Here is a 72089-nt window from a genome sequence, read left to right on the forward strand (position 1 = left end):
TGGAGGAGCCTGGAAGGCTGCAGTCCATGGGGTCACTGAGGGTCAGACACGACTGAGCGAATTCACTTTCACTTTTCACTTTCATGCATTGGAAAAGGAAATGGCAACCCACTCCAGTGTTCTTGCCTGGAGAATCCCAGGGATGGGAGAGCCTGGTGGGCTTCTGTCTATGGGGTCACACAGAGTTGCACACGACTGAAGCGACTTAGCAGCAGCAGCAGCAGTGTGGTAGTTTGAACATTCTTTGGCATTGCCTTTCTTTGGGATTGGAATGACAACTGACCTTTTCCAGTCCTGTGACCACTGCTGAGTTTTCCATATTTGCTGGCATATTGAGTGAGGCACTTTCATAGCATCATCTTTTAGGATTTGAAATAGCTCAGCTGGAATTCCATCACCTCCATGAGCTTTGTTCATAGTGATGCTTCCAAAGGCCCGCTTGACTTTGCATTCCAGGATGTCTGGCTCTAAGTGAGTGATCACACCTTTGTGATTATCTAGGTCATGAAGATCTTTTTTTGTACAGTTCTTCTGTGTATTCTTGCCACCTCTTCTAAATATCCTCAGCTTCTCTTAGGTCATACCATTTCTGTCCTTTATTGTGCCCATCTTTGCATGAAATGTTCCCTTGGTATCTCTAATTTTCTTAAAGGGATCTCTAGTCTTTCCCATTCTATTGTTTTCTTCTATTTCTTCACATTGTTCACTTAGGAAGGCTTCCTTAACTCTCCTTGCTATTCTTCGGAACTCTGCATTAAGATAGATATATTTTTCCTTTTCTCCTTTTTCTTTAGCTTCTCTTCTTTTCTCAGCTATTTGTAAGACCTCATCAGACAGCCATTCTGCCTTTTTGAGAATTTTTTATTGGGGATGGTTTTTATCACTGCCCCTGTACAATGTTATGAACCTCCATCCATAGTTCTGCAGGGATTCTCTCTATCAGATCTAATCCCTTGAATCTATTTTTCACTTCCACTATATAATAGATAAGAGATTTGATTTAGGTCATACCTTAATGGCCTAGTGATTTCCCCTATTTTCTTCAATTTAAGTCTGAATTTTGCAATGAGGGGTTCATGATCTGAGTCACAGTCAGTTCCTGGTCTTGTTTTGACTGTACAGAGCATCTCTATCTTGCCTGCAAAGAATATAAACAGTCTAATTTCAGTACTAACCATCTGATTATGTCCACATGTAGAGTTGTTGCTTGTGTTGTTGGAAGAGGATGTTTGCTATGGCCAGTGCGTTCTCTTGGCAAAACTCTGTTAGCCTTTGTCCAACTTCATTTTGTACTCCAAGGCCAAATTTTCCTGTTACTCCAGTTATCTCCTGACTTCCTACTTTTGTATTCTAGTCCCCTATCATGAAAAGGACATCTGTTTTTGATGTTAGTTCTAGAAGGTCTTATAGGTCTTCATAGCACTGTTCAACTACAGCTTCCTTGGCATTACTGGTTGGGGCATAGACTTGGATTACTATGATAGTGAATGGTTTGCCTTGGAAACTAACAGAGTTCATTCTGTTCGTTACTGCAATTACTGGAAAATATAATGTCACATTTGGTGTCTTATTAATGGTGAGATATTAGAGGTGTATATGCTAAAATGTTAAAGGCAAGATGCTCCCCATCTTCACTACAGTTTAACATATATCCCTTATATTGAAGTTTTTACCTGTGTACTTAGAATAAAGAAACATTAAAAACAGCATACTAATCGAAAAGGACAATCTCGTGCGTATGTGTGAGAGAGGGAGAAAGAAAGAGAAATTGAGAGAATGTTAAATATAGCACAAAATTGGATGGAAAGTATACAGATGCTTATAGCCTTATTATTTATTAGGAACTCAAGATATGGACAATATTGTATCAGCCATACAAAGAGTGTATTATTAATAAAAACAGACTTGTTTTTTTGCCCTCTAGATACCTATGATGTGATAAAATATACAAACAGACCAAATAAACAATCAACAAAGTAATATCATTATATTCTAAGACTACCTCTTACAAGAAGCTAAAATATGATTGTTGGCAAATTAAGGATGGATAACCCTAATACAGCAGGCTTCCCTGGTGGCTCAGTGATAAAGAACTTGCCTGCCAATGCCGGAGAAGCAAGAGATGCAGGTTCAATCCTGGGTTGGGGAGATCCCCTGGAGGAGGGCATGGCAACCCACTTCAGTATTCTTGTCTGGAGAATCCCATGGACAGAGGAGCCTGGTGGGCTACAGTCCATGGGGTTGCAAAGAGTCGGACCCAACTGAAGCGACTTAGCACGCATGCTTGCACAACCCTAATACAAAAAGTTTCTGAGAAGAGGTGGAGCATGAAGGAACGCGTGACAGCCTATATGAGTGGCAAACAGGAGCAGGGAGGAAAATGAAGCATGAGGACCAACTTGGGCAAAATGTGGCTATTTATGTGAAAAGCACCATATTGCTGGGTTAGTAGCAGGAGCTCATGTGCACAAGAAATAACCTTGTAAACAAGTTCAGACATTTCAACTCAGGGTGAGCAATTAAGAAAGGAAAAGGGGTGCCTATAAAATATCATTTCCCTCCATCTCTATGTTTATACTGTTCAAAACTCCACAGAGGTTTGTAGTTGAAAATATACAATAACAGTAATATTAATAATGATGAAGTTAACCTTTATTAAGCCCTACTGTATACTAACCATTTTGCTAAGTAAGGAATGCTAGCTTCAGCACCTGCAGTGTTCTTTCCTACTGCTCGGTTACTCTCTCAAAATTCATATGGGCTCTCTGCTGTCACAGAAGCCTGAGTAGAGAGCACTCAGGGGGTTGTATTCTGCCTCCCAGTCAGTCATAAGTGGGGGGCACACCGTGGCCCACCTCCCATCTGTGTCCGAAGCCCAGAGACACTGAGAGCTCAGGAGGTATTACTGTGCGTGCCCTTTTCATTAGCATTCAGTTTTGGTCTGTTGCTTATGATGAGATAGGACAAGCATTTTCAGGGTGCTCCATTAAATTTCTTCCTAACGCCTGAATCTCTTTATGATGGTGGGAAGATAAGATGTCCTTGTCCTCCATGTCCTTTTATTATTCACTCTAACCTGGTTCTCTAGTGTCTCCATTCACCCATTCTGAAGTCTTCTTTTCCTAATCTTTGTAGATTATTTCTCCATTCTTTTGAAGACCGGGTAGTTGGTTCTTAAATGTTTTCTGAGGTCCTTTCATTTCACTGAATTTTAAATATTTCAGCCAATTTGAAGAGTTCATAATGATGAATAAGATTAAGCTTGGAGCTTAACCTTTTGAAACTGGGTGACGCGTTAACTCGGCTGGAACGCTGGTTAATTTAACAGCAGGAGTTGAATTAACTTGTCACAGCTCTGCCATTGTTAAATTTCCTGCTTCTGATCCTTGTCCCAATCTTGCAGAGCTCAGTTGTCCTGGGACCAGGGGATGAGTCAGGGTGAAGAAGAGAGTGGAAATGGGGAAAGAAAGATGGCATGCTTTGTTAGGAGGGGAGCAGCCTGACTAGAAACGGCTAGATGAAAAAATCCGTTTTAGTTGGGGAAGACTAGAAGAGAAAAAGTGGAGGGGGAGGAAGTTTGAGAAATAAAAGGCAAAGCAAGCGGGTCATAGGGAGGGGGAAGTGAGAAATAGAGACAGGATGAGACAGAGAGAGAGGAATATATTATGAGGAGGCAATGGGCGATGTGACTTGAATTTCTTGGAAATGCGTTGCATTCAGCACACTAGAAACCTTTAATAGTGGCAGTCTAGCACTCAAAAATAAAATCATTTTTAAAATGATTAAAAATACCCTGTGCATTAGGCAAAGCTGAAAATATTGAATCACGGGATAATTTCACAGGTGATCTCAACAAAGAGAAAAGAGTTTTTTCTAAATTTGGCTCAGCAGAAATTTCTCTAAATTTGTAGATCCATGTCAAATATTTTTGTTAAACACAATTTATTCAGAAAGGAAGAGAGTAAAAGGTTGAGAGTGGCAGGGAAGGAATAGTTCAGAGAGCAATGAGTCCAAGGAGAGAAGGGGAGAGAGCATGTGGTCTTTCCCCAGGGAAGACGGGGAGCACATTTGTGGAGGTTGGGGACAGAAAGCAAAAGACAGAAGCAGCTGCAGCGGTTACATTGACAGTTATCTTTTACTTCAACAAAGTATCGGGCATTGATGGGCGGTGATCCTCTGTGCACATATTGCCCACCCTATGAATAACTCTCAAACATGCATCATCTCAGGTTTGCTATTCTCGCCCTGACAGGAAGCTGCGTGCACTAGAGTAAGCATCCGGGCCTTTAGGGCAGAGGCCTAATAACACCTGAAATGCAGGCAAAATAACCAGCCTGCTTCTAAGCACCAGCCACTTTGAGGTTCATCAATAGAGATCACCTGGAGCCTGTCTTCCTTTCGATTGTTTCAGCAGTGCCTTAACACTGAAAGGACATTTTCTTTTCTATTTGTATGATTTTGTCTCAGGGCTCACATTATTTTACCGATACTCTAACAGGTTTTCAATTTTCAAGGTAGTTGCCTGAAAAGACTGTTGGCTGTTCAGGAGCCTAACCAACACTCAGTAGCTGGATCTGAAGCGGATTACTAAGGATTCTGGGGCTTTTTGCTTCTGTCCAAAATTACTTTAAGGTATAGCTATCAGACAGCTGGGCTGTGTCTGATGGATCAAGAGAATGAGGCAAATGGAGAGAAGGTGAAAGGGATAAGTCAGAGATAGAGGACAAGAGGAAGGTTAAAAAAAAAAAAAAGTACAAGAGAGTTAAAGAGTGAAGGGTTTCTTGTTTAGTTTCAGGATAGAAACTAAACTCTCAAGGCGTTTTTAAATTCACCAGTTGATGTTAAAAGGAACTAAGAAAGTTTGAATCTGGGAAGCCAGAGAGCAATACACTGAAAAGTAACTGCAGTGATTCGATGACTTACCAGGTAAGACTGAACGTCTCTCCTACATCAAAGCAGTTGGCTGGAGTTTTGATTGCTTTCACTTTAGATATTCCAAGCAGAGGTACCATCATTGGTGAAGTTTGGGCAGAATTTGAGGGTATAAATTTGCATAGTAGTGTTAACCACATGCTTCCTTTTTCAGTGGAGGTAAATTAAAAATTTTCTCACCATCGAAAGTGTACATAAGTCTCATAATAAAAGCAACAGTAGTGGGAGGTGGATTTGTCTTCTTCTCCAGCATAAGGACTTAATTTTTCAAGCTCTAAGGGATCTTTAAATTAGTGTCTAGATAATCAACTCCAAGGGCAGCACTATATAGAAACTCTAATGCCTTCCTTGAACACAATGGGTCTCAATATTGGCACACCTGAGTTTGATTGGCCTTAGCATTTCCTTTAGATGATGAAAACGAAGTAGGTGAAATTCAAATTTAAAAAGAGAGGCATGAAACTTTCTACTCTCTTAGATGAATAAGACAGAGAAGGCAATGGCACCCCACTCCAGTACTCTTGCCTGGAAAATCTCATGGATGGAGGAGCCTGGAAGGCTGCAGTCCATGGGGTCGCTGAGGGTCAGGCACGACTGAGCGACTTCACTTTCACTTTTCACTTTCATGCATTGGAGAAGGAAATGGCAACCCACTCCAGTGTTTTTGCCTGGAGAATCCCAGGGACGGGGGAGCCTGGTGGGCTGCCATCTATGGGGTCGCACAGAGTCGGACACGGCTGAAGTGACTCAGCAGCAGCAGCAGCAGATGAATAAGACAATGATTTCCACTATGTTTCATGGAACATTATATTACATGAGAAAGATATTTCAATGAACTTATTTACAAAACAGAAATAGAGTCAAGAGGGTAAAAAACAAACTTATGGTTACAGGGAGTGGGGAGGGGAAAAGCGGGGAAGAGATAAATTGGGAGATTGGGATTGACAAATACATACTACTGTATAAAAAATATATAACTAGTAAATACTTGCTGTAGAGCACAGGGAACTCTATACTCTGTAATGACCTATATGGGAAGAGAATCTAAAAAAGATTTATGCATATGTATAACTGGATATATGGATATATGCATGGATATATGCATATGTATAACTGATTCACTTTGCTGTACAGCTGAAACTAATACAGCTTTGTAAATCAACTATACTCCAATAAAATAAAAAAAAAATAAGAAAAGTACTTTAATACTGTATATTTCCAGGATGTGGTAAAAAAAAAACCAAAACTTTCCAGACATATTGACTAGGGAATAATTTTCTTCACAGACTATCAATCCTTACACTTTAGAATATAGCTATTTCTTCTTAAGAATATTATATTAATAGTCACTGTTTCACCAAGCTTTCATGAACATTCTCAGAAGTAATTCACCTACAATCTATTCAGATGCAGGACAGAATTTGACCGTCCCAGTGCCACCAATATGATTTGGTGGAACTGCTTTGACACAAGGGACGTTTAACTATTTTTGTCATGCGAGCTTAGGCAGCACCTTCAGCTTGTTGTGACTTCTATTTGCGCTGGACAGTGGTGTCCCATAATTTTAGGGGTACAAGGTAAAGAGGGGCCACAGAGTTGCTACCAGGAAAACTGGTTTTCAAGGTTTCAGAGTTTCAGTGAGCTGAGAGTTTATTTATGTATATTCTGTAACCACAGAGAGGGGGAGATGCGGGCTTCTCTGCTGCACTGGGACAGGACATCTGTACTCCTAGTCAAATGGCTACCCAGGCTCCTCAGTGCTACTTTATGTGCTTGTAATTTCCATTATGCCTTTAGACTGTCATCTTTCAGCATATTTTCATTTATTGTTTTTAGCTACGATCAGGGCAGTAATAGGAGAGCAATTCTAGGGAGTGAGAGCACAGATAAAATATGTAGACCCCGGCACCAGTGGGGTCTACTTAGCCACACCTCATATTTCAGTTCACAGAAATGTGCGCGGGGACTGACATAAGTACTCCCTGTTGTGTTATTGCTTCTGGCTCAGTAGCCCTTTGAGGAGAACGCAGAATAAAGGACTGCAGAGAACGGGTGCCGTCAAAATGGCAGTGCTAGAGACGGTACCTACAAGCACCCGATAGAGTTTTATGTTTTTTTTAACAAATGTTTTCTTGATGTTACCTTTAAATCCCACCTGCAATTCCTTCTCTTGCCATCGACATCAGTCGCCTCTCTGCTTTTCAGGCTTCTTTTTGAGGCATCAATGAACCTAAAGGAAACCAGCATGATGGGAATTTCATGACAACTTGCAGCACATAGCGCTTTCTTGGCAAGCCATGTTATTGAATGGCATTCAGACTCTCACGGCAGGGCCATGGCTGATCAATAATTTCCAGGAGCCCCTTTTGATTGTGTCAGAAACAAAACCCAAGGAATGTGACTAGACCAGTTAGAAATAGTACCCTGACAGGAAAATTTCAGGGCAGTCAAAGGATAAATTATAACATTTGGTTATATTACTATGTGCTAAGGCTCTTTCTTGACAGGAGACATTTGGTTCCTATTTTCAGGCTACAGAAGACTTTAACTAAGCATAAAGATATGAGTGTCACAAAGGAGTGTTTCAAACAGCTACATTAAGAAATTGAGGTTGTCAAATCTCCCCTTGTGATTTTAAAGATAAGAAATGATCATCTAGGTATGCACTAAAAAGTTCCATTAGAAAACTCTTTTAAATGCTGTTATTCTGGTAAAGCCTCCCCACATGAAATGGAAATAATGTTATGACTCCTAAACTATTTTTTTCTCATTTTTCTAGCAGGAAAGTTTTTCAACTTGCAATATAGTATAGTTACACTTTTTTAGCTTATTATTTTCTTTAGTAGTAGTAGTTCTACTCATATAAACAGTTGTTGCATGATTAGCCAGAAATTCCAACAGTTTATTAACCTTTTTTTTTTACTTTTTAATTGTTTTTCATTTTATTTTTTTAAATTTTATTTTATTTTTAAACTTTACATAATTGTATTAGTTTTGCCAAATATCAAAATGAATCCACCACAGGTATACATGTGTTCCCCATCCTGAACCCTCCTCCCTCCTCCCTCCCCATACCATCCCTCTGGGTCGTCCCAGTGCACCAGCCCCAAGCATCCAGTATCCTGCATTGTACCTGGACTGGCAACTCATTTCATACATGATATTTTACATGTTTCAATGCCATTCTCCCAAATCTTCCCACCCTCTCCCTCTCCCACAGAGTCCATAAGACTGTTCTATACAAAAGAGACAGTTCATTAACTTTTAAAATGCATGTCCAGAATACTGCTAAAATATGGGAGACCTCGATAAATATTTTTGGGTGATGAGGAACACAAAACCCTCTCTCTTCCTTTGTGTTATGCATGTAGAGAGCAGAAGACATCAACTTTTCCAAACATCACCATCATTAGTGCTATTTATTGATGGCTGCATGCATTGAATACAATATGACTGGGAAGAGGGAAAAGGAAGACTTCCTAAGTGGTGCTGGGGATAAAAATTTTGTCTTCCAATGCAGGAGATGCAAGAGACTTGGGTTCGATCTCTAGGTTGGGAAGATCCCCTGGAGTAGGAAATGGCATCCTCACTCCAATATTCTTGCCTGGGAAATCCCATGGACAGAGGAGCCTGGCAGGTTACATCTATGGGGCTACAAAGAGTCGGATGCAACTGAGCAAGGAAAAGGATCTTGGGCTTCTTATTCTCTTGTAAATTTTCAAACTGAAGGTCAGACTGGCTCCATGAGTATTTTTTAAGCCATAAATGATCATAGTAGAATTCAGAAGAAGATCTCCCAGACTCCAAAGACCTTGTTCACTCTTTAATACAAGACTGTGGCCTAGTCAATGACAAAAAGTTGGAACTAACAGGTTATTTTGTTTTCAGCTTCAGTTATTGATCTGTAAAATGTGAATAATGTTGTATTCATTCCATACATTTCAAAACTATTGTAAATAAAAGGGATAATTGATATGCAGAAATTAATATAATAGGCTTCTAGTTACTGCCATTCATCATCATCATCATCATCATCATTATCCTCTTCAACCAGTTTGTAATGTGATATGTAGAGTTGTGGTAATAAGTCTTCTTAAAGGGATAAAGTTTATATTGATCAGCACTCTGAAAGGGTCTGACTTGACAGAGAAGAGGAAAGGTCATTGAAGTTTAGAGGAGATGTATGTGCCATAACTTGGAGGTGAGATAATTTTAATTTAGTTTTATAGAGGATCTTTTAATCAAGACTCACTGGCTAGGGTTGAGAGGAGGGGCATATGTGTGATGGCAGTGGCAATAATGGCAGTTAGTAGTTTTCATTCATTTATTTATCAATAACCTCAGATATGGAGATGACACCATCCTTATGCAGAAAACAAAGAAGAACTAAAGAGCCTCTTGAAATTCAGGAGGAGAGTGAAAAAGTTGGCTTAAAACTTAACACTCAAAAAACTAAGATCATGCATGGTATCTGATCCCATCAGTGCATGGCAAATAGATGGGGAAACAATGGAAACAGTGAGAAACTTTATTTTTGGGGGCTCCAAAATCATGGCAGATGGTGACTGCAGCCATGAAATTAAAAGACACTTGCTCCTTGGAAGAAAAGCTATGACCAACCTAGACAGTATATTAAAAAACAGTATATTACTTTGCCAATGAAGGTCCATCTAGTCAAAGTTATGGTTTTTCCAGTACTCATGTATGGATGTGAGAGTCAGACTGTAAAGAAGGCTGAATGCCAAAGAATTGATGCTTTTGAACTGTAGTGTTGTAGGAGACTCTTGAGAGTCCCTTGGACAGCAAGAAATCCAACCAGTCAATCCTAAAGAAAATAAATCCTGAATATTCATTAGAAGGATGATGTTGAAGCTGAAACTCCAATACTTTGGCCACCTGATGTGAAGAACTGATTTACTGGAAAAGACCCTGATGTTGGGAGAGACTGAAGGCAGGAGGAGAAGGGGACTCCAGAGGTTGAGATGGTTGGATGGCCTCACTGACTCGATGGACATGAGTTTGAGCAAGCTCCAGGAACTAGTGATGAACAGGGAAGCCTGGTGTGCTGCAGTCCATGGGGTCACAAAGAGTCAGACACAACAGAGCGAATGAACTGAACTGAACTGAACTGAATTCAATAAACAGTTAATGAGTACCACTCTATGCCAAACAAAATAGTAGCTGTTTGATGTGTGAGTTATATAAAACTGATTTCTGCAAGTAATGAACCTCTACTCTTCAGAGTAGAAAAGAGAATGGAAAGTGTTGGAAAATAGAGCTGTGTACTTATACGGTGGTAGCAATGAGCAAGAAGAAGCTAGTTTTCTTGAGAAGACTGAGAAAGTTTTACTAAAGGATGATGCTCAAAATAGTACTTTTGAAATTGTAGTTTGAATTTCAGATGTGTGGCCCAAGAGCTGACCAGAGAAGTGAACTAACATGGTCAAAATTCACGCTAAAGAAATTCCTTTATCTATAGGATGGAGTGGAGACTGGGGATACAGAAATATATGAAAAATGCTGTTTTGCATCATTTAGGTAAAGGATAGGGCCCAACAATGGATGTATTTTAAATAATTAATGGGTGAGGGACTCTGTGTCAAAGTTAAAATAAGAGACATGGAAAATCTGATATTATATTTACAAGCTTGAATGTTGTCAGAGATAATCACGCCTTTGATATATACACAGAAAGATGAAGAGCCATACAAAATATCAGCTTGAGTGGGAGTTAATTATTCCCAGCATGGAGAGAATTTCAAGAAGATATCAGCCAATAGAACTGACTGGCAAAATTTAACAGCCTACAAGCTTATTTTGTTTCCAGTATCCACAAATCTTATTAATTAAGCTTATTTTGTTTCCAGTATCCACAAATCACTGCAATGGATAAATATGAGAGATGATAAAACTGATTTTATTTCCTTTTTGAGTTTGTTAAGAGTACAGAAATAAAAATAAAAACAGTCACTGTATCAAAAAGGAAATATTCAATCATACTTATTTCAGGACCCAAAGTGACTTTGGGATTATTCCTTTCTACTGTCCTTGATTAGTATTAACAAGTGAACTAGCCCTGTTTATGGATGTTGTTGTTGTTGTTCAGTCGCTCAGCCATGTCCAACCCTTTGCTACCCCATAGACTGCAGCATGCCAGGCTTCCCTGTCCTTCACCATCTCCTGGAGCTTGTTCAAACTCATGTCCATTGAGTCACTGATGCCATCCAACCATCTCATCCTCTATTGCCCCCTTCTTCCCCTGCTCTCAATCTTTCGCAGCATCAGGGTCTTTTCCAATGAGTCTCCTCTTTGCATCAGGTGGCTAAAGTATTGGAGCTTAGGTTTCAATCAGTCTTTCCAATGACTATTTAGGGTTGATTTCCTTTAAGGTTGACTGGTTTGATCTCCTTGCTGTCCAAGGGACTCACAAGAGTCTTCTCCAACACCACATTTCAATGGCATCAATTCTTCGGTGCTCAGCCTTCTTTATGGTCCAACTCACATCCATGCATGACTACTGGAAATATCATAGCTCTGAGGAGACAGACCTTTGTCAGCAAAGTGATATCTTTGCTTTTAATATGCTGTTTAATTTGGTCATAGCCTTTCTTCCAAGGGCAAGCGTCTTCTAATTTTATGGTTGCAGTCACTGTTTGCAGTGATTTTAGAGTTCAAGAATAGAAAATCTGTTACTGCTTCCACTTTTCCCCATTCTATTTGCCATGAAGTGATGGGACTGGGTGCCATGATCTTAGTTTTATGAATGTTGAGTTTTAAGCCAGCTTTTTCACTCTCTTCTTTCACCCTCATCAAGAGTCTCTTTAAATTATGTCTAAATTACTAATACCCAATGCAATGACTTCCCTGGCGGCTCAGATGGTAAAGCATCTGCTTACAATGCACGAGACCCAGGTTCAATCTCTGGGTAGGGAAGATCTCTTGGAGAAGGAAATGGCAACCCACTCCAGTATTCTTGCCTGGAAAATCCCATGGGAGGAACCTGGTAGGCTACAGTCCATGGTGTTGCAAAGAGTTGGACATGACTGAGTGACTTCACTTTTCACTTAATACAATGTAAATGTTATATAAATAGGTGCCAGTGTGGGGCATATTTAAGTTTTGCCTTTTGGAACTTTCTGGAATTAAAAAAACTTTTTTTCTATCCATAGTTATGCCCATGGATGTGAAACCTATGGGTATGGAGGCCCAGCTGTGTTTGTTGGGCATGCTAGCCTGAGGCCTTGCTCCTGTTGCCTTTATATGGGGGCCTTTGTCTGCCCCTTTAGACTTTGTCCTTTTCCCCTTTCTCTTCTATCTAGCTCTTTGGAAGATGGAGAACAAGAGTGAATTTACATCCCTAATCCCTGATATGGGGCTATTGACTGCCTTTCCACAGAGGAGTTGAGTTGACTCAGCCAAATGAAGTTCTAAATAGTGCCTGTCAATTTCTTACCTCCAGTGTGCTCCTTGCAGGGGGAACTGGCAGATCCTTCTTAGATTTAGGTCAAGTGTGTTAAGTAAACACATTTCTCTCCCATCATAAAATTTGAACCATAAGAGAGGAGGGGAATTCCTTTGGCCCAGCACAAGCCTTATAGGACAACATTACCTGAGGCTATTTGGTCAAGTGTGTGCTAAGTCTCTTTAGTTGTATCCAACTCTTTTCTGCCCTATGGACTGTAACCACCAGGCCTCTCTGTCCATGGGATTCTACGGGCAAGAATATTGGAATGTGTTGCCATGCCCTACTCCAGGAGATCTTCCCTACCCAGGGATCAAACCCACATCGCTTATATCTCCTGCACTGGCAGGCAGATTCTTTATTAATAGCAACTACTTGGGAAGCCCCTGCTTGAGCAAGGCTGCATACCAATATGCAACTTGTACTGAAGCACCTGACAATAGTGACTACTCCTTCTAGTACTGTTGAGAGCATTGCCCTGTGGAACTAGAGATTCCAGTGACTTAGTCTCCTAGAGGGATCAGAAGTCACTCAGTCGTGTCCGACTCTTTGCGACCCCATGAATTGCAGCTTGCCAGGCCTCCCTGTCCCTCACCAACTCCCGGAGTTCACCCAAACTCATGTCCATCGAGTCGGTGATGCCATCCAGCCATCTCATCCTCTGTCGTCCCCTTCTCCTCCTACCTCCAATCACTCCCAACATCAGAGTCTTTTCCAATGAGTCAGCTCTTCGCATGAGGTGGCCAAAGTATTGGAGTTTCAGCTTCAGCATCATTCCTTCCAAAGAACACCCAGGACTGATCTCTTTTAGAATGGACTGGTTGGATCTCCTTGCAGTCCAAGGGACTCTCAAGAGTCTTCTCCAACACCACAGTTCAAAAGCATCAATTATTCAGCGCTCAGCTTTCTTCACTGTCCAACTCTCACATCCATACATGACCACAGGAAAAACCATAGCCTTGACTAGACGAACCTTTGTTGGCAAAGTAATGTCTCTGCTTTTGAATATGCCATCTAGGTTGGTCATAACTTTCCTTTCAAGGAGTAAGCGTCTTTTAATTTCATGGCTGCAATCACCATCTGCAGTGATTTTGGAGCCCCCCCAAAATAAACTCTGACACTGTTTCCACTGTTTCCCCATCTATTTCCCATGAAGTGATGGGACCAGATGCCATAATCTTAGTTTTCTGAATGTTTAGCTTTAGGTCAAGTTTTTCACTCTCCTCTTTCACTTTCATCAAGCAGCTTTTTAGTTCCTCTTCACTTTCTGCCATAAGGGTGGTATCATCTGCATATCTGAGGTTATTGATATTTCTCCCAGCAATCTTGATTCCAGCTTGTGCTTTTTCCAGCCCCGCGTTTCTCATGATGTACTCTGCATATAAGTTAAATAAGCAGGGGACAATATATAGCCTTGATGTACTCCTGTTCCTATCTGGAACCAGTCTGTTGCTCCATGTCCAGTTCTGACTGTTGCTTCCTGACCTGCATATAGGTTTCTCAAGAGGCAGGTCAGGTGGTCTGGTATTCCCATCTCTTTCAGAATTTTCCACAGTTTATTGTGATGCACACAGTCAAAGGCTTTGGCATAGTCAATAAAGCAGAAATAGATGTTTTTCTGGAACTCTCTTGCTTTATCAATGATCCGGCGAATGTTGGCAATTTGATCTCTGGTTCCTCTGCCTTTCCTAAAACCAGCTTGAACAATACATTATCCCAGAACCTATCTAGTCTGAATTCATGGATTCAGAACACTGTAAACATGGGACAGATTTCTCGCACATAAACTCCAAAAAGGTAGCAGGTTGCAAAGATTTGATCTGAAAGGAGTCACATTTTCAGAAGCTTGGAATCAGCTTCTAGAACTGGTTTTTCAGATATTCATGGTCAATTCAGAGTCCCCAGGGGATTTACAACCAAAGAATGGAAAATAGCAGTCTCATCCATTTGGAATTTGTCATTTGTATTATTTACATTACTAAACAGAGTCAATCTGAAAAATGTTACCATAATGACAAAGTGAATTAATGTAGGTCTTAGAACAAGTGGAACACTTAATGCTGTCTAAGAATTTGGCTCATTAAGAAAAAGCAAAGAATCACTTCTTATCTTGTAACAATTTCTTAGATTTTACACTTTTCCTTTGAGGAATGGAAAATGTAAAATTGATATGGCAGTCATTTGAAATTAATTTCAAAAGCCTACTCAGTTTACTACTTAAGATCAAAGTACATTTTCCTGACATTTTTTGGTACTAATTACCATTACAGCTTAATTGACTTCCATTTGGGGAAGTATATATACGTGTGTTTATATATGTATAACATACATGCACACACACATAATCATGCAATGCTATTTTGTGGATACATGTGTTTATGTGTATATACATATATTTATGCACATATGTATTAAAATATGACTAATAAGAATTGACTTATTAGAACATATTAAAGGTGTTTTACAAAATGAAATATAATAGAAACCAAGCATAAAAGTGATTTAAAGATTTTTGTGTAAGAAAAATTCTATTCTAGCTGTCTTGCAACACTGTGTAAGACCTTTTCAAAATGTGGAAGCAAAAGCACAAACCATTCTCCCAGCTTTCTCTTTCTCTTTTTTTCTTCACATTTTATAAAACTGCAGTTTTATTGCTAGATAATATGGTAAAAAAGATTCATTGTAAGGGTTACCTAACAACGTTGGTGGTGTTGATGAATAGTTGCAATTAATACATTCCCTTAATTAGTCTGATACCCAGAAGATGCACCTGGCAGGTCATTTTAATACTACAATTGATTTATAGCTGCTAGAAATGATTTTACCAGCTATCTTCAGAGAGTACAATTAGAGCGGATTTCATTTTTTTATGCATTTTCACTGAGGAATAAACATAAAAGGTCTATGTAATTCAGAACAAAGCAGCTATAATGTACTAATGGTTTATGGATTTTATTAATATTCAGCTAACATTAGAGGCAATTTTATGGGAAAGCAACCTATTTTCCTTATGAAGTATTCAGTTTTTTAGTATCTGAGTGCTTTGTTTAAAAAATAAATGTTGATATTTTCCAATAAGTTGCTTCTATTTCTTATAGCAAAAATGCTATATGTTACAAAGTATGAAAAAAGAAAATAAGAATTTTAGGTGCTGTTCATTAATTGCATGCATTTATATACTGCATATTTACTTCTTAAATACATGTAAATTCTAAAGTAAGTCATTAAGCATTCATGTGATTTAAATAGTGCTTCCATTAATATAATTGTTGAGCTAATGGATGAACTCTATCAGTAATGGAGGGAGTTGCACTCTGTGGTTGAACAGGTAACAGAATATTTTAAGATCCTGATTACATATCTGGCTTTTCATCCCCTGTTTATCTGGGATATTAATTTTGCTAATCGGGAATCTTTCTCCTTCTCACTCACTATCCATGACATGGGACGAGTTTACTCGTTTAGTTTAAGATACTAGGATAATGAGAAATCAGCTCCACTGATAAAGCTAATAGTCCTGTGAAAATATATTTATATTTAAATATACCATTTCCATGAATAAAATGAACTCTACCTGAAAAATGTCTTTATCAAAGTGTCAGTGAACTTCTGGTAGCTCAAGAAAAATTTTCATATTAAACAATTCAAAATTTCTTTAAAATTTCCTCTATGACTAGTTAATGAGAGTCTACTATGTGTAAGTTAGGAAGTGCTGTGAATTCAAGAAGGAAAGAACAAAAGGTCTCTGTCAACATGGAATTAGAGTCTAGTGGGGAAAGGCAGGAGGATTCAACTGATCCATAAATACAAAATCATAAGCATCATCTAGTGAAGGAAAAGCTGAGGAGCTTGTGAAAGGATATCACAGGAAAGCCTGGTTACTGCTTCATTTCTGTATTACAGATTCTAAACTAGAAATTGGCAGCCTGGTCTAAACCACAGAGAAAAATCACAGCACCCATAATGTCCCATAAAATTATTTCTCCTCTTTCAAATGTGAAAATTCTTCTGAACCTCCATCAGTAGGTGAGCTTAGATTTATTTGCTTGGTTTTGTTTTTAGTAGTTAGTAATAGATTTGCAAAGTCATTCAAGCTCTTGTCAAAATTTCCCTCTACATCTTGGAAAGACAGCAATAGAGTTCAGAATTAAGTGTTCTAATTTTCTGGAATTCTATTGTCTACATAAAGTATCATTTATCAAATCTTACCACATGTTTATGTGTTCCTCTTTAACATTTTTTTAAATTGAAGTATAGTTGATATTGTTACTGTTGTTTAGTTGCTAAGTCATATCTGACTCTTGTAATTTCAGTGGGCTATAGCCCACCAGGCTCCTATGTCCATGGGACTTCCTAGGCAAGAATACTAGAGTGAGTTGCCATTTCCTTCTCCTGGGGGCTCCTGATCCAGGGATCAAACTTGTGTCTCCTGCTTTGTCGGAGTTGTGTCGGCAGGAGGGGGTGGAGGTGGTTCTTTACCACTGAGCTACCAGGGAAGCTCATAGTTGATCTACAATATTATATCAGGTGTGCAACACAGGTGATTCACAATTTTAAAAGATTATATTCCATTTCGAGTTATTATAAGATACACAGGCTTTATTCCCTGTGTTCTACAATATATCCTCATAGCTTACTTGTTTTACATGCAGTAATTTGTACCTCTTCATTCTCAACTCTTATGTTGTGCTTTCCCTCATCCCTCTCCCCAGTGGTAACTACTAGTTTGTTTTCTATATCTGTGAATCTGTTTCTTTTTTGTTATATTTTAAAATATTTTGTTATTTTTTATATGTCCTTGTTATATTTACTAGATAGATTTTTTTACATATAAGTGATAACACATAGTATTTGTCTTTCTCTGATATTTTACTTATATATCCTCCACATCCATTTATGTTGTTGCAAGTGGCAAAATTTCATTCCTTTGTATGGCTGAGTAGTATTTCAGTAGTATTCCACCCACTTGACACACACACACACACACACACACACACACATATATATATATATATATATATATGTATATATACACACACACCACATCTTCTTTATCCATTCATCCATGGTGGATACTTCCATGTCTTGGCAACTGTGAATAAGGCTGCTGTGAACATTGGGGTGCATGTATCTTTTCAGCATAGTGTTTTTGTTTTTGTTTTCAGATATATATCCAGGAATGGGATTGCTGGATCATATGGTCATTCTGGTTTCAGTTTTTTGAGACTCTTCCATACTGTTCTCCATAATGGCTACACCAATTTACAATCCAAGCAACCGTGGCAAAGGTTTCTTTTTCTCCACATCCTTGCCAACCTATGTTACTTGTGGATTTTTTGATGATAGCCATTCTGACAGGTATGAGATGATATCTCATTGTGGTTTTAATTTGCATTTCCCTGGTGATTAATGATGTTGAGCATCTTTTAATTTTACAACATGTATTTTTCAAAATAAAAATTTCTCAGCCATACTGTTCTGTATAACTGAAAATTATTCAAAATTAACCTCAATTGATATGTCTAGAATCATTAAGGCAAGGTGATCCCTCAAGGTCTTTAATTCTGTATCTTTAAGATCTTTGATTCTGTACCTTTCCTGCAAAAACTACAAGTTAAAAAAAAAAATCTAGGCTTGTTACCAAACAGTGCAGTTACCCATAAAGGTTCTGATAGTCCCTGGGGAATGAATGTCCTAATGCCTGTATGAAATTAAATGATGATTCCCACTAGGATTAAAGGGCCATGGGAATTTGGAAGTTTCTAGTTATTGAAAGCAAAAATGTTTTTCCCTGCTAACATTGTAGCATGTCAAACAGAGGGTTAAAATGTGTTGTCTTTTGGCTACCAGTGCCTGCTAACCCCTTTACCACCACTTCTGTGGTTCTGCTGGAGTCAGTAGCGCTTCCTAAATTACAGGATTGGGACATCAAGAGGTCATTTTACTCATCCCCTGCTTCTGGGCAGGACAGTACTTAATTATCTCGGCTCACGAAGCTCTCTCTGAAACCAGTTGATGCATAGATGTAATCATTTGCCTTGGGGGAATCTATGTAGATAGATTGTTTTTGTTTATTTGTGTTTTTGGCAAATGAACATTTAAAAGTGAAATTCTCTCCCACTTGATTTTGTTCACAATGTGGTCTAAATTATATTCTGCTCTGCTTCTCATGCTGCAGGAGGTTTTTAATGCCGAACAGGATCACTGACAGCCATCTGTGCCTGGCCCCAGGCACGGGCTCTCCTAGGATATGTCTACACTCACCTGTTGGCACCACAGGTTTAGGCTGTTAATATCATTTGAACACTTTGCATTGAAAGAAACACGAATAAAAAGGTAGTTTTCTGTCCTGTGAAACAGTCATTATTCTTACAACTTGCGGGGAAGTTCCTCCTTTCCAGTTTCTTCACTGCTGGCTCTTGACACAAATCATGTCACATTATGTTGTTTTTTAATTTTTATTTTTAAAGATCTAAAACTAACTTCTGATATAAATACTTAAAAGTTAGTTGTCCCTGATACTTTCTCTCCTTGTTTCCTATGAACATGCTTATGAAGACATAGGAAGTAATGCAAATCAAAACACAAAACCAATCTCTAGCTTGCAAATAATTTTAAAACAAGAAACAGAACAATCTCAATCACCTAAAAGAAAGTAGGTGGACTCTTTCTTCTTTCAAAGTGCGCTTCCAGACTCAGAAACCTACCATCTATATCAGCAGATGAGGGGACATCTCACCTCTGCATGGGTGAGTTGTAGGAGCTGGAGAGAAACTAACAGCATCTTCATCCCCTGGGGGAGCTTGTGAGAATTGAGGGATCTCAGACCCAGCTCAGACCTACTCAGTGAGAATCTGCATTTGAACAAGATCTGCTACGGGTGATTTGTGAACTCATCAAAGTTTGCCAGAGCACCCCTTGAAATGTTAAGACTCTTTCCCAACATGCAGTATTGAGGAATGAACATGTTGAGAAAGATTATAGATGTTGAAAACATACAAATTTTAACCCAATATTAGACTTTTAACCAAATAGTAATATGATGGTGTTCTACTTCAGTTCATGTTCACAATTTTCAAGTTAGGAGACCTGGTTTAAAAAGCATCTTTTTTTCTCTTTACCTTGCAAGAGGGTTGCATAGAACATGAAAATAACCTTTTTTATTTTTAAAAATTTCCATTTTAAATGTATGCATTTAATTAATGCATGTAATTAATTTATGCATATTTTAACATATTAAGGGATTCCCTTGTGGCTCAGATGTTAAAGAATCTGAGTGAAAAAAAAAAATCTGAGTGCAATGCAGGAGACCTGGGTTCCATCCCTGGGTCAGAAAGATCCCCTGGAGAAAGGAATGGTAACCGACTCCAGTATTCCTGGAGAATTCCATGGACAGAGGAGTCTGGCAGGCTACAGTCTATGGGGTCGCAAAGAGTCAGACATGACTGAGTACTAACATGAAACAGATTAAATGATGTGAGACACAACATTGTGCTGTAATTTGACAGAGACTATGCAGTGGCAGACAGCAGTCACTGATTCTGTCATAACTTACTATCTGAGCCCTCCGATCAGCTGCGAATATACTTAAAAATCAGAACATACAAAGTAATCTCAACTGTTTAGGAGAAATTAAGAAGATATACCAATTGCTAATGATGATATGCATTAGGATTCTGGATGAGTTAATTTTTTCATTTTAATTTTTCTGTATATCCCAGTATTGTTATAATAAATATGCATTGTGTCTGTGTGTGCATGCTCAGTTGTGACCAACTCTGCAACCCCATGCACTGTAGCCCACCAAGCTCCTCTGTCCATGGAATTTTCCAGGCAAAAATACTGGAGTGAGTTGTCGTTTCCTTCTTCAGGGGATCTTCCCGACTCAGGGATTAAACCCTTGTCTCTTTCGTCTCTTGCATTGGTAGGTGGATTCATTACCACTGAGCCACCTGGGACCTCCAAGTATATGTTATCTTTTAGTCAAATTATATTACTTAAAAATTAACTCATGCAATTTCGTTCATGCAAGATGTCGAAAGTATGTTAAATGAGCAGAAAGTCTGGAAGTACACCAGAATATTATCTATGCTCTTCTGTATTTTTAGTTTTCTATATAGAAAATATTATTTCTTCTATAATGGCTGCTGCAACAGTTTCAATAAATGTCTAATAAGTAATTTTGAATGAATAAATGCATGGATGTAGAATTTATTCCATCACTAATGTTAACTGTGAGGTATTCACATTATGAATTAGTATAGTATCACTCGTAAGGATTGAATTATGTTAATTTGTACACATACAATCAAGTCAGGTTAGTGATAGAAAACTAATCTCCAGTGCCCGCTTGCTATTTCTTTTCTCCTAAACATCATGGCATTTTGTTAATGGCTTAACTAAACTTTCCCAAAATTTAGAAACATATGGTTTGAGATATAGTTCCTTAAAAAGTATTTACATTTAAATTAATTAGCAATCCCAAATCTCTAGCATGTAATATAAGTGGTAATGTTGATAGAATAATTGAATTTTGGCTGGTAGGTATAGACTACTAAATTCAGAGATTTTAAATATTTTCAGCTCTGGGATCCTTTACTGAAAGTATTCTTATTTTGAACATGAAAATGAAGTACACACAAGAAATTCTGGTTGTTTGTGGTTGGGGGAGTTCAAGTTCTTTTCTACCTATTAATCAGGGTCCCTAGAAGCCTGGATTTGGAAGCATTTGGATCACAGGGTTAAAGTAGAATATTTTCCCCCAGGATACAAAATGGTACACTAAAATTTTCTGATTACTTACCATATATATATATACCTATCACCTTTTGTGATCTTCTCTGAGCACTGAGAGTTTGTTGCTCGTATTGCTAGTGAAGAAAGTTAGACACACCCAATGGACTACCCAATTTGATACTTCCCTTGAGCACCAAAGCCGGGCTTTGATCCCAAGTTAAAAGAATGCAAACCTCAAGTACTTTCAATACAAGATGATGCTGTACACATTGACATAAACAGCCATCAAGTTAGTAGTTATTATTAACTGCAGAGGCAGTATCCTGTTGTTTTAGTTAGTTAGAATAGGAAAAAGGAGTCCAAAATGGTGGTGGCTAAAAGACAACGAAGAGAGAAGCCCACCAAAATGGAACAAAGGAAGGTCTGAGGACTGGACTGAGAACCTCAGGTGAAACCAACAGCCCTCCTGGCTAACCCAGTTTACATAGGGCAGGATCAGGGAGAGGAGAAAAACACACACACACACACACACACACACAAAGAAGGGCCAAAATTGAGCCACTCACCTCTTCTTTTGGGTCAGCCTGCCCTCACACCTTGAGGATGTATTTTCTTTGTTTGCCAAACAAAACTGAAATGTAACTGAGCTGTAACACTGGTCTGCTGTTTCAACTGAACTGTAACCCAGCTGTAACACTGGTCCGCCCTTTCAAATTTTTGCTACAGCAAGACAGAACTGAGGAAATTATACACTCCTCCAACATATCTGGTGCCGTGACTCAATTTTAACCTGGCTGAAACAACCTCGGCTCAGCCCCCACAAGGTGGAGACCAAGCACGGCAGAAGCCCAACTCCGTGAGCGCTCACGTAGTGGAAGCTGAATGCAAAGAAAACGCCATGTAATGGAAGTGACAGGAAGCCCAGTGTGTTGGAAAGTGGGACATCAAAAACAAACTCAGCATAAAGCTCATGAGGCTCAGTCTCAGATTCCAGAAGACCTCTGGTTAAGGTAGGAAGTCCTCACCCCTATGGCTGGAGGGACATATGGATAACAAAATTTTAATTCCTTTACAATCTCTTGTTTCTTGTTTCCTCGAACCCTCTGTGAACAGGTGAGTGGCAGTGGGTGCCATTGAGGAACTCTGGCAGGGGCTACTCCCCAGTGTATTCTGAAGGTTCCACTGTCTGTTGCGTCTTAGTAGCTGTTGAGTGTACTTGAGGGTACTCAAGCGGGTGAGGGTTCTTTGTCCCCAATCTTCTTTGTGCCAAGGATCAGGCCAATGAAAACTGAGCACAGGTCAGGCATTTAGCAGATTTTCCAACAGGTTATGAAGGGGATCCCTCAGCGCATTTTCCCCACTGCTTTTTCCTCCCATCCTTCAGCTCCTCTCTCCATCTATGCCACTGCTTACAAAGTATTGGGCAGGTCATCATCTTTCCATTTCTAAAAGTCGTGTTTGAAACTGTTTACCTGAGATTGGGGCTCAAACCCACGTGGCAGGGACTCTGTGCTATGCTTAGTCACTCAGTTGTATCTGACTAGGACTTGAACCTGGCCAAAACCCATGGTGCCTGGTTTCAGGACCTAATGAAGCTCAGGTTCTTGATGTCTCATGGCAAAAAATTCAGTGAGAGACACAGCAATAGGTAAGAGGTAGATCTGTTCAGATTCAGAAAGAAGCACAGTCCACAGAGTGTGTGATTTAATATGCTAATGAGTGGGAGAATCATTCCAATAATTGGGGAACCACCCATTCCTTGTTTTTTTGATAGTGCCTTGGAACAGTCCTGGTGCCTCTGGGTGTGTCATTTAGCTTGCAGACTGAGAATCAAGGTTTAGTTAAATTTGACTTGTCTGTCGTCTTGCACCCATTTGATTTTAATTGGTTTGTCATGCCCTTGGTCGATGTCATTCCTTCAAAAGTCCTGCCCTGTCTCCTTCACTCCTGTTTCATGCTCTTTTTCTGAACCCTTTCTGGACACATTGTTGATGTTGCCTCTACAATCTTCTGGAGGGACAACCAGAAAATAGCTGGTCTTTGGGAGGGAAATACTGTATGATACCAAATCCCTCTAGATATTCAGGCCTTCATCTTCCATGTTTCCTACAGCATGTTCAACAACAGCATCTCTCAGTGAACACTCTAGGGTGGGTGACAGGCACACAATGCCTGCTAGAAGCCCATCTGTTGGTGGCATCCCTTCAAGGACAATTGGGCTTCCAGGGATAATGTTTGCCACTTTAGGAGTTAGTCCTGCAGGCCATTTGGGCCCAAACTTTACTGCCCATCTCCTAAAGTTGCAAATATATTAGTGGATCAAATCTCCACTCCACTTTTATGGAACATCTGGTCTGTTGTCTCTTATCAATTTGTTCTTAAGCCACTTACTAACTCCTAAAACCAGGACTCTGCCCCCTTGTAGGCAACACCACTCTATCCCACTTATTACTAAAATACTCTTAATGCCCCAGATGGACGGGTCACGGTGGAGAGTTCTGACAAAATGTGGTCCACTGGAGAAGGGAATGGCAAACCACTTCAGTATTCTTGCTTTGAGAACCCCATGATCAGTATGAAAAGGCAAAAATATAGGACACTGAAAGATGAACTCTCCAGGTCGGTAGGTGCCCAATATGCTACTAGAGATCAGTGAAGAAATAGCTCCAGAAAGAAGAGACAGAGCCAAAGCAAAAACAACACCCAGTTGTGGATGAAACTGGTGATAGAAGCAAAGTCCGATGCTGTAAAGAGCAACATTGCATAGGAACCTGGAATGTTAGGTCTCTGAATCAAGGCAAATTGGAAGTGGTCAAACAGGAAATGGCAAGAGTGAACATTGACATTTGAGAAATCAACGAATTAAAATGGACTGGAATGGGTGAATTTAACTCAGATGACCATTATATCTACTATTGCAGGCAGGAATCTCTCAGAAGAAATGGAGTAAGCATCATGGTCAACAAAAGAGTCTGAAATGCAATACTTGGATGCAATCTAGAAAATGACAGAATGATCTCTGTTCGTTTCCAAGGCAAACCATTCAATATCACAGTAATCCAAGTCTATGCCCTGACCAGTAATGCTGAAGAAGCTGAAGTTGAATGGTTCTATGAAGACTCACAAGACCTTTTTCGAACTGACACCCCCCAAAAGATGTCCTTTTCATTATAGGGGACTAGAATGCAAAAGTAGGAAGTCAAGAAACACTGGAGTAACAGGCAAATTGGGCCTTGGAGTACAGAATGAAGCAGGACAAAGGCTAATAAAGTTTTGCCAAGAGAATGCACTGGTCATAGCAAACACCCTTTTCCAACAACACGAGAGAAGACTCTACACATGGACATCACCAGATAATGAAATCAGATTGATTATATTCTTTGCAGCCAAAGATGGAGAAGCTCTATACAGTCAGATAAAACAAGACCAGGAGCTGACTGTGGCTCAGGTCATGAATTCCCTATTGTCTTAAATTCAGATGTAAATTGAAGAAAGTAGGGAAAACCACCAGACAATTCAGGTATGACCTAAATCAAATCCCTTATGATTATACAGTGGAAGTGAGAAATAGATTCAAGGGATTAGATCTGATAGAGTGCCCGATGAACCATGGGCAGAGGTTTGTGACATTGTACAGGATGCAGGGATCATGACCATCCCCAAGAAAAAGAAATGCAAAAAAGCAATAAGGCAGTCTGAGGAGGCCTTAAAAATAGCTGTGAAAAGGAGAGAAGCAAAAAGCAAAGGAGAAAAGGAAATATATATCCATTGGAATGCAAAGTTCCAAAAAATAGCAAGGAGAGATAAGAAAGCCTTCCTCAGTGATCAGTGCAAAGAAATAGAGAAAAACAACTGAATGGGAAAGACTAGCGATCTCTTCAAGAATATTAAAGATACCAAGGGCACATTTCATGCAAAGATGGGTTCAATAAAGGACAGAAATGGTATGGACTTAACAGAAACAGAAGATATTAAGAAGAGGTGGCAAGAATACACAGAAGAACTGTACAAAAAAATCTTCACCACCCAGATAATCACGATGGTATGATCACTTACCTAGAGCCAGACATTCTGGAACGTGAAGTCAAGTAGGCCTTAGGAAGCATCACTATGGACAAAGCTAGTGGAGGTAATGGAATTTCAGTTGAGCTATTTTAAATCCTAAAAGATGATGCTGTGAAAGTGCTGCCCTCAATATGCCAGCAAATTTGGAAAACTCAGCAATGGCCACGGGTTTGGAAGAGATCAGTTGTCATTCCAATCCCAAAGAAAGGCAATGCCAAAGAATGTTCAAACTACCACACAATTGCACTCGTCTCACGTGCTAGTAAAGTAATGCTCAAAATTCTCCAAGCCAGGCTTCAACAGTACATGAACCATGAATTTCCAGATATTCAATCTGGATTTAGAAAAGGCAGAGGAAACAGAGATCAAAGTGCCAACATCTGTTGGATCATCAAAAAAGCAAGAGAGTTCCAGAAAAACATCTATTTATGCTTTATTGACTTTATTGACCAAAGCCTTTGACTGTGTGGATCACAATAAACTGTGGAAAATTCTAAAAGAGATGGGAATGCCAGACCACCTGACCTGCCTCCTGAGAAGTCTATATGCAGGCCAGGAAGCAACAGTTAGAACTGAACATGGAACAACAGACTGGTTCCAAATTGGGAAAGGAGTACTTCAAGGCTGTATATTGTCACCCTGCTTATTTAACTTATATGCAGAGTATATCATGAGAAATGCTAGGCTGGATGAAGCAGAAACTAGAATCAAGATTGCTAGGAGAAATATCAATAACCTCAGATATGCACATGACACCACCCTTATGGCAGAAAGCAAAGAACTAAAGAGCCTCTTGATGGAATTCAAAGAGGAGAGTGAAAAAGTTGGCCTAAATCTCAACATTCAGAAAACGAAGATCATGGCATGTGGTCCCATCACTTCATGGCAAATAAATGCGGAAACAGTGGAAACAGTGACAGACTTTATATTTTGGGGCTCCATAATCACTGCAGATAGTGTCTGCAGCCATGAAATTAAAAGACACTTGATCCTTGGAAGAAAACCTGTGACCTCCTAGAGCGCATATTAAAAAACAGAAATGTTACTTTCCTGACAAAGGTCCATCTAGTCAAAGCTATGGTTTTTCCAGTACTCATTTATGTATGTGAGAGTTGGACTATAAAGAAAGCTCAGCACTGAAGATATTGATGGTTTTGAACTATCGTGTTGGAGAAGACTCTTGAGAGTCTCTTGGACTGCAAGGAGATCCAACCAGTCCATCCTAAAGGAAATCAGTCCTGAATATTCATTTGGAAGGACTGATGCTGAAGCTGAAACTCTAATACTTTGGCTACCTGATGCAAAGAACTGACTCATTTGAAAATACCCTGATTCATTTGAAAAGACCCACATATCAGGATAAATTTACAACAGCTTCAGCAGCAGGACCCTGCTGCCTTTTTAAATGAGATGGTCCAGTCAGCCACCTGTACCTTTTATAACAGAGAACAGGAGAGGAAGGCCAAGGGCCAGGAAAGGGAGAAAAAGAGAGAGACAAGACATGCCCAGATGCTGGCTGCCCTCCAGGGAAGCCCTATGGCAAACCCTGAGTCCTTAAAGGACAAGGCATGAGGCAAGTGCCTAATCTTAGGTGGGACATTGGCCCAAAGAGTGTCCAAACTGTGACAAGTCTCCTAAAACAGCTTGCTACAAATGCCATCAATTGGGACATTGGGTGGCACTCTGCCCTCAGAACCCAAGAGCCTCAAGGTCAAGTGACAAACCTTCCCTCATGATGGTCAGCAGGACTGAAGTGGCTGCTCCAGCCAGCCCACCTGTCACAGATAACCATCATGGGGCTGGGGCCAAGGGTGCAACTGGATATGGCAGGTAGGTCTGTGAATTTCTTGGTTGACACAGAATCCACCTACTGTGTCCTGACCTCCTACTCTGGAGACTTCTCCTCCCAAACCTGTACCATTTTGGGTTCTACAGGAAAAACAATTACAGAAAGATTCACTGGAGCATTTCTTTGTAGCTGGGATGCACAAATATTTCCCCACCAGTTTCTGGTGGTCCCTGAGTGTCCTACTCCCTTCCTGGGAAGACATCTTCCCCTGCCTTTGAAATCTTGCAGCTATTGCAGACCTGATAGAAGATGCTTTAAAACTCTCTTTTGGAGGCAAACTATTTTTACCAGCCACCAAGTGAAACAACTCCTGAATGGGAGAGGCCATTTATGGATATCTGATCAAAGGATCCTCAGGTATCAAGTAGTGCTGATGGAAAATCCAAGCCTGACTATATCCCCTTGTGAGGTTCCTAACCCAGCTACCCTCTTGCCCACCCCTGAGGGCTCTGTTCCCTTCACTCTTGCCTAGAAACCTTGGACCACTGGACAAAACCCCAAGAGGGATTGTCAGAAGAACCCCTGACCAATCCTGAAGAAATCTGGTATACTGATGGAAGTAACTCTGTCTTGGATGGAAAAAGAAGAGCCAGATATGCAGTAATCTCCAATTTTGATACCATAAAGGCTAAACCTTTGCCACCAGTCAAGGTACCAGGGTACCACTCCAGGATTCACTACTTACGAGTCAAGCCATGGAAGAAAACAGGAGAGGATACTCAGTATACCTGTCAACAAGCTACAATATGCAGTGCCAGTTCAACAAGGATATATAAACTACACCCAACCATGGAAAATACCACTTACCCTTAGATGGACTCCATTATAAGGACTCTGAGGCTTGAGACTAGCAAGAGGGGGAGGCCCAATGCCCCTCTCCATCCCAGCTCATCAGGAAGTAGCCAGAGAGACCTCAATGCCCCTACTCTCAAAGAACTGAGCCTCCCATCTCTTGAGGGGGGAAATGTTAGGCAGTTAGAATAGGAAAAATGAGTCTAAACTGGCAGTGGCTAAAAGACAAAGAAAGGAGAAACCTACAAAAATGGAACAAAGGAAGGTTTGAGGAACGGCCTGAGAACCTCAGGTGAAGCAAACAGCCCTCCTGGCTAGCCCCAAGTACACAGGGGAGACTCACGGGGAGGGGAAAAAATATATAAAAAGAGGAGCCAAAATTGAGCAGCTCACCTCTTCTTTTGGTCAGCCTGCCCTCAGACCCCAAGGATGTATTTTCCTTTGCTTGCTAAATAAAATTGAAATGTAACCAAGCTGTAACACTGGTCAGCGATTTAAACTGAGCTGTAACTGAGCTGTATAACTAGTCCACTGTTTAAAGTGAGCTGTAACTAAGCTGTAACTGGTCCACTGTTACAAATTTTTGCTGCAAGGAGACAGAATTGAGGAAATTACACACTCCCCCAACAGTGTGGAACCCCAAAATTCAATCTCTTAAATTAGACCACCTGGGCTTAAATTCTGCCTATGCCACTCAGAATAACCTTAGGCAGATTACCAAATTTCTCTGTTTCATTGTCTGTGAAATGTGTTTATCATACTGTTCACTTTTAGGTTTGTTTGGAGTTTAAATAATCTTATATAAGAAAAGTACTCAGAACATAGCCTACCAATACTAAGTACTCAATAAACTAGCTGTTTAGAGTCCTTAGAGTAAGCCAAGAGTGGTACCAGGCATTTTATATGCACTGCTACTGCTTCTGCTTAGTCACTTCAGTCAGGTCCAACTCTGTGTGATGCTATGGACTGTAGCCTGCCAGGCTCCTCTGTCCATGGTATTCTCCAGACAAGAATACTGGAGTGATTGCCATTCCCTGCTCCAGGGGATCTTCCCAACTGGGGGTTCAAACCCAGATCTCCTGAATTGTGCACAGATTCTTTAGGCAAGAGTACTAGAGTGGGTTGCCATGCCTTCCTTCAGGGGATCTTCCCAACCCAGGGATGGAATCCAGGTCTCCTGCATTCCAGACAGATTCTTTACCACTGAGCCACCAGGGAAACCCCTTATATGTACTATTCATATTTAGTTTTAACCACAAAATAATGATGTATATTTTTTGAATTCTAATTTTATGAAAGAAAAAACTAAAACTCAACAATTATAAGAACTCAGTAAGGATAAGTCATGATTCTGGAATTTTAGTCCAAATCTCTCTAACTCTAAAGCCAATGCTCTGAATTATCTTTTTTTTTTTTTAATCAGTGATAACTGGCTTTTAAGAATGGTAATATTTCATTGAATTATTTTCTCAAATTAGCAGTAACAATAATTCTTAGATTCATTTAATCTATTCCTCTAATGATTTTAAAGTATATGGCTTATAGGAGATGAGATACGTGAATATTATAATTTTGTATGACACCAGAAAGTTACTAAACACATGCTTATGCAGAAAGTATTTGCAGTAACATTTATATTGGGCTTCCCAGGTGGCTCAGTGGTGAAGAATTCACCTGTCAAGCAGGAGATGTGGGTTTAATCTCCGGGTCAGCAAGATCCCCTGGAGAAGGAAATAGCAACCCACTCCAGTATTATTGGCTGGGAAATTCCATGGACAGAGGAGCCTGATGGGTTACAGTCTATAGGGTTGCAAAAGAGTTGGACACAACTTAGTTATTCAACAACAATAACAATAGTATCCATATTAATGCCAAAATAATGAAAAAAATATTTCAGAATGTAAACCTCATTGTAGAGTGTGTTCTGTCTTCCTGGCAATCAGTTTTTCTATTTTGTATTTCATAGTCCTTAGAGAGTTTCATAGTTTTAGTTGCTTCTTTTCTCCTGGTGCACTACATAAAATACCTAGTAATATATAGAATAGCCAATTCCCCATAGTATTTCACCCCATATCATTGAAATTGATCTTTGTTTTCCTTTGATGGCAAAGTTATCAGAATACCCCCCACAGAGTTCACTTCCACAAAGTGTTAATTTCCATTACTTTTTAATTTAAATAAGGAATAAGGATGGAAGAAACAGTTCAGAAGGCAGTGTATATTCTTATGATCAGCAATTATGAAATTTAAAAGCTTATTGGACTTGGAAATGGCAAATTGTACCCTAATAATTAGCAATTTGTCAACTTCAAAATAATTTATTAGAGCCTTGAATAAATATCCTATGAGTGACTGTTAAATGATCTATTTTTAAGTAAGTCAATGAACTGAGTCTAGTTTCAATTGACTAATCACAAACCTAACAAAAATTAGATATTATTCCTATCTTCTCCTGAAACTTGCTACTATTTAGCAAAGTGACCAAACTTTAATGGAGAAAACAACTGGCCTACTCTTTCACCAAAGAAGTTGTCTTTTTCGTTTGGGATTGAGGCATGTTTCCTTTATTGCAAAGGGCAGTTCATATTGAGGCTGTCATTTATATTGATGTTCTTTTTTCAAAATGACACCTCCATATAATTTTTTTCTATAGAAAAATTGGACTTCAGTGTTCAGGGTCATTGGTAAGAGATCTTTCACTGATTCAAAATTCATTTAAAATTTTAGGAAGAGGGGGAAAACAGAACAAAAACTCCCCAAGAGGAGTAATATGTACCTTACCTAGAAACCTTAGTGCATTTTATGTGGGGCTTATATACCAAATAGAAGACAAGTATTTTTCCTTTGCCAGTTAAATAACAACACATGGGAATTTCTGTCTCAGAATTTTGTGAAAATTTACAATTATCATAAGACTGAGTGTGGTTTGTTTGCTCCCCACAAAAGCAGAGATGATTTTTATTGACCAATCTTTGATCCAAGAGATTAAAGAAAGTACTGCATGAGCAGCGAAAAGGATAACACCACGGGGGTCAATAGGCTTTACTGCTATTGGAAATGAAAGTGAATCATTCCACTGGGAGATGCAGTAATTTAGCATTCTTACTGGGAATTCAAGGCTCTTTCTTTTCTCCCGTTTTTTGGAAAAAATATTCAACTTATGAATAGGTTTCTCCATGACTTAATACCACGGCCACACATGAGGTCATTTGGAGGGCACTAGATTCACCAACATAATTCTGCACAAGGCTGTTTAGCCCAAATGGGCTAGCTGTCACATTCTCACACCCTTGATTGAAATGTCCCTAGTAGACTTTTGGAATGCAGTCTGAAGGCTTAGTGACTCAATATTTTCACGGTGAATACATTTCCAATCTCATAGAAAGTTGCCACTAACTACTGCAGAGGTTATATCTCTTTCAGTTTTCCTCTGAAAGACTGTGAATGGAGTAAAATTCAAGTTTAGCTCAGTTTTGAGAAAACAGGATATCAAAAATCTACACTGCCATTATTTGCCATTATAATACGATTCTGTTCAAGGCAAAACTATTGAGCCTACCATCTTTGAACTGATGGTCTATAAAATAGTCACCTTTTTTCCTATTGCTATAAATAGAAAGATAATTTTTTCCCCTTTCTTTTTACTATGAGCTACAGAATAAAAGTTGGAAGTATAACATCTGGTATGATTGTGACTGGTGATAATGTTGAAATGCCATTGTCTATAGAATATTCACCAAGACTCCTGAGACCTGAGAAAATGTTGACATTATGCTTCTTTATTTGTTTGAAATATTGCCAAAGAAATTTTATTGAATTATCCAATTGTATCTTTCTTCTGATTTGCTAAAGGTGTATTTAAAGCTCTGGACAATTTATTTTAAATTTTGACCAATTATTTTTAATAGAGCTCTTATTTAAAAATGTCCTTATTCTCTTTAAAAGTTATTGGATGTAAGACAGGTCTCTCATAGTGATATAAGTAACTTGCCACCCAGAGCTATCCGGTTCTGGTCCATTTAGTTTCTAAAACTGATTTAACATTGGGTTACACTGACAAAGTTAAAATTTACAATCAAAACTACTCTCAATTTCCTCTCATTTCAAGACAACTGTCCTTTTTGCTTTCCTTAGCAGGAGCACACAACTAGATTCTACATCCTATGCCTATCCCTCATCAGATCATTCCATTCCAGTTTAAAATATTCACTTTGCTATACTCCTGAAACTAACATAATATTGTAAATCAACTATACTACAATAAAAATTGTAAAAAGTTTTTTTTTGATGTTGTTGTTTTTATTAATAAGGAGTGTAATTCTCTTTTTCTTGGGGGAAAATAACATTTATTAATGTTAACTGTAAGTGTACATGGTGTGATATGATTTTCCCCCACTTTTGCTAGCTTACCGTTTTTGCTAGACTCATTTGTCTAGATTCTCCTGATATTATTCAGAAAACTGCTCTTGGCCATACCAAATGGTATTCAAGTGGACGGAAATACTGCATGCTTGTTTTAAAGCATTCATTCTGGTTATTAGTAAGAATCTGTGCAATGACAAAGACTACTTCTTTAAATGCTATTAACACATTAAATTTTGACCAGTGTCTTATAATTAAAATTAATAGGAAATAATAAGTGATTCAAGAGACTGATGTTTTTTTCTAAACTAAACATTGATTTATCCTTAACCTGTGAACCAGGTATACATAACTTAGAAAGAACCTTTACTTTGAAGAGAGACTCATGTGATATTTTACTGAAAATCACAAAAGATTTATCATTCTTAAACTGGGAAAATTTTGATTCTGTCATTAGTGTGGAATAATGTTGCTTTTAGGCTGAAGTACCCAGTAGTTCTATCTAGCTAAGTGGTCTGGGCTCAAATCAATTACTGTTGCATGCCTGATCATGCAACAGTAAGCAGTAGTATGGAGTTAATCTTAGTGCTATAGGCCCTGTTGAGTTCCTGTATGCTAAAGTGTAGTGAGTGCAAATGTACTTACAATACTTAAAATTATAACAGCAATGATATTTTTTTAGAAGTGCGTGAGTTCCTGTATTGGAAGTATGCTGCTAAGTCACTTCAGTAGTGTCCGACTTTGTGCGACCCCATAGACGGCAGCCCAACAGGCTCCCCTGTCCCTGGGATTCTCCAGGCAAGAACACTGGAGTGGGTTGCCATTTCCTTCTCCAATGCATGAAAGTGAAAAGTGAAAGTGAAGTCGCTCAGTCGTATCCAACTCTTAGCGACCCCATGAACTGCAGCCTACCAGGCTCCTCCATCCATGGGATTTTCCAGGCAAGAGTACTGGAGAGCAGTGCCATTGCCTTCTCTGATGCGAAGTATAGTACTTACAATAATTAAAATCATAAGAGCAATGAAACTGAACTGTCAGTTCAGTTCAGTCGCTCACTTGTGTCTGACTGCGATCCCATGGACTATAGCATGCCAGGCCTCCCTGTCCATCACCAACTCCTGGAGCTTGCTCAAACTCATGTCCATCGAGTCAGTGATGGCATCCAACCATCTTGTCCTCTGTCATCCCCTTTTCCTCTTGCCTTCAACCTTTCCCAGCAACAGGGTCTTTTCTAATGAGTCAGTTCCTCACATCCAGCGGCCAAAGTATTGGAGTTTCAGCTTCAGCATCAGTCCTTGATTTGATTATTCAGGGTTGATTTCCTTTAGGATTGACTGGTTTGATCTCTTTGCAGTCCAAGGAACTCTCAAGAGTCTTCTCCAACACCACATTTCAAAAGCATCGATTCTTTGGCACTCAGCTTTCTTTATAGTCCAACTCTCACATCCATACATGACAACTGGAAAAACCGGTCTAACTTTGACTAGATGCACCTTTGTCAGCAAAGTAATGTCTCAGCTTTTTAATATGCTATCTAAGTTGGTCATAGCTTTTCTTCCAAGGAACAAGCATCTTTTAATTTCAAACCTGCAGTCACCATCTGCAGTGATTTTGGAGCCCAAGAAAATAAGGTCTCTTGATATTTCCTTGTTTTCCCATCTATTTGCCATGAAGTGATGGGACCGGATGCCATGATCTTAGTTTTTTGAATGTTGAGTTTTAAACCAGCTTTTCCCCTCTCCTCTTTCACTTTCATCAAGAGGTTCTTTAGTTCTTTGCTCTCTACCATAAGGGTGGTATCATCTGCATATCTGAGGTTATTGATATTTCTCCTGGCAATCTTGATTCCAGCTTGTGCTTCATCCAGCCCAGAGTTTTGCATGATGTACACTTGATATAAGTTAAATAAGCAGGGTGACAATATACAGTCTTGATGTACTCCTTTCCCAATTTGGAACCAGTCCATTGTTCCATATTGAGTTTTAACTGTTGCTTCTTGATCTAAATACAGATTTCTTAGGAGGCAGGTAGTGTGGTCTGGCATTCCTATATGTTTTAGAATTTTCCAGTTTGTTGTGATCCACACAGTCAATGGCATTAGAGTAATCAATGAAGCAGCAGAAGATGTCTTTCTGGAATTCGCTTGCTTTTTCTATGATCCAACGGATGTTGGCAATTTGATCTCTGGTTCCTCTGCCTTTTCTAAATCCAGCTTGATGTTATCCATTCACATACTGTTGAAGTCTAGATTGGAGAATTTTGAGCATTAATTTGCTAGCTTGTGAGATGAGTGCAATTGTGCGATAGTTTGAACATTCTTTGGTGTTGCCTTTCTTTGGGATTGTAATGAAAACAGACCAATGATAATTGGTCCAACCAAAAATAGCAATGGTAATTAGCTAATATTTATTGATTCCATCCCCAGACCATCCCCAAGAAAAAGAAATGCAAAAAAGCAAAAAAGCTGTCTGAGGAGGCATTACAAATAGCTGTGAAAAGAAGAAAAGTGAAAAGCAAAGGAGAAAAGGAAAGATATACCCATTTGAATGCAGAGTTCCAAAGAATAGCAAGGAGAGATAAGAAAGCCTTCCTCAGTGATCAGTGCAAAGAAATAGAGGAAAACAATACAATGGGAAAGACTAGAGATCTCTTCAAGAAAATTAGAGATACCAAGGGAATTTTCATGCAAAGATGGGCTCAATATAGGACAGAAATGTTATGGACTTAGCAGAAGCAGAAGATATTAAGAAGAGGTGGCAAAAATACACAGAAAACTGTACAAAAAAGATCTTCACCACCCAGATAATCACGATGGTATGATCACTCACCTAGAGCCAGACATCCTGGAATTTGAAGTCAAGTGGACCTTAGGAAGCATTACTATGGACAAAGCTAGTGGAGGTGATGGAATTCCAGTTGAGCTATTTCAAATCCTAAAAGATGATGCTGTTAAAGTACTGCACTCAATATGCAAGCAGTTTTGGAAAACTCAGCAGTGGCCACAGGACTGGAAAAGGTCAGTTTTCATTCCAATCCCAAAGAAAGGCAATGCCCAAGAATGCTCAAACTACTGCACAATTGCACTCATCTCACACACTAGTAAAGTAATGCTCAAAATTCTCCAAGCCAGGCTTCAACAGTACATGAACCGTGAACTTCCAGATGTTCAAGCTGATTTTACAAAAGGCAGAGGAACCAGAAATCATATTGTCAACATCTGCTGGATCATTGAAAAAGCAAGAGAGTTGCAGGGCTTTATTGACTATGCCAAAGCCTTTGACTGTGTGGATCACAATAAACTGTGGAAAATTCTGCAAGAGATGAGAATACCAGACCACCTGACCTGCCTCTTGAGAAATCTGTATGCAGGTCAGGAAGCAACAGTTAGAACTGGACATGGAACAACAGACTAGTTCCAAATAGGAAAAGGAGTATGTCAAGGCTATATATTGTCACCCTGCTTATTTAACTTATATGCAGAGTACATCATGAGAAATGCTGGGCTGGATGAAGCACAAGCTGGAATCAAGATTGCTGGGAGAAATATCGATAACCTCAGATATGCAGATGACACCACTCTTATGGCCATAAGCAAAGAAGAACTAAAGAGCCTCATGATGAAAGTGAAAGAGTGAAAAATTTGACTTAAGCTCAACATTTAGAAAACAAAAATCATGGCATCTGGTCCCATCACTTCATGGGAAATAGACGGGGAAACAGTGGAAACAGTGGCAGGCTTTATTTTGGGGGGCTCCAAAATCACTGCAGATGGTGACTGCAGTCATGAAATTAAGACACTTATTCCTTGGAAGGAAAGTTATGATCAACGTAGATGGAATATTAAAAAACAGAGACATTACTTTGCCAACAAAGGTTCATCTAATTAAGGCTATGGTTTTTCCAGTGGTCATATATGCATGTGAGAGTTGAACTATAAAGAAAACTGAGCACTGAAGAATTGATACTTTTGAACTGTGGTGTTGGAGAAGACTCTTGAGAGTCCCTTGGACTGCAAGGAGATCCAACCAGTCCATCCTAAAGGAAATCAGTCCTGAATATTTATTGGAAGGACTGATGCTGAAGCTGAAACTTCAATACTTTGGCCACCTGATGTAAAGAGCTGACTCATTTGAAAAGACCCTGATACTGACAAAGACTGAAGGCGGGAGGAGAAGGGGATGACAGAAGATGAGATGGTTGGATGGTATCACTGACTCAATGTGCATGAGTTTGAATAAATTCCTGGAGTTGGTGATGGCCAGGGAGGTATGGCGTGCTGCAGTCCATAGGGTTGCAAAGAGTTGGACACGGGGCCTTTCTTTTCCATCTCTTGTAGTGACTAAGCTTTGGGACTATAAAACACACAGTGCATGTGTGGGTGCTCAGTAGCTTCAGTCGTGTCCAGTGGTTTGTGACCCTATGGACTGTAGTCCACCAGTCTCCTTTGTCCATAGAATTCTCCAGGCAAGAATACTGGAGTGGGTTGCCATGCCTTCCTCCATTGCATCTCCCTGACTTGGAATCGAACCTGTGAGTCTTGAATCTCTTTCATAGTAGGCAGATTCTTTACCCACTGAGTCTCCTGGGAAGCCCCAATCAGACAGACCTAGGTTCAAATCCTTGCTCTACTTCTTACAAGTTGCTAGGCCATTTTTGCTAAACAATCTTGAGCAAGTATCTTAATATCTTTCCTCAATTATGATGGTTGGAAATAGAACTAATGCTGCTTACCTAGTAGATCTATGATTAAGATTAGATGAAATAAGGTGTAAATATGCTGATCATACAGTTTTGGGCACTTAACAAATATCAATTGTCTTACTTTTTATTGTTATGAAATATAGAGATAGGACAAAGTCTTTGTCATAATAATCGAGATTATGGGGTCAGTGGGCATGGTTTGTACATCTGAAGATTCACAGAAGTCATTAAGTGAAAGGAGCAATCATTTGTCTCTGGCTACTGAAACTGCTAAGGGGAAGTCCTGGTCCTGCCCCCTTTTCATTCTACAGAACCAGCTTTGCACATTAGCTGTTAATAAGAACAGTGTTCTACTACAGAGGACCCCAGCTCAGTCCCAATCGTTTGATTTCTTTGCATCACCATAGGAAAATTCTACTAGTTTATAGAGGACTTAAAATGTTTTGAAGATTTGCTTGTTCTGTATCTATTTTCACTCTGTTTAAAATAAACACTCTGCATCATTAAATGGAAAATGGCGATTATATTACTTGACTCATTTCCCTTAGGGGATTTTTTTCTAAGGATTAAAAAATTCAGCCTTGATCTCAGCATGCATATCTACGATCTCTGTCATGTTATAGTTTAACTCCATAATTATGTTTTGATCTAGATATTTCTCAACTTTGGCATTTTACAAAGCAAAACCAAAAAAAAGTATGTTTTTTTTTTTTTTTAAAGGAGTAATTTCAGTGTTTTCAAGAATAGAGAATAGAAGGAACTTTTTGATGTGAACATGAAAACTTTCCCTCTTTAGAAGATTCAGGCCAATTTCTGAATTTTACTATCTCTGAGAACTATTTACAGTTACTTCCCTGAAATAAGCAACTTGAAGAATAAAAAATAGTTTTATAGTCAATTGATGTCCTTTTAAAGCTTTTCTTCTCTTTTCAAGGTTTGATCTTAAAATTGTTGTTTGAGTACAGGACATATACAAATAAATTTTAAAGTTTTGCATTAAAATATGAAAAGCAAGAATAGTATACTGCATATAACTTCAAGTTTTATCTTTTCTATAGTTCAGTACAGGTAGGAATCATTTAGGTGATATTATTCTTCAACTTCTACAACTGCTGAGAAGAAATTGCTTTTCAGGGAGAATTTATGCTTTTATAAAAAGTTCATATAGAGCCTTTATAGAGTTAGAACTTCCATTGTTGAATATCATTTGGATGATCCCCAGAGTATATTGTACTTATTTTATCTGCTTCTAAGTTGAATCTACTTGTGGTTAAACTTCAGTTTACAAATATAATATTATTCTGCTAGTGATGAAATTTTATATAGGTTTAGGCTTCCCTTGTAGCTCAAATGGTAAAGCATCTGCCTACAATGGGGGAGACCTGGGTTCAATTCCTGGGTCAGGAAGACCTCCTGGAGAACGAAATGGCAACCTGCCGGGAGCTGGCATATTGCATATTGAGTGAGGATCTGGAATAGCTCAACTAGAATTCTATCACTGCCGGGGGCCAGCGTGAGGCACTCCGCCTGTGGCAAAGGTCATGAGGAAGGGGGCTCGGCATACGCAAAGGTGGGATCGAGCCTCAGGAGTCCCCCTGGAAATTCTCGAGCATCTACCCTGAAAACCAGAGTCTGCCTACTTTCTGCTTTGTGCTTTCACCTACACCTCTGACTTTACAGGGGGCTGTCCCCCACTACCTCTCTCTGAAAAGAGAGTTAGCTTACAGCTCCAGTTAATAATTCCTGGGTGTGACAGTGTTTCAACCTACAAACTCCTTCGGAAATCCTCTAGCCTGCCTGAATAGGTTTTTCCGGCCACATGTGATTGTTCAGAACCTCCCAACTGTGAGAGGCAGGAGATGTTCTAAACTGTCTAAACACAGATTCTTTTGAGTAGTTAAAAGATTGATTAGAAATTGTATTGGTGAAGGGTTTTTCACTTATTGAGCCAATGTTTGCTGCTAAGTCTCCATACTCCTTACCTACTGTGTCCTTGGCAGTGTATTGATTGATATAATGGGTGTATAGAAATGTAAAATGCAGCTTTGTCCAATGCTTTTTTGGAGGCTGGTGCCTGACTTTGGAATAATCACCTTTAGAGAAAAATAAGTTTCTTAAAATGTTAACAGGCCTCCGGGCCAGAAGATGATGACACCTGAACTTTTGCATATGATAAGTTTGAAAGCCTGGCTTCGATTAGGACCAGGAACTGCTGTCCTTGCATGACTCCACCCCTTCCCCCATTATCCTCTATGCACAACTTAAGGTATAAAAACTATTTTGGAAAATAAAGTGCGGGCCTTGTTCACCAAAACTTGGTCTCCCCATGTCACTCTCTCTTTCAAATTCTGGCTGAGTCTCCATCTGGAGCGCGGAACCTGCCATGCTTGCTAATTATGCCTGGGCTTCTAAGATCCGACCGGGGAGGCCTCAGTGTCTCCTCTCCTTCGGGAGAGGCCTACGTAAGTGGTGCAAACTTCTTGTCTTGAAGTTTTATTGGTCTCCCGCGTAAACCAAGCTACTCAGCCTCTTTTCTCCACTGAATTTTCCTACTGAGCTATCCTCATTCTATTACTCTTTGTATCCTTAATTAAAGTGTAATTAAGCAGTTGTTTCCTGACCCTCGCCTATGCCGTCCCTCCTTCGAATACCCTGGATCAGCCGGGGCTGGACCCCGGCAGCAACCCACTCCAGTATTCTTGCCTGGAAAATTCCATTGACAGAGGAGCCTGGTAGGCTACAATCCATGGGGTTGCAAAGAGTTGAACACGACTGAGCGACTTCACTTTCTTTCTTTTACTTTGGCTGATTAACAGTTGTCTGAGAAATGGGAATATTGTTAAAATTATTATAGCCAGATTAAGAAAAAAAAATATAAGCTCATGGAGAATCAAGTTTTTCTATTGAATGCAATGTAATTTTCACACTAATTATCTAAAATTAGCATTGACGTCTCAGGTTGAGAGCACTCTCCTCCACAATACACACGTCACTTTGGACACCAGCCATACACTCTAGAGTGTACAGGTTACCTTTGCTTCTGAACAACTGGCTACATAATCAAGTGTTGCCACTACCCCTCAGCTTTAATAATTCATGGAACTCAGGAAGTCCTATACTTATGATTATACTTTAATTAAAAAGGATACATATAAACCAAAGGAAGAGATACATAGGGAGATGTCTGGGAAAGTCTCAGATGTGAAGCTTCTGTGTCCCCAGGACCTTTCAGTGTCCCAGTAAATCCGTATCACTAGCTAAGACGCTCACCCAAGCTTTATTATCATCTAGAGTTTTTATTAGAATTTTATTAGGTAGACATGAATGATTGAATCATTGGTCACTTGGTTAAATTCAGTCTCCAGCCCCTATCGTCTCCCTGAGGGTAGGAGAGTAATTGGGGCTCAGTCCCAACCTTCTATTCATCTGGCTAGTCCTTCTGGTACAATCAACTCCCATCTTGAAACTGTCTAGGAGCCCATCGTGAAAGTCACTTCATTAGCATAAACTTGTGTCCTTTGAGATGCTTGCAGTGAATAACAAAGACTCTCCTATCAATGGGAAACTTTAAAGATTTAGGATCCCTCTCTCAGGTAAAAGGGAACAGAGAAAGACCAAATTTTTTATTATATAACATTAAAGTTTTAGAGATTGTGGGTTTTTGTGTACTTACTATACTATACTATGTATATATATATCTTATATGTGTATGTCATCCAATTCTTAAAAACACTGTGAAGAATTGAAGAATCTTAGTGGGGTAAATCAAACAAGACTTGCTTAACTCCAGCTCATGCTGCCCCAACATGTGAATATCCTTTTACCACTCCTCTGTAAATCTGTATCTCATCATTTTCTTAACAATCTCTTCCAAGAAGCCCTTCTTCTTTAGTGCATTTTGTGCTAGTGGTTTTCTTTTTTGCAATTCTACTTTTACAGTGAAATGTACCAGTATATGTGTATTATCTTTTAGCAGCTTATTCTTTCCGGTGGACACTCGGTTCTTGACAACCAAAAAAGGCTGGGGAAGAAATTGGGACACATGGAATTAAAATGGGTTGGGCATAAAGGAAGATTCTAGATACAGGAGGGGTTTGATCCCCAGAAAGTACCAAATAACCTATGTTTTCATTTTTTATACAAATTCTGGTAGAATGAGGTTCTGCTCATATCTGGCACTGGTCATGGTTCTTAGACGCACTAGTATCCAAGATAAGTGAGCTCCCAGGGACAATGCATTTTTAGAGAGAGGAGAGAGAGAACAAGAAAACACAAGCACATGTACAAGATATTGATGGATGATGGGTGATGAGAAGGGTGGAAGAACACATGGGGCAGGGAGGTGGCTTCAGTTTGGCTGGTCTTCTCTGAGAATGTGATATATTGAACAGAATGATATGAAGGAGTCAGTCACACAGTGACCTGGGGCAGAGTGCTCCAGGTAGAGGAAATAGTAGATGCAAATGTTCTAAGACCAGACTGCACTCTGAGTAGCTGAGGAACAAAAAAGCAGAGAGTAACTTTCAGAAAGTGAGGGGGAGAGAAATGTTAAATGAAATCACAGAAGGTCGAAGCCAGGGCCATGGTAAGGGATAGATTTTATTCTGAGTTTACTGTAAAATATAACAACTACAAAAATATAAGAAAAAATACCCCATAGCACAATAAAAACACTAAGCATAGACAAAATTTCAACTTATTTCTCGTCAGTACTTTTTTAAATTGGATATATAGAAGTACTGCTGCTGCTGCTAAGTCACTTCAGTCGTGTCCGACTCTGTGCGACCCCATAGACGGCAGCCCAACAGGCTCCCCTGTCCCTGGAATTCTCCAGGCAAGAACACTGGAGTGGGTTGCCATTTCCTTCTCCAATGCATGAAAGTGAAAAGTACATATAAAAGCAAAGATTGAGGGTATAGATATAGTTTTATGACTTGCCTTTTTTTTTCACCCGCCAATATACTATGGGCACTGTCTCATGTCAGTGCATATTGCTTTACAATGTGATGTTAATGGCAGCACATATTCCTGTATATGGATATGCTGTGTTTATTCAGTCTACTATTTTTGAACATTCATTTTCTTATCTCCTTTTTCTCCCTTGCTTCAGAGATTATTCTAATATTTAAAAGATTTCACATATTTCTGATTATTTGCTCTGATTAAATTCATAAAATGGAATTATTAGGTCAAATAGTATAAATACTTATAGGACTTTCAATGTATAAATTTCCTCTGAAAGTGAAAGTGTTAGTTACTCAGTTGTGTCCAGCTCTTTGCGACCCCATGGACTATAACCTGCCAGACTCCTCTGTCCATGGGAGTTTTCAGGCAAGAATACTGGAGTGGATTGCCATTCCCTTCTCCAGGGGATCTTCCCAACTCAGGAATCAAACCCGGGTCTCCTGTACTGCAGGTCTTCTTTACGGTTTCCTCTAAAACATACCAATTTGCACTCCCAGTCAGTGGTTGAAGTTTCTGACTCACTGTACCCTCATTTTAAAAAGCACTTCAACTTTGAAAGGTAAAAAGCATACCTTGAGGTTTTTGGTGTTTTTTTTAACTTACTATGTTTAACAAGATTCATGTATTTTCCACTTATTTATTGACCATTTTATTTTTTGTGTAAATTGAATTGGTACATTTTCCACAAAACTTTTCTTGATTCACTAGGTGAAAATTTTGCATCCTCTTCTGAACTTCCAGAGCATTTTATTTCTGCCTTATGGATTTAGAGTCTTTCTTGTAGTGTAGCATTACATAATAAATTTCCTAGTTTTCCTCACAGATGTGAGGTTAGAATCTGTGTTTCTTTTCCTGGACCCTAGCACAAGATAACACATAAAGCAAGTGCTTATATATATTTGTTGAGTCAGTAATTGATCCTCATATTTAGTTTATCTGATACTGTTAGAGCAGCTTATCTTGACTGGGGTGTTATTTTTATGCATATTCTTTAGGATAGTTTTCAAATAAAGTATCAGTTTTTGAAATGGTGCTGTGTTGATGAGTTTAATTTGCTAAAATCTAGTTTGCTTCATCATGAATTATATATTGTCATATTTCTTCCTCGTTTGCAATTATCATTGTGCACTTGATTCTACTCCAATCACAGATGTTCATCAAATGCAATAGTACTTGAGTTACTGGCTTAGTTTAGTTAGACAGTTTAAACCTTACTATGTATAAGAATCATAAGGAGGCCTTTCTTGTTCAAACAGAGGAATGGTCTCTGCCCTCAGAGTTTCTGATTCTATAGACCTGAGGTGGGGCCCAAGAATTTGCATTTCTAACATGTTGCCAGGTGATGCCGATGCTGCGGGCCTTCAGATCACATTTTGAGACCCACTAGTCTAAATGATATTCAGCACACTTAGTGTCCCCTTGAAAGGAAAGAGCCGCTGCTTCTTTTGCATAATTTTTCTTATGAAGTATGTCCTAACAGAGGACATAGAAATAGACTTTAAGAAGAAGAGAATTTTGCCTAGAGCTTTGGAAAGTGAACTGTCTTAGTGCCTTGCATTTTCTCGTGCTGGGAAATCCTCCTGTTGAGAGGGCCACCACAGTTACCATTTTAGAACTTGTTCTGCTTTAAAGAACCAAGTGAGTTCAGAAGAGAGAAGAGAGAACAGTGAGAAAGGACACCTATGAGGAACACGGGAGGGGGCTGCAGGTGTGATCAAATGAGTTCCATCAAATCACCAACTCTCCCAACCCCCCAAATACAGAAGTTGATGTGTTGGCTCTACCTAAGGCTGTCTCAGAAGGGAAATGTCATGAAAGTATAAGCTGCTGCTTAGGGCAGCACAAGTCCCGTGGGGGCATCAACTTCAACAAAATTGTTAAAACGTGTGCCAGCTTCAAGTTGGCAATTTCAAGTTCACTTCAGTATCGTCAATGACGCACCTTCACACAGTACGCACAGTAGAGACAAAGAGGTGTCTTGCAACTGCCGGTGAGAGAAAAGAGTCCTCTGAGATGAAATGTTAACATAAGAAGTGGAAATGGTTTGTCATAGTTGCAAGCTGGCTCTTTGGGGTTCACTTTCCTATAGTGAGTGAACTGTAGTGTGGTCCCCTAGCAAAAGAGTCTCAATAAAATTAGAACGTTTAAAAAAGGGCAGAGAGAGAGAGGCTAGAGAGAGAAGGAGAGAGAGTTCTTTCTTTTGTGTGTATGTGATAAGAAGCTTAACAAAAGTGGAAAAATGCTTTATGTGGATGTGAGTTTTCATGGCAGTCTCAAGCCGACACTCAGTTGCTTTTATTATAGACTAAGCTACTTTAGCAAGCAAAGGATAATGGAGAGACAGAATGCTGGAAACAACAGTCAGGTGGGAAGGGAGAGTGGAGAGACCTTTTGACAGGAAATGTGTAATAACTAAAGAGACAATACACATTTTCATACATGTTTTTCCATACACTCTACTACTTATAAGAAAGAAAAAGAATGTGTGAGTTTCTCCCTGAATCCTTGAAGCTCTTTTGAAATGAGATTTAATAGAAAATTACATTTTACTTATCACTACTAAACATTTCATGTTTAGGGGCCAAGAATATTCTATATGTATAAGAGAAAAGCATAGCCAGAGTGTGTTGAAATATGAGTCATTTTATAAAGTTTGTTTCCAATATGTTAAGTGGAAAAACAGGAGAAATGTGTTCATCAGAAAATAAAACAAAGAGGGAGGTGGTTTATGTGTAGGGAGTTCAAGTTGTTGTATAGCAGAAATCAACACAGTATTATAAAACAATTATATTCCAATTAAAAATAAAAAAAATATGTAAAGAGTTGCCTTCATAGGTGTGGATTCCTGATGTGTAATTAAGATGGCTTTTTAGGAGGAGAAGGGAATGAAGAGGATGAGATGGTTGGATGGCATGACCAATTCAATGGACATTAGTTTGAGCAAACTTTGGGAGATAGTGAAGGAGAGGGAAGTCTGGCCTGCTGCAGTCCATGGGGTCGCAAAGAGTTGGATAGGACTGAGTGAACAAACAACACTGGCTCAAAATAAAGATACTTCAGTAGAAGCCAAAAAAAGAAAGAAAGAAAATTAGTCAATCAGGCTCTTTGCTCTTTTACTCTCTGAAATATACATAGGAGTCAAACTAGTCCAGAATTTGTGGGAGGAATTGAGGGGCTCCATTAAATAACTTGCCACCTTATTTACATTGTCAGCTTAAATTTTACTCAAACTTTTAGGTTTGTTTTGTTTTTCTTCTACATGCATGAGATTCCACGGAGTCATAGAAAGTGAGATCTGTAAAATACATTAAATATGACCTATTGGCAGATGATGAGGTATGGTAATTACAAGGAGACATATTTTTGGTTCAATTTAATAGTCAGAGGCCTTCAAACATATATCTGGTTGCATGCATGCATTTGCAGATGATTGAATCCATTGACAATACCTTCAACATGCTGTACTCCAGTCTCTTCTTGAATGATGGCATTCTAGTATTCTCATGAAGGCAACCAAGCGTATATTTGAAGGTATCTCACTAGTAAGTTGAAACAAAAATTTGTCTTGTAATTAACATACTTCATTCTTTCATTTAGGCCCATACTAAGCCAATCATATTCTTTCTCCCTGATATAGTAATATATCTAGACAACTATCACATCTTCTTTAATTCTAAACGTTAAAATTTCCAGGACCTTCATCACTGATTGTGGTGATTCTGCTGGTCTGATAAGTACAGAGTAGAGAGGGCCATTATTTATGTTGAAACAATTTCAATGACCTGACTCCTGATAAAATAAGTATAACTCCTCCCCCCAAATCCTTTTTATTTTTATACATATTCCTCCTAAGGAGTTACACCTTTTATATTCTATTTGTGCTGATGCTTCATTGGATTCAAATATAGGGCAAAGCATTTATTTTTATCAGCCTCTTCTTATTTTGGGCTTCCCTGGTGGCTCAGAGGTTAAAGCGTCTGCCTGGAATGTGGGACACCCGGGTTCGATCCCTGGGTCGGGAAGATCCCCTGGAGAAGGAAATGGCACCCCACTCCAGTACTCTTGCCTGGAGAATCCCATGGAGGTAGGAGCCTGGTAGGCTACAGTCCATGGGGTCGCAAAGAGTCGGACACGACTGAGCGACTTCACTTTCACTTTCTTATAATAGTTTAAGTTCTTTCCCATCTGTAGGGATCTTTTTGAATCTCAACTCTATCATTCAACATATTTTAAAACACTCTAAACTTTGTGTAACTCAAAAATTAATTGTATATATGGACATGTGTGTATGTGTGTTGTTGTATGCATGTGTGTATTTCTTCAGACTGGGATAGTGATTGAGAGCTCATTCTCTGAAATCAAACAGATAAAATTCAAATTCTAACTCTGTCACTTACTAGCTGTGACATTTGCCAAATGAGTTAACCTTGCAAAATCCTGTTTTCTCTTCAGTGAAATGATGTCTACCTCAATGGGTAGTTAGACAGTTGAATATGATAATTTAATGTGTATTTGCTAAGTCACTTCAGTCGTGTCCAACTCTGTGCGACCCCATAGACGGCAGCCCACCAGGCTCCCCTGTCCCGGGGATTCTCCAGGCAAGAACACTGGAGTGGGTTGCCATTTCCTTCTCCAATGCATGAAAGTGAAAAGTGAAAGTGAAGTCGCTCAGTCGTGTCCAACCCTCAGCGACCCCATGGACTGCAGCCTTCCAGGCTCCTCCATCCATGGGATTTTCCAGGCAAGAGTACTGGAGTGGGGTTCCATTGCCTTCTCCAAATTTAATGTGTATAGAGCTTAGCATAATTCCTGGCACATAGTAGACACAGGGAGAAAGTTTCTTAAGCTCACTAATTTTCAGTTTGCTGACTTATAAAATGGAGATAATAACACTTTTTTTCATTGATTTGTTGCAGGAAGTTAAATGAGTTAATATATGTGAGGGATTTAGAACTGTGTCTGGCAAATAGAAATTACTATAGGTTAGCTATTATTCTCAGCAGTATTATTAACAGTTATTAGTATTAGTCTTACTTAACTCATAAGTGCTCAAGATATGCTATTTACTTACCTTTTTGACACAAAATCAGGTACTTTCTTATATTCATAACTAAAATTTCAAACAGAAACTCATTCGAGTCCCTATAATTTTGGTTAATACATTTTCAATATTTTCTTTAAAATATTTACTTCTTTCAATTTGTAGCTTATTCATTCTGAACACATATGCATTTTGCAATGTACGAAGCTAAATGTTCCAATATAATTGATGTCTTTGAGAAGAGTCACTGATTTCCAAGGAAACTGAAAATAAGTTTTTTCAAAGATTAACACCTTCTAACTGTGAGCTTCTAATTTCCTTTTTATGAAAGATTATCATGTATCTTTACATAATAACATCTTTCTCCATTTGTTATTGGAGAACTTATTCCAATGCCATGACTGAGTCCTTTCTTTGTGGGAAGTTTTCAAGAATACAGTTCTTCCCTCAGGAAGGCCTTACAAGGCAGTGGACTGGGATATATGACCTTCTTCAATGAGACGACCTGAAAAATTAGGAGCAGTAAAATTAGAAACAGTAATACAATCTAGCAAAGTGATTATTACCTGCTTATCATGTGAACTATGCTATTGTGCTTCAGAACAATATCGTACTTTTTGCAGGTGGAAATGGGTTGATAAAGCAGTTGAGGATGAGAGAGGCTACAGGGCCAGGTTGTGGAGGGAAATGAAAGGGGCAATGTACCTTTGGTTGGAGTAGGAGCTGGGGGTATGGATTATAAATAATGAAGTTGGAAATCTATTTGGACCATTTTCTGGACTATTAACAAACACACAGAAAAAAATTTTTTTAAATTATATACTCTGTAAGCTATTGCATTTTCATATACTTTTATTTTATTTATGTTTTCTCATGTTTTTACAACTAGAGACTACTTAAATCCACCATGCCAATTTTGTTTTTGCCTATATATTACATACCAGAATGTACTGAAAAAATTATATGATAAACATTATATTAATATATTACCAGTTTCCTTATATAACAATGTTTAGTTGAAAATTTTTAGTTTCTTTTTAAGATATGCTATCATGCAAAGGGATTCTGAGTAATTATTTGGTTTCAAAACAATAAGCTTGTGTACTGTTTTATTTTTTCTTAAAAAATTTCATGAAAATTTTTAACTTTTAAAAAATTTTCTCTCTGTGTTTCAATTAAAAAATTTTATGAAGTTTTACATTTTCAGTTCAGAAAAAAATGGGCTTTAGAAATATTGTTTCGGGTAATATAATCCAGAAAACTTTTGTCAGATATGAGAATACTAGTAACAGCAAACATAATTGCAAATATTTTTGTACTTGCTTTATTTTCCAATAACCAGCTTAATTTCTAGGACATTGTAGGCACTCAATAAAATGGTGTTTTGAACAAATAAGTAAATAAGACTAAAGTTGTGAGTCTATTTTCAAAAATACTCAGAAGCCTCATTCCCAGAAACATTCTAGTTTTTATCCTTAGACTGATTTTCATTAAGCCATTTTGGAAATAGATGGTATTAACGCTAATGGAGATTCATTAACAGTATGTATAACTCATGGCAACGTTAGGTTTATTAAGTAACATCAACTTTACTTACAAATTTAAGTCAATTTTATAATTTCGAAACAATAATAGAACACAAATTTAAAATAGACCATAGATATGGAAAGGATCTTGGAGAAGGAAATGGCAACCCACTCCAGTGTTCTTGCCTGGAGAATCCCAGGGACGGGGGAGCCTTGTGGGCTGCCGTCTATGGGGTCGCACAGAGTCGGACACGACTCAAGTGACTTAGCATGGAAAGAATCTTAGAGACCATCTGATCCAGCTCATTACTTTTATCAGTGGAGAAAAAGAAACTCATAATGATTTGATTCATTTGTAATTAATGTCCATGAATAGAAACCACATTTCCTGACTCCTAGTTCAGTGTCCTCTTTCCTCTTATATTTCCTTCCTATTGACAAGTTTTGTATATAATGATATAAAGTCCTCATTCACAGATTTAGCAGTTGTTTTCTAAAGCTATGTTATGAAACTGTTGAATTTTCATTGGACCCTGATGTTAATAAACAAAATATATTGACTACTATTCTTTTGGCTATATTTGTTACATTTAAAATTGCTGAAATTGTGGCTATAGCCTCAGAATAAACTCCAAAGTTGAGGAATTCTGATCTATTGCTCCCTTTCCTGGCAAAACCACACGTAGGATAATTATCTTCACAGTACTACAGTAAATAGATGGTGAAAATGTATGATTTATTCAAGTCCTTAATCAAAGTATCTCATGTTACACAATGTATTTTTTATTCCAACTACTGTTTGACATGCTTTTCTAGTATGAAACTAATATCCAAATTATTTAGTTTCTTACTTTTGATTCTGTACACTCATTCGTATGGACTATTATCTGTTACTGCCAATTTGCATCCCTTTAAAACTGCGGTGCTGTCATTTCAGTCATGCCCGACTCTTTGCGACCCTTTATCCTATAGCTTGCCAGACTCCTCTGTCCATGGGATTCTCCAGGCAAGAACACTGGAGTGGGTTGCTCTGCCCTCCTCCAGAGGCTCTTCCTGGCCCAGGGATTGAACCCATGTCTCTTTGTCTCCTGAATTAGCAAACAGCCTCTTTAGCACTAGCACCACCTGGAAATGAAGGCACTAGTATTTGAGCTGAGATTTATAGAATGAGTGAATGAATAAATGATCGAATAGTGATCATCATTGCCTTTATTAGAGAAAAGATGCGTTCATTTCATGGTATATTGTAATGGTTTCAAGGGAACGGAGACCCTTACTATTAAAAGAAACCCAGTTTCTTGCCTGCAAAGATTAAACATTCATTTTTTTGCCAGACTATTAAACTTACAATTATGTTTTTTCTTTTTTTTTTTTAACATTTCTGCATCATGTTATGTTCTTGCCTTCATATGATGTCCAACCTGAATTAATGTGACTGGAACAGATGCTAAATTACTGTACCCAAGTCACTTGTGTCCTATTTTACACTTCACTTCATGAGCTGTGCTAGACCATGAGAACAGTGGCTCTCCAGCTCCAAGTCACACCATATGTCTTCCAATTCATTAGACAGAGGCTTGCGATCAATTTACTGCCCACCTGATCTTACGACTGTTGCTTTCTTAAAACTTTAATGGGAAGGAACATACTTAGCAATAAAAGTTTAAGTTATAAGAATATGAGTTTTTATATTTAAGTTTTTAATACAATTAATTTTTTGCTAGAATAGGTCAGGGAATAGATAGTAAGTTTTACTGCCTGAAGTATAAAACTGCAGGAAATTTGTCAGTTGGTTTTGGGCAATGAGATGAAATTTGAGGTGTTTTTATTTATAAAGTTTATAAAATTCAGACTGGGTGAAAGTCATTTTTGTTATAAATAAAGGTGTGACTTTGAAACTATAATATGACAGACTACCAGAGTAACAGGAGGAGCTACCTTAAAATATTAAAAGGAGACTGGATGCCAGGTCCTCTCTGCATGTTGATGGCTTGGGAGGCAGTCTTCCATGGCTCTGTCCTTCTAACAGTAGTGGTCAAGAAATTCTGTGGTTACTTAATTTGCATTGGTCTTCTAAAGGTATTTCAATTTGCCTTCACAAACTGAACTTCGTTCAGAACAGTGAAGCACTGCTGACGACACTGGCAGGCAGGAGTGTGTCCTATTTATACACATGAAAACAGAAACTTTGGCTTGAAACAGTGCAGCAAATTCAGCCTCAGTGTACATCCCCAGCTCTAGGGACACTTGTAAACACTACGATCTGATTTTAGGGCAAAGGGCCACTCTGAATCTTGTGTGAAAACAGAAACGTGCATAGTGCTTTCCATGAAGGCTGTTTTGAATGAAATACTCTGCTTCTATCAGTGAGGATACAATAGTCATGCTCCTGGAAAACCAAAAACAAGAATACATCCATAACAATGATTATGAAATAATCAGAAAGTCTTATCATTCATGGAGTGTTAAAGAGGTAAGAATCATTTCCTTCTCATTATGAAAAAAGGATTGAGAACACGGCATATTTACTTAATTTGCAAACATATTCTGAGATTTGAACCAGCTCTGTGCCAGAAACTGGAGGTGATGAGCGGAGGTATTCTGCTTCTGGTGATGAGAAATTCTCCTCAGTGCTCTTCCCCTATGCTCTATAGGTACTGATTGTTGTTCTTTAGTCACTATGTCATGTCCAACTCTTTGGGACCCCATGGACTGTAGCCCACCAACTCCTCTGTCCATGGGATTTCCCAGTAAGAATACTGGAGTGGGTTGTCATTTCCTTCTCCAGGGCATCTTCCTGACCCAGGGATGGAACCCGAGTCCCCTGCAATGACAGAAGAATTCTTTACCATGGAGACACCATAGGAACACTCAAATCAGATAGATTAAAATGAGAGACTTTGGGGTTAAAGGAATAAAGGCAGAGGTTATAGCTGCGTGACTGTGGTGATGAAATGATCAAGCAGACCTAGGTGAGAGGAGAAGCCTGGGGGAGAGGGGAACAAGTTGTCTAGCCTTATAGAAGTGTCCTTTTCACTCATCTTTATTCCACGGGGAGAGTAGTAATAAAAAAGAGATAAACAATATATATATTCAGCTCATCTCTCCCATTTGAAGGTAATTAGAATTTATCCCAGATAAGAGAGGACATTGACTGGAATCTCTTAATGTACAAAAACAACATTCTGTCTTCAAATATTGTAGATGACTGGGGAACACATGTATACCTGTGGCGGATTCATTTTGATATTTGGCAAAACTAATACAATTATGTAAAGTTTAAAAATAAAATTAAATTAAATAAAAATAAATAAATAAATAAATTGCACTTTTATTTTACAGTAGAGCCAGAATATATTTTTTCCATATCTTTATTCCATTAGTGATGAAATATTTTTTAAAAAATTAAAGGAAGGAAAGTAACATATTATTGGATAAAACATTTATTCCTGGGTGCTTGTGCCCTGCATAGCACATGTTATTATTTGGCTAATTTATTTTTAAATATTCTGGGGAAAGTTAGGCCAACCTTTACTATTTGTGCAGTATGTGCCTTGCTTTCTCTTGTATTCTGCCAGAATTTTCTTTTTCATTTAATTGCCTTATTTTTAATTTTACCTTCTTGCTCTAGGCTTTGTATTGACTTAGAGTTTTCAATGTTTACACACATTAGGTATTTGTAGACAATTCTCATGTTCCCATTAGTTAGCCAACTGCATGTACATTATTTATTCTTTTAATATTTCCTCTAGAGTAAATACCTCTAGTTCCTTAATTATTCCTGTTGATTTCTTCTGAACTTCCTGCAGCATGTCTCTCTTTTTCCCATAATGAGATCCCCAAACTAAACGCACATTCCTGCCTCAGTCTCTCTGGAATCACAAAGAGGGGACTCTTTTCCTCTGTTCCATAACATAGTTTTTTGCACATGCAGTTCAAGATAACAGTGACCTTCTTCACTTAACAAGTTTCAGTACAAACCTGCTCATCATTACCTTCTGGTAATATTTAAAATATTTCAGAAATATCAACTCACTTCCCCTCTTGTGACCACAGGTGTTCAGTGGATTTGGGAAATTATGATCTCTAGTTCTTTGAGGCTCGGGCTTTCAAATTACTGTGCTATTCTGCTTCATGACGACCCAGCACACTGGAATCAGGTACAGCAGTAACTCTACTTCTGCAGTTTTTCCAGATTCACTGCTTCATAATTGATGAAGGGTCAGGAAAGGAATGGGACTGGCAAAATGAATTCTTTTAGAAGAGAATGGGGGTTTAACATATGTGAAAAGACATTGTCTACCCTTTAGTTCATTCTCTAAAGAGACTTGATATGTTATTTCCATGATTTCCTTCCTTTGGTCATTTTCAATTCTGCCTTAATTAATTTCCCTGAAACATTATTTTAGAATGTTACTGTTAAACACTTTTATGTCTTCTCCTTGCTTATGTGACAAAACCCAAGCTTGTTAGCTTGGCATTTAAGGCTCTCTCCAAAGAGTTCAGCCTTGTGCCCCACTTTCCCCTTTTAGGAACCTTGACTTTGTGTGTAAATGTGTGTTTGTGTGCCTGTGTGTGTCTGTATAGTGTACAGCTCACCACTTCTACATTTTTGGACAAAAATTCTGCTCATTGTACAGCTTTCTTTTTATAAAGTTTGATCATACTTGCAGAATCTTTCTAGAACTCCCTTATTCTTGTACTTAATGATATTTATTTGACCACATAATTTATATATTGCTTAAGAGATATCTCTTCATATATCTATGTATCTTCCTTCCAAAATTCCAAACTCTTTGAGCAAAAAGACAGTGCTTGTCTTTTGTTGTTATTGTTGTCTTGCTCAAAGTAAAACTGCTCAAAAAACAAACAAAAACAAAAACAAATGAAGCATGATTTCTCACACTATCCATAATGTTTAAGGGTAATGGAAATACTTGTATTAGTAGGTGTTAAGGGTTCAGCTGGGTCCCTCCTGAATTCATTTGCTGCAGTCCTAAACCCTAGTACTTCACAGTACAACCTGATTTGGAAACAAGGTTATTGAAGATACAATTGGTTAAGATGATGTCATACTGGAGTTGGTTGGGTACCTAACCCAGTGTGACTGATGTCTTCATACAAAGGGGAAATTTGGACAGAAACAAAACACACATGGATGCTAGAAGAGAGGCTCAGAACTTCCCTAGCATCGTCAGAGGGAGCATGGCCCCGTGGGACCTTGATCTTGAACCTCCAGTCTCCATGAAATAATATATTTCTGTTGTTTAAGCTACTCAGTTGGTGTGTGTACTTTGTTACAGCAGCTCTACCAAACTGATACAGTGAAAAACTAAGACTACTTTATGAAAATAATGCCCAATTAGAAGACTACCATACATTGTCATATTTTTTTCTCTATCTAAAAAAAAATTGATATAAACTGAGAGACAACCATGTTAAGTTAGTAAAATGATCTTTAACGTCTCTTTAGATACAGGGGGTTGTGGATCCTATCCTAAAAGACAAACCCTCTCATTATGACTACAGTAGACAATTTCCTAGGTATATTTTGTGCTTTCATGGCCTTGACTTGTGCATTTTTTTCCCTTTGAGATTCTCCACTCATGTTGACATAGATTTGTTGTGCATGATGAAGTGACAAAATCAATGAAAAAGGCATGTGACCCTTCTGCTTGCAAAAGGACTTTATTTTTGTTGCTTACTGTGGTAACTTAAGCCCTCCAAAGTATTTCTGTGAAGATGTAATTATTTCTTTGATCTGTTTTATTCTATCTGCTGCTTAGAGATTGAGCTTGGAAATAGCACGTGGGACATTTTCAAAAATTTTACTCTTATTGAAAAAATTTGTGTGATCATAGATTCTAAAATTGTACCCTCCCTGTTCTAATCCCCTAACCAATAAGAAGCTTAAGTTAGTAATTCAACTGAAAGACCTACATCATTGTCTGTGATTTCCTCTTCCTATAAAAAAAAATCCTAATTTCATCCCACATTTCTCACACTTATCTAGAATCAATAATATTCAAAGCTGAAACTTCTGGTCCTAAAACTATCTATGTAAACAAAACAATGTCAAAACCCTAAGTATACAAAGTTAAAATCAGATTTTTTTTCCTTTTAACTTATATTTATTTATTTATTTTTTAAATTTTATTTTATTTTTAAACTTTACAATATTATATTGGTTCTGCCATATATCGAAATGAATCCGCCACAGGCATACACGTGTTCCCCACCCTGAACCCTCCTCCCTCCTCCCTCCCCATACCATCCCTCTGGGTCGTCCCAGTGCACCAGCCCCAAGCATCCAGTAAACTCAGTTCAGTTCAGTTCAGTCGCTCAGTCATGTCCGACTCTTTGTGACCCCATGAACTGCAGCATGCCAGGCCTCCCTGTCCCTCACCAACTCCCGGAATTCACCCAGACTCACGTCCATCGAGTCAGTGATGCCATCCAGCCATCTCATCCTCTGTCGTCCCCTTCTCCTCCTGCCCCCAATCCCTCCCAGCATCAGAGTCTTTTCCAATGAGTCAACTCTTCCCATGAGGTGGCCAAAGTACTGGAGTTTCAGCTTTAGCATCATTCCTTCCAAAGAAATCCCAGGACTGATCTCCTTCAGAATGGACTGGTTGGATCTCCTTGCAGTCACCTTAATAGATATGTATTTTGAGGATGTAAGTGACCTGTGGAGAGAGAGTCCTAGGGATGTGGTATTGCCTAGGGTAAAAATAATGAGGGCTCTGATTAAGGTGGTAGCTGTTTGGATGGTGAAGAAGGAGGGTAAGGTGGTCAAACTGATAGAAACTTGCTTCATTTAACTTGGATTTTAAGAAAGAAAGAGAACTTGTTGATAATTTCAACTTCATTTAATGATTTGTGAGGCCACTGTCAGAGAAATCCACCAGGAATTCTGTAAGGAATTGCTATTGTTAAGAGAAAAAGAAAATTTATCTTTTCATTATGAAAAGAATTTAAATGTGAGTAGAACAAAAGAAGTTCAATATGAAGAGGTTTCCTAAAATGTTATTATCATTGGCTATGTCCATCCTAAAGGAGGTCAGTCCTGGGTGTTTATTGGAAGGTCTGATGCTAAAGCTGAAACTCCAATACTTTGGCCACCTCATGCGAAGAGTTGACTCATTGGAAAAGACCCTGATGCTGGGAGGGATTGGGGGCAGGAGGAGAAGGGGACGACAGAGGATGAGATGGCTGGATGGCATCACTGACTCGATGGACGTGAGTCTGGGTGAACTCTGGGAGTTGGTGATGGACAGGGAGGCGTGGCGTGCTGTGATTCATGGGGTCGCAGAGTCAGACACGACTGAGTGACTGAACTGAACTGATGTACTTTGAAAGAAAATACTGTCCAAATACAGCTAAACATAAAAGTATAGGGAAAAAGAAAAATTTCAATACAAAAAAAAACCTGTTAATAATTAAATTAGATAATTTATAATAAAATTTCAAGATGGTTTATACATAGTGGGAAATAACCTGTGCTGCTGATATTCTACTATTCCTTTAAATTGACTGCCCACTGAGAGAGATCTTGCCTTGAATATTTTAACCATTCTTGAACCATTTTTATTATTTCATTATTGGATTCATTACTCAAAATTAATAATCTGAAAAAATTAATAATCTGGATTTAGTCAACTATATACTACAACTGGTATGCAGTTGTAGATCTAGTGATCCCAGGTTAATATTTTGCATTCTGCTTTTGGATAAAAATGTGTTTTTTTTTTTGCTGGGTATGACACTAAACACATGAGTTTTCGATGACTTTTTATGAGGAAAGGGTAGCAGACTGTAATTGTAGATTTTTAATTTTTTTCTGTGATCCCCAAGGATCCACTAATAAAATAGATTTTTGCCAGTCTCAAATCAAGAAGATATAAAATTGAAAGAAAAATACTTAAAGAATCAAAGTAAGACACAAAAACCATAAATTAAAAATTATTTTGAAAAGCAGTTTATACAAATAGCTATTATAGAAATAAAACAGAGTTTTTTAAATTCTGTACTAGGTGTGCTGTGTGACTAACTTACTAAATATAACAAACATACACTGCTGCTGCTGCTACTGCTAAGTCGCTTCAGTCGTGTCCAACTCTGTGCGACCCCATAGACGGCAGCCCACCAGGCTCCCCCGTCCCTGGGACTCTCCAGGCAAGAACACTGGAGTGGGTTGCCATTTCCTTCTCCAATGCATGAAAGTGAAAAGTGAAAGTGAAGTCACTCAGTTGTGTCCGACTCTAGCGACCCCATGGGCTGCAGCCCACCAGGCTCCTCCGTCCCTGGGATTTTCCAGGCAAGAGTACTGGAGTGGGGTGCCATTGCCTTCTCCAACAAACATACAAGTTAGGTACTATTATTTTTACTTTAAAGATAGAAAACAGAGGTTTTGAGAAGTAGAGCAGTTGGCCCAAGACCACACATTAGTAAAGAGTAGAGCTGCCTCTAACTTTGTATTGTTTTCTTTCTCCAGCTTACATGTTTTTTCTTTATAGTCTGACACATGTCTACAAATATATAAGCACATAAGACTACGGGAACTACATAAAGGCCTTTACCTTGGTCTCTTTTGTTCTTTTGAAAATAATTTCACTGAAGATTAGAAATGAGTAGTAAAAACCTTACCTTTTGCTTCATTGGAACTGGTGTGTGTATTTGTAAAACAAAACTTTTTCTTAAAATTGAACTCAAGAGATAGGAAAGTAGATCAAAATCTATAGCTCAACATCTAGCACGTTTTATTTTTTTTTGTCAAAAATTGAAAAATGATATCGCTAAATCTTTATATTGTTATGTCTGGGTACATACAAAGATAGTAAGGATGATGTAATAGCTGATAGTGTTCATTTTTATACTCTTGATACTGGCTCGTCTGTCATGTGTTACAAAATCTTCCTGATCTAATGCTTGTCTTTCAACGTTGTTTATAGTGTCTTTTGGCCAGGGGTACAAAAATAAATTCTATAATTCTTCATTTTTTCCAATATCTAAATTTTTATATGTAAGAATTTAATTCACCTGGTATTCTTTTTGCTGAATGTTGTGAAGTAGATATTTACTGATCTTTTATATGGATTTAACTGGAAATGCCTAACTCTTTTTTTGTTGTTGTTGTTGTTGTAAAAGTAACACAAATTCATTTTATTTAGACACTTTGGAAAACAGAAGAAGAAGGGGAAAAAATCACATACATATTACCACCACTCAGAGAAAAATCTGTGATCATTAAGATTTTGATAGTTCCTTCCAGTCTTTTTTTTTTTTAACCCTAATACTTAGGTCTTAAAAAAAAAATCTCTAGATGGCTTAGACCTGTGCTGTCTAGTAAGGTAGCTAATATTATGTTCTTGGAATGTGGCAAGTCCACACTGAGATGTGTTATGATTTCAAAGACATAAATTCAAAGATGTGCTGAACTCTGACGACGTGATCCATAAAAAAGAAAAGAAGTAATAACTTAATATTTAATCTGTTGAGATGCTATTTTGGTTATATGAAGCTAAATAAAATGATTTAAATTTATTTCATATATATTTACTTTTTATTTTTTATTTTATTTTACTATTATTTTTTAAATTTTATTTTGTTTTTAAACTTTACAAAATTGTATTAGTTTTGCCAAATATCAAAATGAATCTGCCACAGGTATACATGTGTTCCCCATCCTGAATCCTCCTCCTTCCTCCCTCCCCATACCATCCCTCTGGGTCGTCCCAGTGCACCAGCCCCAAGCATCCAGTATCGTGCATTGAACCTGGACTGGCAACTCGTTTCATACATGATATTTTACATGTTTCAATGCCATTCTCCCAAATCTTCCCACCCTCTCCCTCTCCTACAGAGTCCATAAGACTGTTCTATACATCAGTGTCTCTTTTGCTGTCTCGTACACAGGGTTATTGTTACCATCTTTCTAAATTCCATATATATGCGTTAGTATACTGTATTGGTGTTTTTCTTTCTGGCTTACTTCACTCTGTATAATCGGCTCCAGTTTCATCCACCTCATTAGAACTGATTCAAATGTATTCTTTTTAATGGCTGAGTAATACTCCATTGTGTATATGTACCACTGCTTTCTTATCCACTCATTGCTGATGGACATCTAGGTTGCTTCCATGTCCTGGCTATTATAAACAGTGCTGTGATGAACATTGGGGTACACGTGTCTCTTTCCCTTCTGGTTTCCTCAGTGTGTATGCCCAGCAGTGGGATTGCTGGATCATAAGGCAGTTCTATTTCCAGTTTTTTAAGGACTCTCCACACTGTTCTCCATAGTGGCTGTACTAGTTTGCATTCCCACCAACAGTGTAAGAGGGTTCTGTTTTCTCCACACCCTCTCCAGCATTTATTACTTGTAGACTTTTGGATCGCAGCCATTCTGACTGGTGTGAAATGGTACCTCATAGTGGGTTTGATTTGCATTTCTCTGATAATGAGTGATGTTGAGCATCTTTTCATGTGTTTGTTAGCCATCTGTATGTCTTCTTTGGTGAAATGTCTATTTAGTTCTTTGGCCCATTTTTTGATTGGGTCATTTATTTTTCTAGAGTTGAGCTGTAGGAGTTGCTTGTATATTTTTGAGATTAGTTGTTTGTCAGTTGCTTCATTTGCTATTATTTTCTCCCATTCTGAAGGCTGTCTTTTCACCTTGCTAATAGTTTCCTTTGATGTGCAGAAGCTTTTAAGGTTAATTAGGTCCCATTTGTTTATTTTTGCTTTTATTTCCAATATTCTGGGAGGTGGGTCATAGAGGATCCTGCTGTGATATATGTCAGAGAGTGTTTTGCCTATGTTCTCCTTTAGGAGTTTTATAGTTTCTGGTCTTACGTTTAGATCTTTAATCCATTTTGAGTTTATTTTTGTGTATGGTGTTAGAAAGTGTTCTAGTTTCATTCTTTTACAAGTGGTTGACCAGATTTCCCAGCACCACTTGTTAAAGAGATTGCCTTTAATCCATTGTATATTCTTGCCTCCTTTGTCAAAGATAAGGTGTCCATATGTGCGTGGATTTATCTCTGGGCTTTCTATTTTGTTGCATTGATCTATATTCCTGTCTTTGTGCCAGTACCATACTGTCTTGATAACTGTGGCTTTGTAGTAGAGCCTGAAGTCAGGTAGGTTGATTCCTCCAGTTCCATTCTTCTTTCTCAAGATCGCTTTGGCTATTTGAGGTTTTTTGTATTTCCATACAAACTGTGAAATTATTTGTTCTAGCTCTGTGAAGAATACTGTTGGTAGCTTGATAGGGATTGCATTGAATCTATAAATTGCTTTTGGAAATGCCTAACTCTTATGGCTTAATAATAATATTGACTTTATACAGAGTAACTGATAATTAGACTTTTCATTCATAATAAGGGATGCCAGAAAACTATGAAATTGTAACTTTAAAATGCTGAGATAAATTGCTGTCAACTTAAAATTTTATGATCCACCAGAGTGTCATTAAAGAGGGAAAACAAAATTAAAACTACCAAATATTAAGATATGTAAACAGATAAGCCACATCTACAAAAAAAGACAAAAACAAAACCTGTTAAAAATGTTTTCAATGAGCAAAGAAAAAGGTGAAAAAAGTAGATAAGCTGTGGCTAATGGAATAGTGAGCACAAACATTAATAAAATTTGCTGTTTAGATTTAATCCACTCCGTAATTAAAAAAAAAGAACTAACGAATTTTGTAAAAGCAAAGAGATAAGTTTTAAAGAATTACAAAATGTTTACCAAAAATCAGACTTGAGGGAGAATGTGTTTAAGAAGAGTGAAAATATTTCCTTGTCATAGCCTAAAAGAGATTAGGATTACTAGTACTATCGATTTTAGAAAGTTTGTAATATTATGTATCAAAAATAAAGGTAAACACTAAAAGATGAGAAAAATGACTTAAATTGCAAAAATCAGCAATAAAAAAAAGCATAGAATGTTTGTCAATCCATGTGAAAACACAGGAAAGAAATAGGACAAATAGTATGAATGGTAAGCAAAAACATAAAATGATATGGAGAAAATATTGTTAAATATATTGGTAGCCATTTTTATTATTCAGTCTCTAATCGTGTCTGACTCTTCACGACCTCATGGATTGTAGCATGCCTGTCTCCTCTGTTCTCCACTATCTCCTGGAGTTTGCTCAAATTCATGTCCATTTAGTCAGTGACACTATCTAACCATTCCATCCTCTACTGCCCCTTTCTCCTCCTGCCCTCAATTATTTCCAGCATTAATGTCTTTTTCAATGAGTTGGCTCTCTGCATCAGGTGGCCAAAGAATTGGAGCTTCAGCTTCAGCATCACTCCTTCCAATGAATATACAGAGTTGATTTCCTTTAGCATTGATTTGTTTGATCTGCTTTCAGTCCAAGGGACTCTCAAGAGTCTTTTCCAGCACCACAATTTGAGAACATCAATTCTTTGGTGCTCAGCCTTCGTTATGGTCCAGCTCTCACATCCATACATGACTGCTGGAAAAACCATGGCTTTGACTATATCGACTTTTGTCAGCAAAGTGATGTCTCTGCTTTTTAATATGCTGTCTAGGTTTGTCATGGCTTTCCTTCCAAGGAGCAAGCGTCTTTTAATTTCATGGCTGCATCACCGTCCACAGTGATTATGGAGTCAAAGAAAATAAAATATGTCTGTGCTTCCACTTTTCCCACTTCTATTTGTCAGGAAATGATGGGACTGGAGGCTATAATACATATTAGCAAATTAAATTTACCTTTTTAAGTCCAAAGACCACCTATATGCTATGTATAAGTGATATACAAAGGCAAATTCCAAAGAAAACTTTTCCAAAGAAAAGTTAAAAATAAAATAATGTATAGTAATACAAAAGGCAAATAAAATTAGTAAAATTCATATGAAACAAAATGTTGGCATACTTCACAATTAAAAAGAGCAAAGGGGTCATTATATATGATAAAAATAAAAATACACTAAATGACATTTTATTCAGAAGTTTTTTGCACATAAGAATATAGCTCAAAAATATATGGAGCAAACCAGGCAAAATGATAGTAAGGGATTCAAGAAACCATAATGATAGCTGCTGCTGCTACTGCTGCTAAGTCGCTTCAGTCGTGTCTGACTCTGTGTGACCCCATAGACGGCAGCCCACCAGGCTCCCCCGTCCCTGGGATTCTCCAGGCAAGAACACTAGAGTGGGTTGCCATTTCCTTCTCCAATGCATGAAAGTGAAAAGTGAAAGTGAAGTCGCTCAGTCGTGTATGACTCTTAGCGACCTCATGGACTGCAGCCTACCAGGCTCCTCCATCCATGGGATTTTCCAGGCAAGAGTACTGGAGTGGGGTGCCATTGCCTCCTCCGATAATGATAGCAGGAAATTTTAATGCAGCTCTGTCAGAAACTCACTGACCAAACAGAGATAAGTATACATTTTTATATTATCTGTAAAAATATAATAAGGTCATAAGTAATTTGTAGATACTTTGGGCAACAATATTTAATTAAATTAAAAATCATCATTGAAAAGGTTGACCTTTTCTTACTGTTAGGAGAGTTTATAATGGAGTCCTGAATAATTAATAGATTATTCAAAAAATCATAATAGGGATGAAAAATAATTATGGCGTTTTGTAATTGAGGCAATTGGAAGTAATCAATATGTGCGTTTAATCCTGTGTCCCACAGTTACAGCGTGTGTTCATGCGCAGTTGCTTCCATCTTGTCTGACTCTTTGTGACCCAAAGGACTGTAGCCAGCCAGGATCCTCATTCCATGGGATTTTCCAGGCCAGAATACTGGAGCGGGTTTCTGTGTCCTCCTCAAGGGGATCTTCCCAACCCAGAGATCAAACCCATGTCTTCTGCATTACAGGTGGATTCTTTACTGCTGAACTACTGGGAAAGCCCATTTAAAACAGTACCTTTATGTTAACTGACATCCTCAAATACTTTTCTTAAAAATATAAAAACTAATGAAAATAAATAATATCCATACCCACCCAAAGAAGCAAGAAGAAGTTACACCAAAGTGAACATAAACCTCTAGTAAGAGTGGAAATAATAAAAGCAATATTTAATAAAATATTAAATAATATAGAGAATAAAAAGATGTACAGTGGTCCAAATCCCAGGAAATAAAAACAGTACAAAAAGCATGTAATCCAAATAGCATGCCAGTGTAAGATGTGGAGAAAAAAATTGGAATGAGTTTGAAAACAATTAAATGCAAGAGTCTTCAAGAACCTTAATGAATAATATTCTCAAAGGCAAATCCACCCCCAAATGGCTGTTTCCAGTAATGATCCTAGTGAAATCTAAAAGCATTTGCATTCTATATAGAAACATTTTGTTTCAGCAGAACTAGAAATGGCATGTTTTATTAAACAGATGGATTCTAGAACTAGAACAGCCCGGGTAGATGCCTTGTTGCATGAGGTGCTAGTTCAGCAACCTAGGAAAATTTACCCTAAGACTCATCTACAAAATACAGAGAATAATGATATTATATAATCCATGTAGACCACACATGGCATGGATTTTAGTACAGAAATAAGCAACCATTAAATATTATAACTGTCCCCCCACCTCATTTTTAGAGTAGAGAATAGAAATATATGATGGGGTTACAGGAATAAAGATTATACTACTTCCTCCATGGCAACTTAAAAAAGGGCTTCCCTGGTGGCTCAGATGGTAAAGAATCTGCCTGCAATGTAGAAGACCTGGATTCGATCCCTGAGTTGGAAAGATCCTCTGGAGAAGAGAATGGCAACCCATTCCAGTATTCTTTTTTTTTTTTTTTAATTAATTAATTCTAATTGGATACCTGGAGAATTCCATGGACAGAGGAACCTGGCGGGCTTCAGTCCATGGGATTGCAGAGTCAGACATGAGTGAGTAACTAACACTTCACTTTCAACTTAGAAAATTTCTCTGACTTTATATATATTGGTCAGATAGAAACTAAAAGTCCTAGGAAGGATGGTTTCAGTTTAAACAAGTGAGAAAGAGGAGAGGGAGGAGAGAAAAGGGGGGTGGGGAGAGGAGGGAGAGAAAGAGGAGGAAGAAAGAGATGAACAGGAGAATATGAATTATGTATGTGTAGTTTTGTGCCTGAGTGTATGGTATATATGTACACACTTTGGAAATACTGTATTCTCAATTAAGGAAGATGCGTCACATCTCAGAGTCAAAAGGGTGAGCACTGTGGGACTTGGCACAGTGCTTGACATATAGGAAACATTAAATTAGTATCTTTGGACCTGAGTTGAAGTGATAGGAATATTCAGGTTGCTGTTTGTTATCAAAGAGTATACAAAATAATTGACAAACAGCAAACCTAAAAAATGGACATAATTTCACAAACCAATAAATTAAATAGAACTGTGTGTATATCTGCAGATTGGTGAAATTTCCTTTTCAGGAAAGCATGCTAAAGAAGTGAGAGCAAGGCTATTTTAAGGCTTTGCAAAAACTTGATCTAGTGTTATCTCCTGTCATTGCCCCTTTTCACATTTCTTTATATGCACAAACACAGGGTTCCTCCTTTTGTAGGAGGAGAGAAAAAACTATCCTAAAATTGATCAGAATGTTCATTTCAACATTTGTAAGATTTGCCTTTAATTAGTTGAAGATCGTGAGAGGCCCCTAATGTGACATTAGTGGAAGGTGACTATGACTGAGGGCAATTTTTGGCCCCAAGATTTTTCTAACAAGTATTGCAATATTTTTAAAATGTCATATATCCTATATATAGTGAATGAGTTTTAATTTAAGGTTCTTTTAAAATTTAAGAATAAAGAGAGCATAAGTCAAAGGAGTAAATCTTGGTTGAGTATGCAGATATTGGCAAGTGTTAAGCATGGAATCAGTCATTATGTTAATGAAGAGTTCCCTGTCCTCTACCTGTCAAGTATCCCTATCTGAGCTAAGAGACAGGCCTTGGAAACTTTATAAAATAGTCTGATTCTTTAAGAAGTGTCAGCTAATCCAGCGCTGAAGAGAGAACCACAGTGAATTTTCTATTTATTTTTAAACTTCGCTACTCCTAAAATGTAGTCACAAAACAATATTTTAAAACAGAAAAGATTAAATGTTTATTAGTTTTGATCTATAAAGATGATTGCTATTAGAGTTTCTTAAACTTCACTTGAGGCTTCCCTGGTGGCTCAGAGGGTAAAGCATCTGCCTGCAATGCAGGAGACGGGGGTTTGATCCCTGGGTCAGGAAGATCCCCTGGAGAAGGAAATGGCATCCCACTCCAGTACTCTTGCCTGAAAAATCCCATAAACTCAGAAGCCTGGTAGGCTACAGTCCATGGGGTCATAAAGAGTCTGACACGACTGAGCAACTTCACTTCACTTCAAACTTCAATTGACATTAGAATTCTCTTTGAATAAATGTTGAAATGTAGAGTCTTACATACCAGGTCTAGGATTCAGGCACTGGAATGGGGACTGAAAATCTGTATTTTAAGATATATTGGATTGGCCAAAAAGTTCATTTGGGTTTACATACCATCTTATGGGAAAACCTGAACAAACTTTTTGGCTAACCCCATAGATTATTCTAGAAAAATTTAGGTGGTGTGTTAATTTGCTAGGGATATTATAACAAAATAACACAGTCCATGTGGCTCAAGTAACAGAATTTTATTTTCTTCTAGTCCTGGAGGCTGGAAGTCCAAGAGCAAAGTGTCAGCAGGTTTGTGTTTCTTGTGAGTTCTCTCTCCTTGCTGTGTCCTCCCATTGTTTCTCTTTGTGTGTGTACATGTTTGGTGTCTCTGAGATATTGAGGCTTAGACATCAGCATATAAATTTGGGGACACAATTCAGCCCATAGCAGGTGGTGTAAGAGAAAACACTCTAGAAAATATCTTGATAATATTCTGCTTTAATATCCTAAATATATTATTGAGAATTCATTCTCTCCTAGAATGTTTTCTGAAAAATCTCTGGCTACTGATTGACTATTGTTGAAAACTTGCAAAAAGAAAATAGGAATTGGGTTGTTCTACTGCTATTTAAAATGTAAATGTTTAGGTTTATGTCTGAGGCATGGTATTCTCTCCAGCCCTCCCCTAATCAAAGTTAATGAAACAAAAATTCCCTTATGCACACTGGGAAGCCCAATGAAAAGAGGAACCCTGGTCCAGGCTATTGATATGTAGGTTAAACCTATTTATCTTTCTCTGCACAAATACCACGGGAAGGGGGAGATCAAATTTGTCTTATGCACGAATTGTATTTCTAGGTTTTATGTAAAAAATTCTTTTGGAAAGTGCTTTTATCATTGACAGTGCTGCAGTATCAACTTATTAGGCAATTGAGAATCGCATTTATGAATTTGGCCATGACTTTCACTTGATAATTTGTCTATGAGCTGTGCTTTCATTATAGGGCATAAGAGTAGACTTTGCCACCATGTGATAGCAAATGCTTTCCAGATATTGTCAACAGAAGGTGACAGTAAGTCCTTCCCATATCCTCTTCGTAGAGCTCTCCAGAACGGATTCTCTCACCAGCAGGGACAAAAAAAAACTCACCCACTAAAGGAACCTCTTAAGTGGGCAGCATGGAGCACTTCACAGGGCAAATATTTCTTGTCATTCAGAAGAGTGATAGGGATCTTTAATACCTGAAATTCTTGTAGTTCACTGTAAATTGTGATTTATATTATAATAACCATTGAATAAGTTCACAACTAAAACTCATTTGTTGTGCAAAAAGGTATAAGCACAAGTGATATATATTTATATTTATCGTTGTTGTTGTTCAGCTGCTCAGTCGTGTCTGACTCTTTTTGACCCCACAGACTGCACTACACCAGGCTTTCCTGTCCTTCACTCTCTACCAGAGTATATTAAAACTTACAACCATTGAGTCAATGATGCCACCCAACCATCTCATCCTCTGTCACCCCCTTCTCCTCCTGCCCTCAATCTTCCCCAGCATCAGGGGCTTTTCCAGTGAGTCAGCTCTTGGCATTAGGTGGCCAAAGTGTTGGAGCCTCAGCTTCAGCATCAGTTCTTCCAATGACTGTTCAGAGTTGATTTGCTTTAGGATTGACTCGTTTGATCTTCTTGTTGTCCAAGGGACTCTCAAGAGTCTTCTCCAGCCCCACAGTTCAAAAGGATCAGGTCTTCAGCTCTCAGCCTTTATGGTCCAGCTCTCACATCTGTACATGACTACTGGGAAAACCATAGCTTTGATTTGCTGAAGGATTTCCTCTGATATTGTATCAATTTCTATACTTTGGTTGACTGTTAAATACTTCTGTGAGAAACATAGTAGTGAAATGAAGAATGAAGTCATGTCAAAAGAATTCAGGGGAATGATATTTATTTCACATGTAATAACCAAAGTATTTAAGCAGAATTCATATTTTCTCCCCATACACCATAAAGATAACTATGTATTTTTTCACATTATAAAACAAATGTATGTTTTGTTATAAGACAGCTTTCCAAAAACATCTGCTAACAAGGATCATTGTTATTATTTTTGTGTATGTTTGTCAGTTTTTATGGAGGTGTTTTTCTTCTCTTTTCAATTTTTTGTTACAAATTGGCTACAAAATTACATTCACATCATAGTTGACTTTGCATATGTAAAACCAAGTTTACATCTAATTCAACACCTCCATCAGGGAGTATTACTTAAAGGGAAAGGTCAACTTTATATATTTTATAAGCTTTTAAATGTCAGAAATTTGTCTTCTGCATCTTGTTACATTTGATAATTGGGAATGACAATAATTGAAATCAGAAACAAATGTTTTTTTCTACACCAGGAAAAGAAAATAAGTAGAATTATTTGATTTGACAATGACTAAAATGTTCTAGTTTTCCTCTATTTCTTTGCATTGATCGCTGAGGAAGGCTTTCTTATCTCTCCTTGCTATTCTTCTCTCTCCTTGCTATGCTTTGGAACTCTGCATTCAGATGCTTATATCTTTCCTTTTCTCCTTTGCTTTTCGCTTGTATTCTTTTCACAGCTATTTGTAAGGCCTCCTCAGACAATCATTTTGCTTTTTTTGCATTTCTTTTCCATGTGATGGTCTTGATCCCTGTCTCCTGTACAATGTCACGAACCTCTGTCCATAGTTCATCAGGCACTCTATCAGATCTAGTCCCTTAAATCTATTTCTCACTTCCACTGTATAATCATAAGGGATTTGATTTAGGTCATACCTGAATGGTCTAGTGGTTTTCCTTACTTCAATTTAAGTCTGAATTTGGCAATAAGGAGTTCATGACCTGAGCCACAGTCAGCTCCTGGTCTTGTTTTTGCTGACTGTATAGAGCTTCTCCATCTTTGGCTGCAAAGAATATAATCAATCTGATTTCGGTGTTGACCATCTGGTGATGTCCATGTGTAGAGTCTTCTCTTGTGTTGTTGGAAGAGGGTGTTTGTATGGATGTGAGAGTTGGACTGTGATGAAAGCTGAGTGCTGAAGAATTGATGCTTTTGAACTGTGGTTTGGAGAAGACTCTTGAGAGTCCCTTGGACTGCAAGGAGATCCAACCAGTCCATTCTAAAGGAGATCAGTCCTGGGTGTTCATTGGAAGGACTGATGCTAAAGCTGAAACTCCAATACTTTGGCCACCTCATGCGAAGAGTGACTCATTGGAAAAGACTCTAATGCTGGGAGGGATCGGGGGCAGGAAGAGAAGGGGACAACAGAGGATGAGATGGCTGGATGGCATCACCGACTTGATGGACATGAGTTTGAGTGAACTCTGGGAGTTGGTGATGGACAGGGAGGCCTGGCATGCTGCAATTCATGGGGTCACAAAGAGTCGGACACGACTGAACGACTGAACGGAACTGAACTAAACATTTTCTAAATAAAATTTATGGATTTCTAATCATCCTATCTGTATTTCATGCTTTCTATTTTTTGTAGTGATCTTTTTCTTTCCATATTTTCCTCTATTACTTTTCTCTTTCTGATCTCCTGTTACTGTGTTCTTTTTAAAAATTTCTTTCCCATTCCTCTGGTATTCTTAAGACATGTGCTCAGTGGCTGGAATTTAATGGATGTTCAGTCATTGGATGTTTTCTCTAGCTAAAGAAACAACATCAAAATATTTTACATGGTGCTAAACTATGATATGAATTTAAATTCAGAAATACAGTGCTAGATCTGGGTGAAAATCTAGTAATTTTTTAATCAGAATCAGGAAATAGGTTTATTTCCAAGATTCCTCTGTAACTGACTGATGGGGGCCCTGTTTGTTACTAAGTTTGCATTTTTCAATTACTCTGCATTCTCTAGGTAGGGGAGTTCATCAACCCCATTGATTTAGACGTCAGCAACTTCATCTACTCCTTTTGCTCGTTCTCTGAAATCTTAAGACTAATGTCTAAATATGGCTTCTTGACCCCTGAGCCCATCACCTTTTTTATATGCTTCCCTCAAAGTATTTCTTTCAGGTAAATTTATCTAATCACAATTTACCCTGTTGCTATCAAGTAAAAGTCAGAGAGTCACTCTTAACATCTTTCTCTCTCCTTTACCCTTCATATCCAAGCTACCAGAAAGTCCTTTTTTTATCACTCAGGCAGGCTTTAGGTTTTTTCCAGAGGAAACTTGTTTCACATGTAGCTGTAGATGCAGTGTGTCTGGAGGAGGTAAATTCAGGATCTTTCTATATTGCCATCTTGAACTCGATCAGAAAATCCTTTTTTTTTTATTTGTTTGTTTTTATGAAACATTTAATGTTTTAGAACAATTTTAGGTTCACAGAAAAATTGAGAAGAAACAGAAACTTCTGCTGTCATGATTGTATTGAATCCTCCATTGCTGACATCTCTTACTGCTGCTGCTGCTGCAAAGTCACTTCAGTCGTGTCCGACTCTGTGCGACCCCATAGACGGCAGCCCACCAGGCTCCCCCATCCCTGGGATTCTCCAGGTAAGAACACTGGAGTGAGTTGCCATTTCTTTCTCCAATGCATGAAAGTGAAAAGTGAAAGTGAAGTCACTCTGTCGTGTCCGACTCTTAGCAACCCCATGGGCTGCAGCCTTCCAGGCTCCTCCGTCCATGGGATTTTCCAGGCAAGAGTACTGGAGTGGGGTGCCATTGCCTCCTCCGACATCTCCTACTAGCATGGTTAAATTGTTATAACTGGTTAACCTACATGGGCACGTCATAATCACCCTAAGATTATAGCTTTCATTACAATTCACTCTTGGTGCTGTACATTTTATGGGCTTGGACAAATGTATAATGACATATATCCACTATTACATTATACAGAGTGGTTTCATTGCCCTTAAGATTCTCTCTGCTCTGCCAATTTTATCCTTCCCTGACTCCCAACTCCTGGCATCCACTGACTGTTTTACTGTCTTTATAGCTGTATCTTTTCTAAAATTTTATATATTTGGAATCAGATGGTATGTAATTCTTTTCAGATTGGCTTTTTTTCACTTAGTAATAGGCATTTAAGGTTTTCCTATGTCTTTTATTGGCTTGGTGCATGCGTGTGTGCTAAGTTCCTTCAGTCGTGTCCAATTCTTTGTGATCCTATGGACTGTAACCCCCCAGGCTCTTCTGTCCATGGAATTCTCCAGGCAAGAATACTGGAGTAGGTTGCTATGTCCTTCTCCAGGGGATCTTCCTGACCCAGGGATTGAACCTGCATCCCTTATGTCTCCTGCATTGGCAGGCAAGTTCTTTACCACTAGCGCCACCTGGGAAGCCATCTCTTTTAAGCACTGAATAATATTCCATTGTCTGGTTACACTGCAGTTCTTTTATCCATTCACTTACTGAAAGATATCTTGGTTGCTTCCAAGTTTTGATAATTATGAATAAAGCTTCTATAAATATCCCTGTACAGATTTTCTATTAGACATAAATTTTCAACTCCTTTGGGTAAATACCAACCTCTGCAATTGCTGAATCATTTGGAAGAACATATTTACTTTCATAATAAGCCGCCAAACTGTCTTCTAAAGTGGCTGTACCATTTTGTATTCCCTCCAGCAATGAATTCCCTCCAGCAATGTTGCTTCACATCTTTGTCAGTATTTGGTATTAGTGTTTCAGATTTTGACCATTCTAATAGGTGTGGAATGATATCTCATTGCTGTTTTTTAAAAATTTGCATTTCCCTGGTGATATATGATGTGCAGTATCTTTTCAGGTGCTTATATCCCACCTGTCTATCTTCTTTGGTAGGGTATATGTTAACATCTTTGGCCCACATTTTTATTTGAGTAGTTTATTTTCTTATTGTTGAGTTTTGGGTTTTCAAAATATATTATATTTTCGATAATAGTTCTTTATCAGATATGTCTTTTGCAAATATTTTTTCCAGTGTCATCTCAAGTTCTTAATTTTGATGAAATCCAATGTTTCAATGTTTCCTTTCATAGGTCATGCCACGGGTATTATATTTTAAAAATCATTTCTGTACCAAATTTATTCAGATTTTCCTAAGTTGTCTTCAAGGATTTTAATAGCTATGCATTTATATTTAGATCTATGATCCATTTTGAGTCAATTTTATGAAGCATGTAAAGTCAGTTTAGATTCAGTTCTTTACACGTGGATATCTGTTTCACTATCATTTGTTGAAAAGGTGAGCTTTTCTCCAATGTATTGTCTTTGTTTTTTTGTCAAAGATCAGTTGACTAAGTGCATGTAAGTATGTTTCTGGGCTCTCTATTCTCTTCCATTAATCTATGTATCTATTCTTTCACTAATACCATAGTGTCTTCATTATTATAGGTTTATAGTATGTCTTGTGGAGAGGCGATGGCACCCCACTCCAGTACTCTTGCCTGGAAAATCCCATGGATGGAGGAGCCTGGTAGGCTGCAGTCCATGGGGTCAGGAAGAGTCAGACACAACTGAGCGATTTCACTTTCACTTTCATGCATTGGAGAAGGAAATGGCAACCCCCTCCAGTGTTCTTGCCTAGAGAATCCCAGGGACGGCGGAACCTAGTGGGCTGCCGTCTAAAGTGTTGCACAGAATCGGACACAGCTGAAGCGACTTAGCAGCATGTCTTGAAGCAAGGTAGTATCAGTCCTCCAACTTTATTCTTCTTCAATACTGTACTGACTCTTAAGAATATTTTTCTTCTTTATACAAACTTTAGAATCATTTCCTGTTATGAACAACATGACCTTCAGAGATTGTTTTTTTAATTGAAATTGCATTGAATCTATAGATCAAGTTGGGAAGAACTGACATCTTGACAATATTGACTCTCTTATCTATGAACATGCTTCCCAGATGGCCTAGTGGGTAAAGAATCTGCATGCAATGCAGGTGACATAGGAGACACAGGCTCAATCTGTGGGCTGGGAAGATTCCCTGGAGGAGGAAATGGCAACCCAATCCAGCATTCTTGCTTAAAAAATATCAAGGACAGAGGAGTTGGTGGGCTACTGTCCATGGGATCACAGAGTTGGACATAACTGAGTGACTAAATACAGAAAGACATCTATGAACATGGACTGTCTCTCCATTTATTTAGTCCTCTTTTGATTTTATCAGTTTTATGGTTTTTTTATACAGATTTGTAAATATTTTATCATATTATAAAAATTATTTCACTTTTGAAGGGTGTTTATGTAAATGGTACTGTATGTTTAATGTCAAGTTCCACTTACTAATTGCTGATATATAAGAAAGCAATTGACTTTTGCATA

General features: G+C 38.3%; 1 long non-coding RNA gene across 1 annotated transcript; it reads left to right on the forward strand.

The window, feature by feature from the left end:
- Window positions 1-4420: 4420 nt before the first annotated feature.
- Window positions 4421-24712, forward strand: LOC129647707 (uncharacterized). Its single transcript, XR_008712451.1, has 4 exons — window positions 4421-4926; window positions 17560-17752; window positions 21857-22140; window positions 24052-24712. It is a non-coding gene; the product is annotated as an uncharacterized LOC129647707 (long non-coding RNA).
- Window positions 24713-72089: the final 47377 nt, after the last annotated feature.

This window comes from Bubalus kerabau, chromosome 3, assembly GCF_029407905.1.
Source record: "Bubalus kerabau isolate K-KA32 ecotype Philippines breed swamp buffalo chromosome 3, PCC_UOA_SB_1v2, whole genome shotgun sequence".
Taxonomy (NCBI): Eukaryota; Metazoa; Chordata; class Mammalia; order Artiodactyla; family Bovidae; genus Bubalus; species Bubalus kerabau.